General features: G+C 48.3%; 2 protein-coding genes across 2 annotated transcripts; both read right to left on the bottom strand.

Annotated features, from left to right (window-relative positions):
* Positions 1–4490: 4490 nt before the first annotated feature.
* On the bottom strand, positions 4491–31758 carry SULT1C2 (sulfotransferase family 1C member 2; the record flags this gene model as incomplete). Its single annotated transcript, NM_001082711.1, is given in 8 exon segments — positions 4491–5083; positions 6762–6942; positions 7084–7178; positions 7948–8074; positions 8382–8479; positions 13178–13303; positions 13599–13771; positions 31735–31758. Coding segments are annotated over 7 exon segments (891 nt in total).
* Positions 31759–44519: 12761 nt separating this feature from the next.
* On the bottom strand, positions 44520–58863 carry SULT1C3 (sulfotransferase family 1C member 3). Its single transcript, XM_002709593.4, has 7 exons — positions 58704–58863; positions 56575–56703; positions 51054–51151; positions 47143–47269; positions 46147–46241; positions 44864–45044; positions 44520–44632 (listed from the first exon to the last, which is right to left on the bottom strand). The coding sequence occupies exons 1-7, from the start codon at positions 58861–58863 to the stop codon at positions 44520–44522; spliced, it is 903 nt and encodes a 300-aa protein (XP_002709639.1).
* Positions 58864–70980: the final 12117 nt, after the last annotated feature.

The following is a 70980-nucleotide window of genomic DNA, read 5'->3' on the forward strand; positions in this document are numbered from 1 at the left end:
CTCTGTCTCTCTAATGTCCACTCTGCCTGTCAAAAAAACAAAACAAAACAAAAACAAAACAAAACAAACAAACAAACAAAAAACAACAACAAAAAAAACAAATACCAAACCCTTGCTCTTGCATTTCGGTGTGTTCAAGTCTCAGGTGGCGTGTGGGGATCCAATGATCTGGGTACAACACCCCACATTTCCTATTCAGAGAGATCTGTGCACCTGCTGTGTTTTACTTGTTGACCTGAGCCAGATCCCCAGGTCTCCCTCCTCCCCTTATCTTCCGGTTACTCTTCAAGGGCACAGGGTAAGCAGATACCAGGGAACCATCTGTGTACTCAGAATGAGAAAGGTATTCCACAAAAAGTGTATCCAAATCATGCCTTTCATTTGATTTATTTATTTGAAAGAGTTACAGAGACACAGGAAGAAAGATAGGGAGAGAGGGAGAGAGGGAGGGAGGGAGGGAGAGAGGGAGAGAGAGAGAGAGAAATCTTGCTCCGCTGTTTCACTCCCCAGATGCTGCAACAAAGGACTGGGCCAGGCCGAAGCCAGGAGCCAGGAGCTTCTTCCATGTCTCCTACGTGGGTAACAGAGGCCCAAGCACTTGGTCCAACTTTCACCACTTTCCCAGGCACACTAGCAGGGAGCTGGGTCAGAAGAGGAGCTGCTGGGACACAGATCAGCACCAGCTGGGACGCTGGCATTGGAGGCAGTGGCCTTACCTGCTACATTACAATGTCAGCCCCAATGCAGTTTTTTTTTTTATTCATTTTTTATTTTTTTTGACAGGCAGAGTGGACAGTGTGAGAGAGAGAGATAGAGAGAAAGGTCTTCCTTTGCCGTTGGTTGGTTCACCCTCCAATGGCCGCCGTGGCTGGCACACCGTGCTGATCCGATGGCAGGAACCAGGTGCTTCTCCTGGTCTCCCATGGGGTGCAGGGCCCAAGCACTTGGGCCATCCGCCACTGCACTCCCGGGCCATAGGAGAGAGCTGGCCTGGAAGAGGGGCAGAATCCGGCGCCCTGACCGGGACTAGAACCCGGTGTGCTGGCACCGCAAGGCGGAGGATCAGCCTAGTGAGCCGCGGCGCCGGCCTCCAATGCAGTTTATTTATTTATTTATTTTTGGAGGACAACACATTTAGTTTTATTTCAATCAGATCACAACAACTTCTTTTTCAACTGCTACCAAGTGCATCTATAATTTTCTATTACTGATCCACTTTAAGAAGGCTTCCTGTGACATAACACCAAGCCTCTTTATTCAACAGAGGAATAGTTCCAAATTCTTTCTCAAAAATAAAAATTCCATTCCAGTAAATGGTACATACATGAAATTACAGTAAAGCAGACACTTAAAAGGACAGCCAGGAAATTGTCCAAGAGTTTATTAGAAAGAATGTAGACACTTAAAAATTCCCCAATCTTATGAGCATAAATTGAGGCTTTCAGCCCTGGTATAAGCTGAATCAATAAAAAAAAAAAAAAATCCCCAATAGTGTGTTAACATTTTCTCACTCATTTGCCGTGCTGACAGTGCAAGTACAAATCTGGTCTAAATGTACAGACTTTCAACTCAAGCAACAATGTACAGCTTTCTTCATCCTCCATGCTAAGAGGGGCAAAAGCTGAAGGGCCAAACAATACCAAATGTATGGGCTTCAAAAACCATCCAAGTCAGGGCATTCACTAGTTTTAGCTAAGATACGTCCTGAAACCCTGACAGCTGGTCACTTACATGGAATAGTGTGAAGTGAACTTTTTGAAAAATACACTTTAGTGGAACACTCCTTGAAGGATACACCAGAGGAAGAGCTGTTTATCAGTTTAAGGTGTCAGCCAGTTTGTTTCAGCCACTTTTTTTTTTTAAGATTTATTTATTTATTTGAAAGAGTTACATAGAGAGAGAGGGAGAGGCAGAGAGAGAGCAAGAGAGTGAGAGAGAGAAAGAGAGAGAGAGAGAGATCTTCCATCCGCTGATTCACTCTCCAATTGGCTGCAAGGGCCATCTTCTACTGCTTTCCCAGGCGATAGCAGAGAGCTGGATTGGAAGTGGAGCAGCTGGGACTTGAACCAGCTCCCATATGGGATGCCGGCATTGCAGGAGGTGGTTTTACCCGCTACACTATGGTGCTGGCCGCTCAGCCACTTTTGAGTCCACGTACTAAATCCTAAAATTTACTTATGTTTCCCTAAGCTGAGCACTTCCTATCACATCAGTATCTGTGTTATGAAGAAGTAAAGGAGACCTAAGTGAAGTGTTTTTGTGTGTCACAACTGCTATATCAATTATCTAGGACCTCAATAGCTCCATGGAAGTCTGGGAGTATTCATGCATAAGGTTATTGTCTTAGCTGACTGAAAGCCCCAAATGATGCTACGTATCAACCCTTAGTGAAGCCTATAAAAAAAACCAAATGAGTTGAAAAATGGGTCAAAGGAGGCAAATACAGCATCAACTCAGGAATTCTCTCAATCATGAAATCTTGCAGAGAAATCTCTTTCTTTCTCAAAGTCCAGGTGACGACTGTACTCTACTCCAGGTCTGGCATTTTCTCATGATCCGCTCCATCTACTTCTGATAAGTCTGCATCCTCACCACCACCCAGGCGGTTCATCATCTCAGAGAAACAATCAAAATTAGACGTGTCTCCATCTGAATCATCTTCCAGTCTTTTCACACTAAGCCAAGCCCCCCCCCAACCCCCCCCCTCCCTCCCCCCCGGCTTGGCCATGGCCATAGCTGGCCAGATTCTCCTTTTCCTAACCACGTCAAATTGATCTCCTGTTCTTTTGTGCTTGGAAAATCATTTGGTTGAATACAATGAAAAAGGTCAATTTCATTTAGATGCTTAAAAATGATTGCTTTCTCCAAGACGACTGAATGCTAGTTTGGATTTTTCAGAATTTACATTGACATCTTTACTGTCTTTAACACAAAATTCAATGGAGACATAGTCCCTTCGATCCTACCACTTTGCAGAGCTGGCTGGATCGTGCACGGGGCAGGGGTCCGGCAGCGGGTGGGCAGGCCTTGCTGGCGGTGGGGACTCCAGCGTGTTCTCCAGGGTCACGGCTTCTTCTCGCTCCCCTCTGGAGGCGGTGGCTGCGGGCTCCACCCCAGAATGCCCCGCGGGAGAAGAGGAAAGAGTCTGCATTTTAAATGCAACTTCGTGTCTTCATAAACAGATGCCAGAGGTTAAAGGTCAGTTTCCCACTGGGGCTAACCCCGGTCCCCATCACTGAACTTGCCGCTGGGCACCCAGCCTCCCCCTTGCTGCTCCGACCCACATCATGGATGGCACTGTCACAGTGGACATGCGGAACTGTCGGAGTGCAGTACATGTCTTCCTTGCTTAGAGCCTTCCACGGCTTCTCCCTGTTCCTAGGAGCCCTGGCAGGACTGCATCCAGAACGGCTTGCCCAGCCCTCCGCGCTGGGCCTCATCATTGCTGATTCTCCCCTGGGCTGCCTGCTCTTCCCTCGCAGCCCTTGCTCGCCCCTCAGACGGGCACCATCTCTCCTCCTGCGCAAGTCTTTCCCTGGGTCTCCCTCTCTCTGCGGCCGTTTCTCCCAGGGAAGCCAACAACAGAACTTTATATACTAGTGGTGATAGAGACAGCCTTTTCTTAAAACACAATCAAAAAGTGTTAATTGAAGCTTATAGACATTTGGTTAAAACCAAGCAGTTGTTTTGGACTTGGATCTTCTTTCTCTCTTTCCTTTCTTCCTTTATTTCTGTCTTTTGAGGCATGATTTATCACTGGCATCATTGCCAGTGTCTGGTGATGATAAAAAGCAGTCAGAATTGCAGTTGGCTCAAGGCACTGTCTTATTAGCTGCTCCCACCACCCTCAGCTTTGGAATGCCACTACTCGGGACTGAAAGAAAAAGGTCAGAGTTGGGAACTTGGGAGCTGAACACACTGGCCTGCCTTTATTCTGCGCCATCACTCAGTCACTCAACAGGGTCTCAGTGGGCTCGTGCTGCGTGCCAGTCACTGCATGAGGTGCTGGGAGTACAATGATGGATAAAGACGCAGTCGGGGGCCCAAGGGATTCACAGCCTAGTAGGGGATGTCGATAAGTAAACAGACAAGTAGAAACAGGTCACAGGGCTAAAACTGGGGCTCATATGCACACACAGATGCCCCGCTTGGTTAGGATGGGCGCCCCAGAGGGGCTGGCATTGAAGCTGAGACCCAGTTGTCTCCAAGCCCACGCCTATGCTTCTGTCAGTCTGCTGCTGTCTGTTTCCTCAGGGCTGGCTGCACCAGGGTTATCCTCACATGTTCCTCCCCAGAATGACCGGGCACAACCCCAGGTTCAGGCCTTGACTGGCGCTCCCTGAACGGTGAGGATGGATACCAGGTTATTTCTTGTTGTTAATGTAGGAAAGTTTAATCTGATATTTGTGTCCTTATACTTATGGCATTCTTATTAAGACTAGGAAGCTAGGATACATTTCCTAGAATACTGACAATTTTACAAATCCTTGTAGTGTTCAAGTCTTATGTTTTACTTGGTTTATTAAGTCATCTTTTTTAATTTTGGAAAGAATCATTAAAATAGGCATTAGACAGAGAGAGAAGGAGAGGCAGAGAGAGAGAGAGAGAAAGAGGGAGAGAGAGAGAGGGGTCCTCCATCCTCTGGCCCACTTCCCAATTGGCTGAAACAGCCAGAGCTGTGCTGATCCAAAGCCAGGAGCCAGGAGCCAGGAGCCAGGAGCTTCTTCTGGGTCTCCCATGTGGCTGCAGGGGCCCAAGGACTTTGGCCCTCTTGTACTGCTTTCCCAGGCCATAGCAGAGAGCTGGATCAGAAGTGGAGCAGCCGGGACTCGAACCGGCGCCCGCCCCAGGATTCTTTTTTAAAAGCGAAGCTGTGGCAGCGTTGATCCCGGTGACAGTTCTATGATTGTGTACAGTCATGATGTGCTTTCAGAGACTTCTGGCCACCCTCCTTCTTAGCTGCGTGCTGCTCAGAGCTCCAGGCAGAAGTCTATAGAGACCCCTTCCATCTTCTTCCTGTACAGCTCATCCAACCTGTGGCTCTGGGCCACGGTGAAGTGGTTCTTCCAGTCCCCCACGGTTCCTAGGAGGGAGAAGCCCAGACAGGAGTGTCATTCTAGGTCGGCAGGCTCAGCAGCCCTGAGTAAAGCAGCTGAGTGCCCACAGTGGGCCTGGCCTGTCACCACTCCTCTTCAGTGGGTACCCGTCCACCTGCAGCTCTCTGCTCTGAGAAGCAGCTCTCAAGGGCCCTGTGCAGGGAGGTGGTCTAACCTGAGCCAGCCCCACACCCCTGGTGTATGCCCACGATAGACACGACACAGACGTGAAAACGAATGAATTGCAGCCACACAGCCTGAGCCAAAACTCCAGAAACAAGAAATCACATGCTATATATTCCAATATATGATGTCATGAGCAGGCGAAATCAAACTACAGGGGTAGTGATTAGAATAGTGGCTAACACTGTGGGTAGAGATTGACTGGACAAGGGCATGAAAGAGAACTTTCTAGGGTGATGAAAATGTGGGGTGTCTTGACTGGAGGGGCTATATTCTTGAAGTGTAGACTTAAGATCTATGTGTTTTTTAATGTAGATTACAAAAATTATTTTGGGGGCCTGGCAGTATGGTGTAGTGGCCATATGGGTACCAGTTCATGTGCTGGCTGCTTGCTAGTGTGCCTGAGAAGTCAGCAGAGAATGGCCCAAGTGCTTGGGCCCCTGCATCTACATGGGAGACCCAGAAGAAGCTCATGGCTTCAGTCTGGCCCAGTCCTGGCTGTTGGAGCCATTTGGGAAGTGAATCAGTGGATGGAAAACATTCGCGCTCTCTCTCTTTTCCTGTAATTCTGCCTTTCAAATAAATAAAATAAATCTTTAAAAAAAGAATTTGCGAAAATATGAATGAGATACTATTTTTCACCAGGCACTAACTTAAAATAAATTTTAAGTAGCTGAATACCCCTTCCTTCCTTCCTTCCTTCCTTCCTTCCTTCCTTTTTTATTTTGACAGGCAGAGTTAGACAGAGGGAGAGAGAGAGAGAGAGACAGACAGACAGACAGACAGAGAGAAAGGTTTTCCTTCCATTGGTTCACCCCCTAAATGGCCACCACGGCCAGCGCGCTGCACCGATCCAAAGCTAGGAGCCAGGTGCTTCTCCTGGTCTCCCATGCGGGTGCAGGGGCCAAGGACCTGGGCCATCCTCCACTGCCTTCCTGGGCCACAGCAGAGAGCTGGAGCAACCGGGACAGAACCAGCACCCCGACTGGGACTAGAACCTGGAGTGCTGGCGCCGCAGGCAGAGGATTAGCCTAGCGAGCCATGGCGTCGGCCTGAATACCTTTTTCTTATTGATGCCTCTATTGGAAAATTCATGATAAGACAATCGGGAAATCGGAACTTATGTGCAAAGATGTTGACTGTGGTGCTGACCCTTCCACTCCATCCCTGCCCCAGGTCTGGACTCATAGGGTCTTCCCAGGCATTTGTAGGTCGCACTTCCTTTGTTGTTCCATGTGAATCCTCACAAGAAGCCCCTTACATCGGGGTTAGCTTTAGGGACTCTCTATTGCCTGCAACTAACACCTGAAAAACACCCCCAGAGAGTTCTCTTCTCCACGAGGGTGCGGTTGCCAGCTTTATTAGCGGCAGTGAATTGTGGACATGTGCTGTGTTGGACTGAATGAAAACTAATGTCATCCTGCTGAATACAGGCAGGATGCTGGAGAGAAGCGGAGGGTCTGGTCACGCGGCCCCACACACCTTTTCTCATGAAGGGGGAAATGGACTGGTCCATGATGGACTTGGGAACTGTGGAGCGGTTGATCATGGGGTTGTCTTTCATTTTCTCAAAGGAGGTCTCCTGGACAATTTTATCCAGCACAGTCTCGTCCAAGTGCTTTCCCATGAACTGCGCCACCTTCCGAATTTCACACTTTGGGTCCTGTGGATAGGAATGGAGGGGATCCGAAGGATGACTGTGAATTCTTGGAGGCATCCCCTGCCTCCAGGAAATACAGCCTTCAATCAGCCTTGGAGTCCTCTGTCCCCCGCCAGAGCAGGTTGTGAAGGGGCCTTCACTCACCTTCTTGATGTCTTCATAGAAGAGGAAGAGAATCTGGTATCTGCCTTTCACTTCCCACCAACCTTTCACGTGCTCAAACCAGGAACCCCAAGCCACTGTGACAACACAGGAAAGAAAGAAGTCTACTTAAGGATCATCCAAAGCCTTCCAAGCCTCGGGGATTCTGCTGACCTCTAGTGCTTAGAGAGTAAGAAAAGCACAGTCAGGGTGCCGGTGCTGTGGCGCAGCAGGTTAACGCCCTGGCCTGCAGTGCTGGCATCCCATATGGGTGCTGGTTCTAGTCCCGGCTGCTCCACTTCCGATCTAGCTCTCTGCTGTAGCCTGGGAAAGCAGTAGAGGATGGCCCAAGTCCTTGGACCCCTGCACCCACGTGGGAGACCAGGAGGAAGTTCCTGGCTCCTGGCTTCGGATTGACCCAGCTCCGGCTGTTGAGGCCAATTGGGAGTGAACCAGCAGATGGAAGACCTCTCTCTCTCTCTCTCTCTCTCTCTGCCTGTCCTCTCTCTGTAACTCTGACTTTCAACTAAATAAACCTTAAAAAAAAAAAAAAAAGCACCGTAAGGATCAGACATACCCTGAAGAATTTCTTGCTCTGTTTGATTCTGAGGGTGGTGCAGATTGGGAAAGCCTTGGGTTATTTGTCCCAACAGGCTACCCAAGGTGAGCAAAGGCTTCTGGATGGAGTGGGAGATGTTTACGGAGACTGGTGGGCAGACACTGTGAAAGGAGCAGCCTGCACCACCCAGTCTGTCTGCGGTAGAAGCTGCATATGATGAGTCCTAAGGAAGCGCATGGCATTCTAGGACTCAAGTGCTATTTATGGTTCTCTAGAGCTGGCCAAGAGGCAGTGAGAATTTCCTTTACCTTTGCCATTGATGAAGGTTTCAAAATACTCTTCCCAGGTGCCGGGGTCCGGGAGCACTTGATTCATCCTTTGGAAATGGTAGTAGGAAACCATGCAGTCTTTCACGTTTCGAGCTACATAAAGGAACTTTGTGGGAGGGAGAGAGGTGGGTGAAAAAAGGTCCAAGTGGATTCTTGCCGACTTGTTAAAGTGAAAGGTTGTGACCTGTAGGTACTCCTGCACCCCGGCCTGCTTGCACTGCCTTATCTATTCTTTCCTGCAGAGACCACAGAGAGGCTTTTGGGTCTGTTCTGTGAGCCCGCCCGCGGCCTGCAGCCAGCCTCCCAGGGGTGCCGCCGACATGTGCTGCAGAACCTTGCGTCTCCTCTTACTGCTGGTGAACGCAGAGCACTTTTGGACAGTGAGGGGTGGGAGAGGCAGGAGGCCGTCCTACCTTGCAGTTGTTTTCCCAGAAAGACGGCGGCAGCAGCCGAGTGGGAAGGTGAGTCCTCAGGATCCGTGGAGAGGGCATCGCTTGAGCTTTCTCCACACCTTTGAAATAACCCAAGAAGGAGCAATGCTCAGTACAAGCACTGCCGGTAGCCGTTATGTCCCAGGTGCTGTCCACGGTATCGCCTCACCCACCTGTCCTTCCACTCCACTCTGGACTTCATACTGGGGCTGTTGCTGCTACCTTCACTTTTTTTTTTTTTAAGATTTATTTTTTTTTATTAGAAAGTCAGAGTTACACAGAGAGAGGAGGAGAGGTAGAGAGAGAGAGAGCGAGCGAGGAGAGAGAGAGAGAGAGGTCTTCCATCCTCTGGCCCACTTCCCAGTTGGCCTCAATGGCCAGAGGTGCACTGATCTGAAGCCAGGAGCCAGGAGTTTCTTCCGGGTCTCCCACGCGGACGCAGGGGCCCAAGGACTTGGGCCATCTTCTACTTCTTTCCCAGGCAATAGCAGAGAGCTGGATCAGAAGTGGAGCAGGCGGGACTCGAACCGGTGCCCATATGGGATGCCGGTGCCTCAGGCCAGGGCGTTAGCCCACTGCACCACAGCACCGCCCCATGCTACCTTCACTTTGTAGAATCTCACATGTGAGAGCTGGAAGGACTGTCACATTAATTTGTTCTGGCACTTTAAGGATGAGGGGACGGAAGACATGAACCCTGTCTCCAAAGAGCTGCTGCCTTAGTGTAGGGGTCAGGGTTTCTTGCAGAGAGTGCCCGGGGCTGGGTCAAGGTAGTGCTGGGAGCTAAGACTTCAAGGACCTGGAGTGAATTGGTGCTGTGGCCACTAGGCGAGGGACCCTGACACACCACCGATGGGTAGAAACCCATGTATGAAGGGGCAGGAGGCCTGGCCAAATAGAGGGGGTATGGTTTCTAAGAATTGGAAATAAAAGCTAATAATAAAATAGCCTTTTGTCTTAAATGTGCAGCCACAGGTTATGCCCTCAATGACTATTCATTGGGGCTGGTGTTGTGGCGTAGCAGGTAAAGCCTTCGCCTGCATGCCGACACCCTATATTGCCACTGGTTCATGTCCTGGCTTCTCCACTTCTGATCCAGCTCTCTGCTATGTCCTGGGAAAGCAGTAGAAGATGGCCCAAGTCCTTGGGACCCTGCATCCGTGTGGGAAACCCAGAAGAAGCTTCTGGCTCCTGGCTTCAGATCGGCACAGTGCCATCTGGGGAGTGAAGCAGTGAATGGAAGACCTCTCTGTCTCTACCTCTCTCTATAACTCTGTGTTTCAAATAAATAAAATAAATCTTAAAAAAATGACTACTCATGCAACAGCCCTACCTCCCTGCGTAGTGTCAGATCTAGCCGATGACTGGGGCTCCTGTCCTAGGCAGCGACTCCAAGGACCCTGGATCACTGACCCCAGCTGGCTGAGGAGCTGGGCCGTCTCCTCTTGGTGCTAGGTTTTTCAGAGATGAGAACATGGACAGAAAAACTGCCTCTCTATATCCCTGCTGCTCTTTCTGGGGGCACCCTGGCCACATTTTGCTTTTTAGAACTTCAGTGCCAGGAGAGTTACTTTGAGTGCAATGTCCACTCTCATCATGCCTTGGCTCTCCCTTGGCTCTGGGTGCCGAAAAAAAAAAAAAAAAAAAAAAAAAAAGAAAGACTTCCCAGAGAACTCAAACCATATGCTGTCTTCATTCCACCAGCCCAGGCTTGCAACCACAATCCCAGTTTGGTTCAGAAATTCACTTTAATTATCCTAGATTGGAAACGCTCCAGTGCAGGTGCAAGATAAGGAGCCAGACAAAACAGAGCTCTTAATACAAAATTACGAAACAAATGAGCAGCAAGCCACATGAGCAAGAGCGGGGAAGAAATAAACAGAGGAGTTAAGCCCTCAGTTCTTGGGTGCCTCAACAAGGAATATAAATAACTGTTTTGGGGCCGGCGCCGTGGCTCACTTGGTTAATCCTCCGCCTGCAGCGCTGGCATCCCATATGGGCGCCGGGTTCTAGTCCCTGTTGCTCCTCTTCCAATCCAGCTCTCTGCTGTGGCCCGGGAGTGTAGTGGAGGATGGCCCAGGTGCTTGGGCCCTGCACCCGCATGGCAGACCAGGAAGAAGCACCTGGCTCCTGGCTTCAGATCGGTGCAGCGCTGACCGTGGTGGCCCTTTGGGAGGTGAACCAACGGAAGGAAGACCTTTCTCTCTGTCTCTCTCTCTCTCTCACTATCTATATCTCTACCTGTCAAATAAATAAAAGTAAAAAATAAAAAACTATGTTTAAAATGTGCAGAGACCCAAGAGAGAAAATTGAAAACATAGGCAAGGAGCAAGAGAATGCCAAACAGATGGGGTGATTTATGAGATTCCAGCAGTAAAAACCCTTGATGAATGGGTTTTGCAGACATAGCTGAAAGAAAAACAGTGGCCAAGCTAAGGAAGCACAAGGCAGAGACACAGGGATGAAAACCATGTGAAGAAAGGTGACGGCGGACGGAAGGGAAAGGTACAGTGGGGAAGGACTGTCAGTCTCAGCCTACGGAGCAAGACCCAGCTTATCTGCCAGGAGGTTGGACCTGGAACTGGTCCACTTCCTCCCTGGTGTTGGTGGTCCTCATCTCTCTCCCATCACACCTGGAGTCAGTAGCTACCCGGTGCCTAAAAGAGGCTTGGTCTTCTAATGGGGAAGTCTACGCGTGGTCATCACAGCCACTCCTGTGTGTCAGCAGTGACAACCAGGTAGCACCTGTGACGCTCATGGTGGGCTCGGTCCCGCTCCAGCCCCAGAGTTTTCTGTTCATGAACCCTACAGCAGACACCCCGTGGTGTGGGGCTTTATATAAAACAGTCCACTAGAGTTTTATTTATATTTTCTCCTTTCTCTCTCTTATCGTTGGGTTGCCTGTCCTCCCCAGGGCACTTGCGTGGTTGCTCAGACTCTGGGTGGTGTGAGAGCACATGCATGAGTCACAGAGGGTACCGTGGAATCTCTCTCCAGCATCGGTGTGTGGCTGCAAAGATCATGAAGCTGGGGCTGTGTGTTGCCTCTTGGGATACAGGATTGAGAAGGCACCCTTCTGGCCTCTTTGTAGCTCACCTAGTGGGGCAGGCCATGGCCATCCTCTACTGAAAGTCTACAGTTGCAGGAGTTGATGCGAGAAAAACTATGTTCTGTTTCTGATGGACACTCTGCTCCTCACTAGAGAGCTTGCCTGGGCTTTTCTCTCTCCTTTCAATCTCCTAGTGTCAGAGGTAAGACAACAGCGTTAGGGGCAGGGTGCAGAAGTAGGATCAAAAGCTGGGTGTGGGTGATCCAGGGATGGGGCCTGAAGAAGTGGTGCAGTCACGCCTGACACTTAGGTCCCTCTGCTAAGTGCCAGGCACCTGTTTCAAGCTTTTTAAAAACATGCAGTTAAGTCCACTTAATCCTCAAAGCAAATCTTTGTAGAAGGCATTCATTCTCCTGACATTTTGAGGTTAAGTAACTGAAGGCAGGTGCTGGGGTGAGTGATGCAGTCAGGACTGTCAGGATTGAAACCCTGGCGATCCATTTTTTTTTTTTTTAAGATTTAGTTATTTATTTGTCAGGCAGAGTTTCAGAGAGGCAGAGGCAGAGAGAGAGAGAGAGAGAGAGAGAGAGAGAGAGAGAGGTCTTCCATCCAGTGGTTCACTCTCTAAATGGCCTCAATGGCCAGCTGGGAGCCAGGAGCCAGGAGCTTCCTCTGGGTCTCCCACGTGGGTGCAGGGGCCCAAGGACTTGGGCCATCCTCCGCTGTTTTTCCAGGCACACTATCAGGGATCTGGATCGGAAGTGGAGCAGCCAGGACTCAAACCGGTACCCATGTGGGATACAGATGGCAGCTTCACTCACTGCACCACAGTGCCAGCCCTCTGCTTGTCTTTTCAAGCTTCATTTTTGTGGTCTAAAAAGAAAAAAACTTACAGGCTGAACATTACCCAAACAAGGATTCTCTATGGAACAGAAATAATTGCCTCTAAATGCACTGTGTGTGTGTGTGTGTGTGTGTGTGACTTAGGTCATCTCTGAGGGGACAGGGCTTTGGGGGATGTGATATGAAGAGAAGAGGGGTGTGAATTGCTCAGAAATAGCCCACACCTTCCCCCTGTGTCCACAGTTGCCCGTGACCCCAGGGAGGGTTTAGGAAGAAAATGCGGAGAAGGTGACTAACCTCAGCCTGCATCCTTCTTTCTTGATGACTCACTTTTGCCTGCGAGATAAATGTATAGAAAGAGGAAGGACAAGAAGGAGATGAAGGAAGTAGTTGTAGAAATGGACGGAGGGAGAGAGAAGAGACCAAGTGGAGGGGGTGGGGAGGAGAGGGGAAGCGCCCAGAGCAGGATGGAGGAGAGTGAGAAAAAGAGATGGAGAGGGACTGGTGCTGTGGCACAGAGGGTTAACGCCCTGGCCTGCAGTGCCAGCATCCCATATGGGCGCAGGTTCTAGTCGCGGCTACTCCACTTCTGATCCAGCTCTCTGCTGTGGCCTGGGAAAGCAGTGGAAGATGGCTCAAGTCCTGGGGCTCCTGCACCCACATGGGAGACCCGAAAGAAGCTCCTGGCTCCTGGCTTTGGATCAGCACAGCTCTGGCTGTTGCGGCCAAATGGGGAGTGAACCAGCAGATGGAAGACCTCTCTCCTCTCTCTGCCTCTCCTTCTCTCTCTGTGTAACTCTGACTTTCAAATAAATAAATCTTAAAAAAAAAATGGAGAAACGGGAGAGCGAGGAGAGAGGGAAGGAAGGCCCCCGGGAGGTCTCACCAGAGGGCTGGGGTGGCCGAGCCCACTCGATGAAAGGGTGGCGGTGCTGAATGAGGGCCCGCTGGCACTTCTCCACGTCCCCGTTCTGTTCGATCATGTCCACGATTTCCTGGATCCACGTCGTCCCTGCGGTCAGAGGGAAGGGTGGGACCTTCCTTTGGTGTGAGGGCTGGGGTAACCGCCCACCTGCCCTCGGGACGGACATCCAGGGGATGAGCTTGGAGCTCTGTGGGGGGCAGCAGAGGTGAGGCTCGCACACGCACGAGCAGTGTGCAGCAGTGCGCCGGTGGGGAGGCCTCGGACGCCGCTGGCCCATCCCCAGGGGAAGCATGCACAGAGAGCCCGCCTCGCGAACCTAAGACAGAGCAGGTTTCTGTCTCCGGGCTCAGCAGGGCCAGGGTGTGCTGCCCCCCGCAGTCACCTGATTTCGGGTAGGTGCAGATGAGGAGATCGTCCGGCTTGGCCTCAAAGCTCTGGATCTGGCCCCAGTTGTCCACAATTGCAGCCTGCAGGGGCACCCCTTCCACCTCCCGCAGCTGTGTCTGCTTCCCCGGTCCTGTGGCCAGCGCCATCGCGGCTCAGGGTGGGCGGGTCCTGCGGGAAGAGAACAGAGGAGATTTGTTAACAAATGTGGTAACATACACATAACATCAAATTGGCCGTTTTAACCGGTTTTAGGTGCACAGTCAGTGGCACTGGTCCGTTCACACATACAGCACCCCCATCCTTCTCCAGAAGTCCCCCAACTTCCCAAACGGAAATTCGTGTCCGTTAAACACTGATTCCTCAGCCCCTGGCAAGCACCGTTCTGCTTGGTCTGTGGACTCTGGATAGCGGATAGAGGAGGACTCGCAGTACCACTGTGGCACCTGGCAGGATGGCTTCCTTAATCCTGGGCAATATTCCATGTGTGCCGGCGCCTTATTTTGTTCGTCCATTCATTCATCCACAGACACTGGGGTCGCCTCTACTTTTCAGCTACTCTGAACCACGCTGTTATGAATGTGGGCACACAAACATCTGTCTGAATTTCTGCTTTCAATACCCTTGGGGGTCTGTCCAGATATGGAGTTTCTGGGTCATGTTGTAGTTCTATTTTTAATTTTTGGAGGATCAGCCAGGCCATTTTTCATAGCAGCTTTCACCATTTTACATCTCTTATCAGCTGGGTAGGGTTCCAATTTCTCCAACGTGTTACCAGCACTTGTTATTTTTCTGTGTTCTTTTTTTTTTTTTAAAAGATTTTATTTATTTATTTGAGAGGTAGAGTCACAGACAGTAAGAGGAAGAGACAGAGAGAGAGGTCTTCCTTCCATTGGTTCACTCCCCAAAGGGCTACAATGACCAGAACTGCGCTGATTTGGAGACAGGAGCTTCTTCCTGGTTTCCCATGTGGGTGCAGGGGCCTAAGTACCTGGGCCATCTTCTACTGCTTTCCCAGGCCACAGCAGAGAGCTGGATTGGAAGAGGAGCAGCCAGGACTTGAACTGGCTCCCATAGGGGATGCTGGTGCAGCAGGCGTAGAATTAACCTACTGTGCCACGGTGCCGGCCCCTTTTCCGTGTTCTTGATTGTTTGCTACCCTGATGAGCATGAGGTGCTATCTCTTTGGGGTTTTAATTTGTGTTTATTTAATAACTAATGATGTTGAGACACCTCTCCTGTGCTGATCGGCCATTTGTGTGTCTTCTTTGAGGAAATGTTGGTTTGTCCTTTGTCCATTTCTGCTTTTTGTTTTTTCTCTCATTCTATGTTAAAAGAAGACTTTTGAAATGCACACAAAAAAGAGGGAGGCAGAAGTGGGCCACTATAACACAAGGTCAATTGGCTACTATGACTGTGGAAGACTGCTGCTAATAATGAAATACAAAAGTTAAAATCTGTCGTTTATTGAACACTTCAATTTGCCATGAGCTAGATTGATTGCCTTCTATATGTTAATTCACTTATCAAAATAGAGAATTTATTTGAAAGGCACAGTGACATACACACATACACACAGAGAAAAATCTTTTTTTTAAGATTTATTTATTTGAAAGTCAGAGTTATACACAGAGAGAAGGAGAGACAGAGAGAGAGAGAGAGAGAGAGAAAGAGAGAGGCCTTCCAACTGCTGGTTCACTCCCCAGTTAGCCACAACAGCTAGAGCTGTGCAAATCTGAAGCCAGGAGCCAGGAGCTTCCTCTGGGTCTCCCATGCAGGTGCAAGGGCCCAAGGACTTGGGCCATCTTCCACTGCTTTCTCTGGCCATAGCAGAGAGCTGGATTGGAAGTGGAGTAGCCGGGACTCGAACCAGTGCCTTGCCTATATAGGATATCAGCACTGCAGGCGGCGGCTTTACCTGCTACGCCACAGCACCGGCCCCTAGAGAGATATCTTTTACTCACTGGACCACTCTCCAAATGACCAAAACAGCTGGGGTAGGGCTGGGCCAGGCTGAAGTCTCTGCCCTCCAGGTCTCCCATGTGGGTGGCAGAGACTCAAGCACTTGTGCCACCATTGCTGCCTCTCCGGTGCATGAGCAGGAAGCTGGATTGGAAGCGGAGAAATGGGCTCTGCAACCAGGCACTCTTGTGTGGGATGCAGACATTCCAAGCAGTGGCTTAACTAGCTGTGCCACACCACCCGTGTCTCCCTTAACTCATTTGAACTCTTACACAATAGGAGCACTGGAACTGTAGCGCTGAAGAGGTCCTTACAGAAAACGTAACAGGGAGTGATTACCGGAAATCGAATGAAAGGACCTGGCTAGCTGTCCATTGACTGCCCAGTATAGTGAGGCCAGCTTTCACAGTGGCTTCTGCTTGAAGAATGAGTCAGGCCCAGAAAATTAAAGACAAATTCTTTCTGAAAAATTTCATAAAAAGCTGCTGCATTTGCAATTTGTCAAAGCAGGTGGAGTTGGGCAATACTTGAGTTTATGGTGTGATCAGCTTTGGGGAGGAGGAGGTGGGAGCCAACAGGACTTGCTGTGCTGGGCCCTTTTAGCCAACAACACAGTTTTGTGATAAAGGGATAATGACCTTCTTTGTAAATGCAAGGAAATGGAGGGTTGCATGATAGGTAACTTGCCCCGGATGGTAGCTGATGTCTGTCTACAAATCCCTTGTCCCTTGTTCCTTCCAAAAACTTGCCTTTGGGGCTTCAAAGAAGTTATAGTGAATACATAAAAATACAAATCATGCATGTTTATGGGGTAATGTGTGATGCTTCACTACATGCATACATTGTGCAATGCTCAAATCAAATGGTGAAAACACTCAAATTTCTTTCTTCTAGCTTCAAAAAACCCAAAATACACAGCACATCATTGTTATCTGTGATCACCCTGCTTGTGCAAGAGAATACCAGAACTTATTTCTGCCTCTTGGTTTTACAATCGAAGTTACTGCCAAGACCTGGTCCTGGATCAACCAGGGGGACTGGCAAGCACGGGGCACTCACACGTCGGGTGGCAGTGGATGAACCTGGCGGAGGTTCAAGCCGTAAGAACGACTCCACCATCACGGCTTCCTTGGAGGCCAACGGGAACCCCAGCCAAGGCAGGGCTTCTGGGAGCTGAGGATGGTTGACTAAGAAGCAGTGGGGGCTCCGCCCTGCAGCTGAGGAGCTGGACTCCGCCCACACCCGGAGTGAGCTGGGAAGGGATTCTTCTCTGAGCCTCCAGGAGGGGACACAGCCCAGCCATCACCTTGATTCTTCCCAGGGACCCCTGTCCAGACTTCTGCTTAAAGAAGTTTCTGCTAAGAAACTCTTTAAGCTGCAGACTCGGTGATCAATTGTTATGGCAGCAATAGAAAACTATTTATGCATACACCTGCATTGCTCCCCAAAGCTAGCTGGTCACCATATGGACTTTTTTTTTTTTTTTTTAGATTTATGTTTATTTATTTGAAAGACAGAGTTACAGAGAGAGGTAGAGACAGAGAGAGAGAGAGGTCTTCCATCTGCTGGTTCACTCCCCAGATGTCCACAATGGCTGGACCTGTGCCGATCCAAACCCAGGAGCCAGGAGCTTCTTCCAGGTCTCCCACATGGGTGCAGGAGCCCAAGCACTCGGACCATCTTCCACTGCTTTCCCAGGCCATAGCAGAGAGCTGGATCGGAAGAGGAGCAGCCGGGACTAGAACCTGCGCCCATATGGGATGCTGGCGCATCAGGCCAGGGCTTTAACCCCCTGCACCACAGTGCCGGCCCCCACCATATGGACTTAATTATGTCCTCCGAACTCTCCCCAGCCCGTTACGTGTCTCTCAGAGACAGGGCTTTTACGAGGTGGTCAAGTTAACACGAGGCCATGGGGCAAGCCCTAATTCAGTCTGACAAGAGCAGATCTGGACACACAGGGACTGAAGCACACAGAGGGAAAATCAGACAAGGAGGACCATCCACAAGCCAGAGACACAGGCCTTAGGGAGCACCACACCTGCCAGTGTCTCGTCTTCAGATTCCGGCCTCCGGAACTGAGAAGCAACACTGTTCTGCTGCCTCGGTTCCCTCGCCTGGTATTAAGTTACAGCAGCCTGAGCTAACAGACACACATACCTTTGGTTGAAGCTCAGAAACCCACTTTTTCTTTTGGAATAAATGAATAAATAAAAATATTTTAAAATAAATGAAATAATCATTAGTCTTGACCTTCCTATATTAGTTGTACCACTGCATAAACAGATAGTAGAGGTCACTTCTCTTTATAGAATCATTCCAACAAAGACATGAACAATAAATTAAAGGATTGTTATGTTCCTTGCTGCCCTTAATGAATTAAAGAATCTAGGCAGTTGACACTCATGACTTTTTTTTTGACAGGCAGAGTGGACAGTGAGAGAGAGAAGGACAGAGAGAAAGGTCTTCCTTTTCTGTTGGTTCACCCCTCAATGGCTGCTATGGCCGGCGCACCAGGCTGATCTGAAGCCAGGAGCCAGGTGCTTCTCTTGGTCTCCCATGTGGGTGCAGGGCCCAAGGACTTGGGCCATCCTCCACTGCCTTCCCAGGCCACAGCAGAGAGCTGGCCTGGAAGAGGGGCAACCGGGACAGAATCTGGCGCCCCGATCGGGACTAGAACCTGGGGTGCCAGCGCCACAGGCGGAGGATTAGCCTATTGAACTGCGGCGCCGGCACACACTCATGACTTCTACCATCACAAAAAGAAAGATGATTGGGGCCAGTGCTGTGGCTTAGTGGGTAAAGCTACCACCTGCAGTGCTGGCATCCCATATAGGTGCTGGTTCTAGTCACGGATGTTCCACTTCTGATCCAGCTCGCTGCTACGACCTGGGAAAGCAGTAGAAGATGGCTCAAGTTCTTGAGCTCCTGCACCCACATGGGAGACCCAGAGGAAGCTCTTAGTTCCTGGCTTCAGATGGGCACAGCTCTGGCTGTCTCTCTCTCCCTGTGCCTCTCCTTCTCTTTCTGTGTAACTCTGACTTTCAAATAAATAAATAAATCTTTAAAAAGAAAGAAATTCAATCAAATGTTGTGTAGTTCTTGATGAAGAACACACAACCCAAGAAGCAGTCCTGTCAAAAACACTGAACGTAAATCTCTCGCTGAATACCAATTCATGGGAAATTCAGAGAACACAGGGACATGTTAAAGTGCATCACACGAAGTCAGCAAACTCTAGACATGCGAAAGCCCATGGGACAGTAATGCACTTCCTTTGTATAAATTTCAAGAGACTTTGAAAATAAAGATTTAGAGGAACCTGAATATTAAAAAGAATTCAAGAGATAAGAAACCCTAAAAGGGCATGCCTAAGAAAGCCACAGGCAGGTGGCTCTGTTGCTGCTTGGGACAGCCGCATCCTGTACCAGAGTGCCAGGGTCCCAGTCCCGGCTCCACTTCTGACCACAGATTCTGGCTAATGCATACCCTGGGTGGGAGCTCAAGTTGTTGGGTCACTGCCACCCGTGTGAATTCTGGGTTCCTGGCTTTGACCTGTTTGGGGGAGTGAGCCAGTGAATGGAAGATCTCTGTGTCTATCTGTCTCTGTATTTTTCTCTGCCATTTACATACATGTAAATGAGTGAATGAAAGAATAAATAAATAAAATGACAAATCTAAACTACGATGTTTAGGGATGTTTCCTTAAGTGGCAAAACTAAAAAGACTATAAAGATACATAGGGAGTTATCATCTTCAACCTCAGGATTTATTTATTTATTTGAAAGGCAGAATTGAGAGACTGAGAGAGAGAGAGAGAGAGATCTTCCATCCACTGGCTCATTCCCCAAATGGTCACAATAGCCAGAGCTGGGCCAGGTCAAAGCCAGGAGCCAGGATCTTCACCTGGGTTTCCTACATTGGGGCAGGGACACAAGCACTTGGGCCATCATCTGCTGCTTTCCAACTGTATTAACAGGGAGCTGGATTGGAAGTGGAGCAGCCAGGACTAGAACTGGTGCCCATAAGGAATGCTAATGCTGCAGATGGTGGCTTCACCAGCTACGCGCTGGCCCTGACAGTGGCTACTTCTAAAGAGAGAGGAATGGGACACCTGGCCATGTCTACAGGAGAAGATCCTCTGTGGGCTTCCGGGGGAGGTTGGCAAGGTCCCACATCCTGGCCTGGGTGCCAGCCACAAGGACTTTGCCTTATAACCATACCTCAGCTATATACTTGCTTTGTTTAATTTCAATATTTGTGGTATACTTGGTATGGTTAGCAAGGAAAATGTGCTTCCAGAATATGAAACCTGGAGGATAGTGCAGGAAATGGGTGGAACATTCTGACCGAGGAAGCAGGTGGGGGCCCAGGAGCACAGGGAGCAAGGCGAGCCCCGAGGGTCGGACTCTGGCGCCTTGAGCGCTGAGGTGGGAGAGTGTCTGGAAATGGGCATGAGAACAGGAAGGAAGCCCTGGGAAGAGCCTGCCAGGAGAAAGCGTATTTCTCCTAGGGCAACAGGAAGCTGCCAGACCCTTGCAGAGCAGAAAAGCCTGCTCCAGCCGGCGCCGCGGCTCACTAGGCTAATCCTCCACCTAGCGGCGCCAGCACACTGGGTTCTAGTCCTGGTTGGGGCGCCAGATTCTGTCCCGGTTGCACCTCTTCCAGGCCAGCTCTCTGCTGTGGCCTGGGAGTGCAGTGGAGGATGGCCCAAGTGCTTGGGCCCTGCACCCCATGGGAGACCAGGAGAAGCACCTGGCTCCTGCCATCGGATCAGCGCAATGCGCCGGCCGCAGCGCAACGGCTGCGGCGGCCATTGGAGGGTGAACTAACGGCAAAAGGAAGACCTTTCTTTCTGTCTCTCTCTCTCTCACTGTCCACTCTGGCTGAAAAAAAAAAAAAAAAAAAAAAGCCTGCTCCAGCCTGGTGGGACTTCAGAAAGTTCCCTCTTGGTGGAGGCAAGCTAGGGCTGGAGTGGGGCCAAGCTGGGGAGAGGGAATCAGAGCGTGTTGTAGTAACTCAGATGGGAGCTGGTGGCCACGGCCTTGCTTAGGGTGTGGCAGGGGCGACAGAGAGGAGTGAGTGGATGTAGGAAACCTCTGGGAGGTAGAATCAATAGCACTTAATAATTAATCTGGTGTGAGGTGATGGGCAGCCCGGGGGAAGTTCAAGCTTGAATCCGATGGGGAGAAGGAGGGGTCACTGGAGGTGAGCAGCTCCTCTGTCGGGTGGGGAAGAGGACCATGGGTCCAACCTGCAGAGTATATGTGCGTCATCCAGAGAGTGGGCTGTGCGCAGGTGGACATGTGAGCTTAGGGCTCTGGCCTGCAGATAGTGACTTGAGAACCTTTCACTCGCCATATTGATCAAGGGGGTTAGGCGGTGTGCTCTGGGGAGGTAGGTAGTGTTTGATGGTCTGGGTGTGGCCCTGGGACTGTGTGAGAGAAGAGTAGCATCAGGGGATTGCAAATAGGGGGTAGAAAAGTGGAATTAAAACATGGTTATTGGCCGGTGCTGTGGCTCACTAGGCTAATCCTCCGCCTTGCAGCGCCAGCACACCGGGTTCTAGTCCCGGTCGGGGCGCTGGATTCTGTCCCGGTTGCCCCTCTTCCAGGCCAGCTCTCTGCTGTGGCCAGGGAGTGCAGTGGAGGATGGCCCAAGTGCTTGGGCCCTGCACCCCATGGGAGACCAGGAGAAGCACCTGGCTCCTGCCTTTGGATCAGTGCGGTGCGCCTGCCGCAGCGCACCGGCCACGGCGGCCATTGGAGGGTGAACCAATGGCAAAGGAAGACCTTTCTCTCTGTCTCTCTCTCTCACTGTCCACTCTGCCTGTCAAGAAAAAAAAATTAAAAAAAAAACATGGTTATTTGGGGCTGAACATTTTTGAAATCCATGAATACAACAGATTATCAAAGACTTTATGGGGAAAATGCCTATTATGATGGGATGGCATAGTCTCTGTGTCTAAAAATGCTACAGTTCTTGCTCTGCCACCATACAACTACTGCTTACAGGTGTAGTTCCACTGGGGTAGGGCACTGGGTCTGGTCCCCTTTGCCGGCTTAGCCCTTAGCAAAGGCTGGGGTGAAAGGAAGACCCTCAGGGACACAAGGCATAGTCACAGCCAGAGAAACTGAGCTGGCCCTTGGGGGTGGGAAGGGGACTGGAAAGGTAGGGGTGGGTGGGGAAGAGGGAGCAGCGTGGGAAAGAGAGGGACCAGCGCAGGTTGCAGGGAGCTCCCCTAGGCCGTCTCAGGGCCCCGGATTTCTAGGTCTGACTCCGTGACAGCTATTCTGCTGTCAGTTACAAATGTCTCCTATGTCATTCTTAGGTACCTTGGACTCCTTCCTGTCTTGAGGTGCTCTACCTATACATTAACACCTACGTGGACAGAGATTTAAAAAGTAAATAAACACAGCCTTGCTTTCAAGCTGTGTTCTTACCTTCAAGTTGCAGCTGAAACCCCACGGCCTGAGCAAGGGTCAGTGGGCACGGGAAGCACATTCCAGGGAAGCAGGAAGCTATGGCAGTGGCAGAGGCCCAAATGACCACTGTGCCAGAGGCAACGGGGCCTTCAGCAGGTGGAAGGCCCCCCGGGAGGCTCTGAGCCTGGCCCTGCACAGTTGGGGCCGTCACTGGGAGAATTGGGACTGGACAGGAGCACTCTCCCGCACTTGGCCTGACGCATGACAACCCTCCTCGGTACAGTGCTCACCCACGCATGCTCCTTGTCTCAGCTTCAGTGCCTGCAGGCTCCAGGCTGTCTGGAGGAACCATGGAGGCACACACTGCTCCTTCTTCTCGGTCGCCCGCTAGTGTCCTCACGTGGGCTCTACAGTGCTAGGACTTGCCGTGAGCAGCCACCGCTTGAAGCGGCTTCCCCCAAAGTCATAGCTGATGAAAGGGGACATCACGCAACCTTCCAGCAGAACTCTCACTCCCGGCTCGTCCTTTCCTATCTCTCATGCAGTTAGCATATAAATCAGGCTCCGTTCAGATCAAGCTAACCCCTTGTTGTTATCAGCCATAGTCTGGCTGCTTTCTGACACTCAAGGCCTTCCACCCACCCAGCAGCTGAACTGAACTACTTGCTGTCCCCTACACACATCCTGCAGTTTCCTGCCCTGCTGTGTCACTCCTATTATCCTGTCTACCAAAAACGCCCCTACTCTGTTTGCATGGTGTCAGATGCTTCTGCTTTGTAGCCATCTTTCCCTTAAAGCCTTATGTTCTAACTGACAGGAAGCTCTACCGTGAACCACCCACCCACCATAAACGTTGTAAAAATAACAGTCTTACTGGCTCTAATCCACATAGCACACTGCTCACCCATTCAACTGTACAGTTCAGCAGGTTTTAATTGTGCAAGCAACACAATAAAGTGTAGGACATTTTCATCACTCCGTAAAGAACCCTTGCACCCGTCAACACGCAGCCCCTATTCCTCTCACTTTCCTGGCCTTAGGTTAACCACACATCTACTTTGTGTCCCGTAGATTTGCCCACGTGGACACGTTCTGTAAATGGGATCATATCCCATGGGATCGTCTGTGTTATGTCTTGAATGTGCCCCCAGTGCTCATGTGTTGGAAACTTAACCCCCCAATACCACAGTGCTGCGAGAGGGCTCTTTATGGGGGCATTGATGTCCTGTGTTTTCCTACAATAGAGAGTTCGGCCTCCTCTTGCTCTGCCCCTAGCCTGTTGCATACGCAGGAAGAAGGCCCTCACCAGATCCCCAGCTTGCACATCCCGGCCTTCAGAACTATGAGCCAAATAACCATCGAGTCAAACTCAGGTATTCCTTATAGCAGCACAAAATGCCCTAAGATGATATGTTTAAATTTCTTTTATACCGATCTTACCTTTCCATTTTAATGAATACATCAATTACCTTCCCCAAGACTCAATTGTCCTAGCTGTAATACTGACACCTAGGTGGGGCTACCTCTAACTCTTCCAGTTAGATGTATATATCTAGTTATATATATATATATTATATTATTATATAATACATATATTATATATTATATATTATATCTATATCCAGTTATATATATTTTTTTGGACAGGCAGAGTGGATGGTGAGAGAGACAGAGAGAAAGGTCTTCCTTTTTTCTGTTGGTTCACCCCCTAGTGGCCGCTGCAGCCGGTGTGCTGCGGATGGCGCACTGTGCTGATCTGAAGCCAGGAGCCAGGTGCTTCTCCTGGTCTCCCATGCGGGTGCAGGGCCCAAGGACTTGGACCATCCTCCACTGCACTCCTGGGCCACAGCAGAGAACTGGACTGGAAGAGGAACAACTGGGACTAGAACCTGGGGTGCCGGCGCTGCAGGTGGAGGATTAGCCAAGTGAGCCACAGCGCCGGCCCCAGTGCCATTTTTTAAAGAGATTTATTTATTTATTTGAAAGTCAGAGTCAGGCAGAGAGAGAGGAAAGGCAGAGAGAGAGAGGGGTCTTCCATCCATTGGTTCACTCCCCAAATGACCACAAAAACCAGAGCTAGGCTGATCCAAAGCCAGGAGCCAGGAGCTTCTCCCAGATCTCTCACATGGGTGCAGGAGCCCAAAGACTTGGGCCACCTTCTACTGCTTTCCCAGGCCACAGAAGAGAGCTGGATCGGAAGTGGAGCAGCTGGGACTCAAACCAGCACCCATATGGCATGCTAGCATTGCAGGTGGTCACATTACCTGCTAGGCCACAGCGCTGTCCCCCCACCCCCCACCCCCCGAAATTTCTATGCTGAGAACTAGGTAAAGTTAGCCTGCTTTGGAGTTAGGGAAGATTCTACATAGCTGCTTCCGCCCACCAATCAGACCAAAGCTGCCACGGGTGTTAAGTGGGATCTGATGGTGATGGCTTACTTGGAAAAGTAAGCTGCCCCATTCACAGGTGTCAAGACGATAGTGGCTGTGTCCCCATGGGCTGGCTCCAAAGAGCCATGGAGCCAGGTCTCCCCTGGACGCAGCCTTCCTGACTTGGCCTGCCTCCTCCTGCAGGTGCACCTGCCTGAGTGCACTTTTAACACTTGCTTCAGTCACTGTGAGCACGACCAAGTGAACAGAGGAGCTGTTTCTGCAGATCCCATGCCTTCACTGGGCACAACCCCACGGCTCTCTTACTCTGTGGATCTTGCTTGTGAGACAGGGCCCGGCTCTGCACTCTCCTGCTCTGTGCCCTCGTTTCTGACCAGCCACCATTCTCAGGAGGTCACCTTCTTCCCTGAGCTCTGCTCCATGGCTTGCTTCTGCCTCTGTTTTCTTGCTGAATTCTTGTCCAGTCTCCCAGGGAAAGAGGGCTCAGCTCTTTCTCTCTCCCTCACTTTCTTTCTTTTCTTTCTTTATTTGAAAGGCAGAGTTGCAGAGAGGCAGAGGGAGAGGGAGAGAGAGAGAGAGAGAGAGAGAGAGAGAGAGAGTCGGTCTTCCATCCATTGGTTCACTCCCTAGATAGCCACAACAGCCAGAGCTGTGCCGACCCGAAGCCAGGAGCCAGGAGCTTCCTCCGGGTCTCCCACAAGGACTTGGGACATCTTCCACTGCTTTCTCAGGCCATAGCAGAGAGCTGGATCAGAAGCCGAGCTGAGCAGCCGGGCCTCGAACCAGCGCCCATATGGGATGCCGGCACTGCAGGTGGTGGCTTTATCCACTACGCCACAGTGCCGGCCCCTCTCCCTCACTTTCTACCACTCTCCTGTCTTTCAACTTCTCTTCTGGGCTGCTCTCCTGTGGCAGATTGATGGCTGCTCCCAGGGACATGGCTAGCACTGAGGAAGAGAGAGGCCTTGAGATGTCAGACATAATGAAGAATCATGTGTGTTAGTTTCGGGCATCTGTCGGGGAAGGAGGGGCTTGCCTTAAAAGACAGAAAATGACGATTATTCCACAGTTCTGGAGGGCAGAGTTCTGAGAGCAAGTTGTCAGAGAGGCTGGCTCCTTCCGAGGGCTGTGGCCTCCCTCCCGGCTTCCAGTGGCGTTACCCCAATCTCTGCCTGCACATGGTGCTCCCCTTACACCCTCTCCGTGACCAAATGTCCTCTTTCCGGAAGGACGCCCATCATACTGCATTAGCACCCGCTCCGCTGATCTCATCCTTCCCTGGCCATCCACAAGACCGCTGCCCAAATGAGGCCACACCCACAGGCCCTGGGAGTTAAGACTTCAACATTTCTTTGTTGGGAGGGGAATGCAATTGAATCCAAAACACACTAAGATCAGTTTTGAAACTTGGACAAAATGTCCGGAAGTCTCTTTAAAATTTTCCACAAAACTTTCCAAACTTCATTTATTATTTCCTCTCAGTTGTCTCTCTGTCCCAAGGCACTGGCCTTGGGTAAGTGCAATTATCTCTTGTTCTGTTTACTAACTCGCTTTGTGGAGGTCTGGTTTTCTCCTTCCGACTCATTTAGAGTGTAGGGGGAATTTAGTGGGTGTCTGTTTTAATCCTGAGACCTCAGTACCCATCTAAGCATTGTTTCTCGGGAAAATGTCTTTCAAGCTTCAAAAGACAAAGTGTACTCTGAGCACAGTTAATTTTTAATGGGAGATTCCTCTGTGAACTCTGTGCAGGTTTCTGGGTCTCTGTTGTCATCTCTGTGTGGGACAGTAGCCCCACTCTCCTGAAGCAGAGAAAAGCCGTCATGTGACCAGCAATTCACCAGGTCTTCCCACAGTCCCAACATGCTTTTAGGATTTCTCAAGTTACTAGGTAATGTCTTATCTTTTACGTATGTTAAGACGTTGAATGGGCCGGCGCCGCGGCTCACTAGGCTAATCCTCCGCCTTGCGGCACCGGCACACCGGGTTCTAGTCCTGGTCGGGGCGCCGGATTCTGTCCTGGTTGCCCCTCTTCCGGGCCAGCTCTCTGCTGTGGCCTGGGAGTGCAGTGGAGGATGGCCCAGGTGCTTGGGCCCTGCACCCCATGGGAGACCAGGATAAGTACCTGGCTCCTGCCATCGGATCAGCGCGGTGCGCCGGCATCGGCGGCCATTGGAGGGTGAACCAACAGCAAAAAGGAAGACATTTCTCTCTGTCTCTCTCTCTCTCACTGTCCACTCTGCCTGTAAAAAAAAAAAAAAAAGATGTTGACTGGCCGAGCAAATGAACTTATAATAGTGAGTGAAACAGCATGTTATGAGACAGGTTGTTCAGTCTGATCCTATGCTTGTAAAAATGCTTTGTTGACCTCCGACTCTATGGAGAAATAGCTCAACAAAGCCTGTTGGAGACCCCTGCCTTGCCATAGTCATCTCTGGGATGGGGTTGTGTCGCTCTGGTCTGCGGGGACCACCCCTTGTCAGATGTGGTTAAAACACAGCCTGGCTCCTGCTGCTCCTGGGATCTGATTCAATGGGGATGACCGTCCTGTGGCCCCAGATGGCTCCTGGGCAGGTGCCACAACCTCTTATGTAACTGGCAGTACTACTGCCCCTTCCAGTGAGAGCAGTGACGATTCTATAATTAGATTTTAATGTTGGCTTCATATTGTTCAGAGGTGAGACTCCACCCGGGTCTCCCACATGGGTAGCAGGGGCCCAAGCACTTGGGCCATCTTCTGCTGCTTTTCCCAGGCCATTAGCGAGAGTCTGGATCGGAAGTGGGGCAGCTGGAACAGGAACCGTATGGGTGCCCATAGAGGATGTGTGTGTCAGAGGTGGTGGCTTTCCCCTCTACCCCTCCCTTCCTGAGGCCTGAGTTTAGGGAACAGGGTGGGCTGGGCTCCACTGCCCCTTCTGCTCTCTTCATTTGTGCAGCTTTGGACCCTGCTGGACAGGATGGGACAGGAAATGGCCAACCTGGATGGGGCTTTTCATGACCTCTGACCTGGCAGATATAGGAAGCTGAATCTTTCTCTTGTGGACACTTGGGCATCCTCTCTGGAGATTCTCAGCCCTGCACTCCCTCTCCGGCCATTCCTGTGCCTTGGGTGCACGTGCCCCAGCCAAGGGCCTTCCCCACAGCTCCTGGGCACTGGGAGTAGCCCCACCAAGCTCTCCAGATCTCTCCAGGAAGACTTGAAACCTGGAGTCCCTAAGGACACTCCTGGTGCAGAGACTCCATACCCGGAAGGCTGGAGAGCATGGAGGGGGCATGTGGCTGCCCCTGCTGCCCGGCAGGCACACTGTCTCCCCAGGGAGCTCTTCTCCAGTCTGGTCTCCTTTCTACATTCCTGCCTTTAGTACTTTTGACCAGGTGAGAATTCCAAGACACAGGGAGCAATTTCTTGAAGATCCTCTTTGAAGTCCTGATGTGGGAGTTCTATCTCAGGCTTATTTTGGTAGTTGCTGTTTATTATATTGGCACCTAAGCTATAACCAAGGCAGAAAGAGTTCTGGTTTATAACTTTGCAAATCAGGAAAATAACACACACCCAAAGGAGTACAAGTGTGCAGCTGGGACACTACCAATGCCCCAGAAATCCTTCACCCAACTTCTCAGTCCCTTCCCTGCCTCAAAAGTGACTTCCTCCGTATCCAGCCTTATCTAACACTACTGATAGGCACTGCCTGGTTTTCTGCATTAAATTCTGTTGAACCAGATGGAATTGCCAATATTTTGCAATCACTTCTGTCCTTCGTATGGCAATCTCATTAGGTTCATCCTATTAGAAACAAGGTGAACTTCATCCGTCTTTTGCTCAACATTGTGTCTGCGAAGGTCGCTCATACTGTTATATAGTAATGTTTTTTTTTTTTTTTTTTTTTTTTTTTTTTTTTTTACCTTGCATTTATTTTTGCTCTGTTTTCCCATTGTGTCGCAAAAGCGTAAGAAGCCAGCAGGGGTCTGGGAGGAGCACGGTTCCGTTTGTTACCTTAGATTTGCGGAGGTCTAGCTTTTGGATGTACTGCTGGCTTTCCAAGGTGGTTGTGCCAATGCACTCACCCACCCTTAATGCCTGGGATATAGACTTTATCAGGCTCCAGTCTCTGTTCCTTAGCTTGCCTTCCCTCTGTAAGGAGAAACACATTCAACTAAAGGAGTGACACAGTGGTCAAGTCAGAGACAAGAGCCAATCACCAAGGCTCAGGATTCCTCCTGTAGTTGACAGGTCAATGCCAGTCTTTGCAGAAACTCACAGACCCTGATTAAACAGAGCAACACCCACTCTACCAGTAGACCCTGGGCAGACTGGAGCCCACCTCTGCTGGTCCCTCCCTGACAAACCAATCAAAGGAAGGCTACACACACTCCACAGTGTCCAACCAGAGACCCACACATGAGCTGATCACACACTGCTCCTCGCCAACTTTGGTTATAATATTCACTGGTTCTCCTCGTTCAAGGATTCTGGGAATGGGCATTTGCTGCCTGGCTCCTTGCCCGCCCTGCACATTGCAAGTAAATGCTTGCTTTCTTCTACCACCGCCGTGTCAGTGATTGCCTTGCTGTGCTCAGCAAGTGGACTGTTTCGGGTGAGTTCTTCTATAGCAATACCATGTACCAGCAACAGCAGAGGAAAAAAGAACATTTAAAAATGATACCATTTGCCTGGCATTGTGGTGTAACATGTTAAACTACTGCCTTTGACTCAGGCATCCCTATGGGTACTAGTTCAAGTCCCGGCTGTTCCACTTCCCATCCAGCTCTCTGCTAATGGCCAGGGAAAAGAAGTGGAAGATGGCTCAAGTGCTTGGGCCCCTGCACCCATGTGGGAGATCCAGAAGAACTCATGGTTCCTAGCTTCAGGCTGGCCCGGCACTGGCTGCTGTGGCCATTTGGGGAATGAACCAAGAGGATGGAAGCTCTCCCTCCCTGTCTCTCTCTCGCTCTCTGTAACTCTGACTTTCAAAATAAATAGGCAAATATTAAAAAGATACCATTTATGACAATATCACAAAGCATCAAATACTTAGGAGTGAATCTTTTTTTTTTTTTTTTTTTTTGACAGGCAGAGTTAGTGAGAGAGAGAGGGAGAGAGACAGAGAGAACGGTCTTCCTTCTGTTGGTTCACCCCCCAAATGGCCGCTACGGCTGGCGTGCTGCGCTGATCCGAAGCCAGGAGCCAGGTGCTTTCTCCTGGTCTCCTATGCGGGTGCAGGGCCCAAGCACTTGGTCCATACTCCACTGTCTTCTCGGACCACAGCAGAGAGCTGGATTGGAAGAGGAGCAACCGGGACAGAATCTGGTGCCCCAACCGGGACTAGAACCTGGGGTGCTGGCGCCACAGGCGGAGGATTAGCCTAGTGAGCCACGGCGCTGGCCGGGAGTGAATCTAACATAGGATACATATGCTACTTCTTGAAAAGCTAGACATGTTAACTAAAAGTTACAAATATCCATTTACTTGTATTATGTTCATACTGGAAAATCCAATAATGTAACAATGTCATTTCTCTTTAAACCCATCTGGCCTCCAGAGCTTCCTACTCCAATAGACTTCTCTCTAGAAATTGTTGACTACCCAAGTACATGGTGGGACAATCCAGTCTGGCATTTCTTTTTTTTTTTAAAGGTTTATTTATTCATTTGAAAGTCAGAGTTATGGATAGGGAGACACACACACACACACACACACACACACACACACACACGTTGGGGGAGAGGAGAGAGAGAGATCTTTCATTTGTTGGTTTACTCCCCAGATAGCCACAATGGTCAGGGCTGGACCAGGACAAAGCTAGGAGCTTCATCAGGGCTTCCTACATGGGTAGCAAGGCCCCAAACCCTTGGGCCATCTCTGCTCTTTTTCCAAGAGCAATCGCAGGAAGCTGGATGGAACGGGGCAGCTGGGACATGAGCTGAAGCCCCCATGGGATGCTGGTGCGCAGATGATGCTTTGCCCACTACGCCACAGTGCTGGCCCCTTGTCTGTAGTTTTATCTCTGGACGCATCTGCCCAATGTGGGTGTCAGCCAATCTGACCAGGATTTTGTTGGGCAGTATACATCTTGTCCTTGAAGCTATTAGTGTTCAAGTGACTGAACTACCTTAGTTTATTGTTTAGTGACTTCCTTAAATTAAAATTTCTCTTCCTGATACTAATGATGGTGTAATAATGGTCTTATGCTAATGACTGTGATATGGGCTAGGTAAGGAGTTAGCAAACAAAGGAGCTGAGAGGTTTCCAACAGTCTCTGTTCCTCAGCCCTGCTAAAATAATAAAAAACAAAACCCAATAAACTCCACCCTTGTCCATGCCAGTTCAACACCCCACCTTCCCATGATGCACCTGAGCCTCCCCATCATACAGAAGACACCATGGTGAACACGTGTGTGCTGAGCTCCACGTGGAGATGCCACGGAACCTTCCCAGGGATCGTCAGGTGCCCTGGGTCCTGCCCCATCCTCTACCCCATCTGTATATTCAGTTAGGGCACCACCTCCTCCCCAATAAAGGGAGTGGCTGAACTCAGGGGGCAGGGTTCTCCCTCATGAAGTGGTCCACATTCACTTCTGAGTGTGCACCACCTCTTCCATTTCTTTATATTAACCTGCTCCCATTCTTGTATCTTTCTGTCTCTCTGCTTCGGATTCATCTCTTATGCTAAGACAAGAACCTAGAATAAAATCCAGTACTCCACAACGGTAGGAAATTCACACTTTTCATCTTAGGTTCAGATCTTAGCAGCCAGGTGAGGAGCTGCTATTGTAGTTTTTTGTTAGGAGGACCTGAGGGGCACCTAAACCAGCTGGCTCCAAATCACCCCAGCAGGCCACTTCCCCAGTTCAGGCTTTTGGACACACACTTCTCTGTGTTTTAAGCCCCTTTCTATAGCTTTGTTTCCTGGTCAGGGTAGAATAGTAGGATTGGCCCAAACACGAGAAGTTTCCCAAGTTGGGCCATTTTCCTGGAGGCAAGCTTCCAGGCAGAAGTTCCGGAGGCAAATGGCCTCAGCTACTTTCTCACAGCACAGCTGCTCCTGCAACCCCAGAGAGAGCGAGCCCTGGACCATATCTGTCAGTTATAATTCACTTTATCCTCTGGGGAAACTATTTGCCCATCCTTGAGGTCTTGTATGCTATGTGTAAAAGGTAATTCAGTGGTTCTAGGGGTGGAGCAGCATCATTTAAAAAAATTTCATTTATCAAAGTCATCTGTAGTTTATTCTCTTGTAAGGGGCTAAAAATCCCACCCGATTTTCAAAGATAGTAGCATATTTTATGTTCAATGCTTTAGTCCGTTTCATTTAGAGGAGAGAATCACAGATAGGTTACCTGTCTGTCTCTGACTACTTACAGTTGGTGTTAGAGGCAGGAAGCTGGGGTGCAGGTTACAGTTGTGCTGAAACAGGCTATCTGCGAGGCTCGCAGTCAGGCTATTTGAGTACTGTGCGTCACTGTCGACTGGCAACTTGCAGCCCCAATCACCTTTGGCCCTGCCCTCGGTGGGTGTGGCCACATCTTGGCAAAGGCAGGGCTCATGTATTGCTGCAGTTTGCTTATCCAAGAACCTATGTCCTGGAATCACCCTTTCAGGGATCTGATGAATGGGTTTACTTTTGATAGCACTGCCTACACCTGGGTACAAACCAGCCTTGGATTTTCAGCCTTCGGTGACAAGTGCACACAGGCCGAATTCATTTCCCAGTGTGGGAGGAAATGACTCAAGCTCCCGTCCGTGAAAATCTGGCCACAGTGAGAGGACAGTGCACTCTGCAGAGCCTGTGAGGGTTGAGGGGACTCACTGAGGCTGGCTACTAAGCATTTGCTTCTGGCAACATGATGCAGTTACTGAAAAGCAGGAAGTGCTGCAGGAGGTGGTGAGAGGCTCACCTAGAAAGATGGAGGAGGGCCCAAAGGACTTTACCCTCAGAAATAAAAGAAAGACTGAAGATTTCCATACCATACTGGAGACTACCCCTGCATATTCATTCATTTCACGGTTACTGATCTGTGTTAGGCTCAGAGAAAACGATGAAATGAAGCTTTGTAAAATCTCTGTATGGTTTATGGAGTCTTGGCACCTGTGTGTCTTGTGACTTTTCTTTTTATACAAGTCTTAAAACCAATGGGCCTGGGCCGGCGCCGCGGCTCACTAGGCTAATCCTCCGCCTTGCGGCGCCGGCACACTGGGTTCTAGTCCCGGTTGGGGCGCCAGATTCTGTCCCGGTTGCCCCTCTTCCAGGCCAGCTCTCTGCTGTGGCCAGGGAGTGCAGTGGAGGATGGCCCAGGTGCTTGGGCCCTGCACCCCATGGGAGACCAGGATAAGTACCTGGCTCCTGCCATCGGATCAGCGCGGTGCTCCGGCCGCAGCGCGCCGGCATCGGCGGCCATTGGAGGATGAACCAACAGCAAAGGAAGACCTTTCTCTCTCTCTCTCTCTCTCTCTCTCACTGTCCACTCTGCCTGTCCAAAACAAACAAACAAAAAAAAAAACAATGGGCCTGTAACCAGTCTCAGGAGCAGGTGGAAGCGAGGAGCTGGACCATGTGCAGTCATGAGCAGAGAAACCAGTAGGAAGTTCAAGTGCGGGGCAAAGACCGTGATGTAGAGGCAAGTGTGCTCTCCTTGTTTCTCCTCCCTCACGTGTTCTCGCCATTCACAAGCAGGGTTACTGCCCCACAAGTCTTCAGTGGCTATACTGTGTTCAAAGCAGGGTTGTTAGTCCTTTTTTTTTTTTTTTTTTTTTTTTTTTTTTTTGCTGTAACAAAACACTTGGGATCAGGTAATTTACAAAGAAAAGAAATTCAGTTAGCTTGCTGTTCTAGAGGTCAGGAAGTCTGATGGCATGGTGCCAGGCAGGTGGGGTCATCTTGCTGCACCTGCATGTCCAGGTGAGACAGAGCAAGCTGCCAGCTGAGGTCTCTCCTCGTCTTCTGATGACCCCACTAATGCCATCCTGAGGGCTCCAAACTCATGGCCTCATCCATATTACCTCCCAAGGTCCCCACCCCCAAACACCAGAACCATGAATTTGCGGGGTAAGTATTTAATATATGAACCTTTGGGGAGCACATTGAAATCAGAGCAGCAGGGGCCAGCCAGCAAACTTCCCTTGAACAGGATCAAATGGTGCCTGTTTTAGGATTTGCTAATCCTTTGCTAACAGTAGTAAAATCCTAGCCAGAGCCAATGCCAGACAGTGGGGTGTGGCTGTGTTTGCAAAACACAGCTGTGATCCACCCTCTCTGGCATCCAGAATTGAGAGGAAACTCTGGAACTTCTCCCAACTGTACCCTGGGCTCCTCTGCTGTCACTGTCCCTCATCATGTCACTTTTTTTTTCTTTTTGTGCTTTTTATAAAAGATATAAATTCAAATACCACAAATTTAGTCATTTAAATTGCATAGTGCAAGGAGTTTCATTATATGCACACAGTTGTGCCACATCAATTATTGGACATTTTCTTCATCCCTCAAAAAAGATCCCATGTCTTTTAGATGCCATCCCCCAGTCTTCCTATCCCACAGGTGCAGGCAAATGTGAGTCTATTTCCTGTCTGTGGCTTGACCTATTCTGGGCATTTCATATAAATGCCTGTTGTGACTGACTTTTTCATGAACATTATCAATCTTATAATTTAAATTTCATAATATTTTGAAAGTTAATCTGTGTTGTTGTATGTATTAGTTCTTCATTCCTCTCTAGGGTTAAATAATACTAATTTGTATGACTATATCACATTTTCTTTATTTCTTTATTTGATGGACAGTCAAGTTGTTTCCTCCTTTTGAGTAACTCATGTTCAAGTTTTGTATGTGTCTGTGTGTGTGGAGAGATCTTGGATTTTTGTTGAGTGTGTGCTTAGAAATGAGATGCTGGGTCAAATGGTAACTCTGTTTAACTTTTTGAGGCACTGTCAGACTATTTTTCCCAAGTGGGTGCACGTTTTACATTCCCACCAGCAGTCTGCATGGGTTTAAACTTCTCCACATTCTTACCGACACTTGTTACTATCTTTTTCCTTATAGCCATCCTAGTGAGCATGAAGTGGCATCTCGTAATAATTTTGATTTGCATTTCCTTAATCACTCATGCTCTTGAGCATTGTTTCAAATGCTGATTGGCCATTTGTATATCTTCTTTGGAGAAGTGCCTGTTCAATGTTTTGCCTATTTCTAAAAATTCAGGTTGCCATTCTTTTGAAAAAAATTTAAGATTTATTTTATTTGACAGGCAAAGTGGGGGGGTGGGGAAGAGATGTCTCTGGTTCATTCCCCAAATGCCTTGGACCTGAAACACAATCCAAGTCTCCCACATGAGTGGCAGAGACCCAACTACTTGAGCCATCCCCTGCTACCTTCTAGGGTTCACGTTAGCAGGAGACTGGAGCTGGGAGCTGGAGCCATGACTCAAACCCAGAATTCCAATATGGGATGTAGGTATTTTAATCACTGCACCAAATGTCCACCCCCCATTGGATAATTATATAATTAGGAGCATGTTTCAGCAAGAGTGCTTCACCTGGAAAAAGTTCTAAACACTTATAAGCAAGCAAAATTATATCACATAGCATGTAAACAGAAAAAAAGTTATGACTAAACATTCAAGTAAGGTATTTAACAACAATAAAGCAATGATTTTAAAACATCCAAATTTCCTTTAAAAGAATTCAACACTAGAAGCTAAATTTATTTTCTGAGTGATTTACAAAATTAAGCCAATATTTTTTCTTCTGAAACATCAGGAAATGGGCAAAGGCACATGTAGCTATGCATAAGATTTCAATCTCAATGGTTTTCTTTAAACTGAAATTTTGCAAAGTACCCAGTAAAGATGAATTATAAAACTGAATCTGCTCCTCTAACAACACTTGCCCATGATTAGTACTTAGTGGTTTATTTGATCAAATTAACATCTTTTCAGGAGAAAAATAAATCAGTGTAAAACATCTAGTTTTAAAAATATGCTAGTCTTTTTCTTAGAAATACAAATTCTTGAGGAAAAGAATTATTTATCATGAGAAAAAATAAAGCAAAACACCTAGAATGACCAAAGATTATCCTTTTTTTAAAAAAAAAGATTTTATATATTCATTTGAGATATAGAGTTATAGACAGAGAGAGGGAGAGACAGAGAGAAAGGTCTTCCATCCAATGGTCCACTCCCCAAATGGTCACAATGACTAGAGCTGGGCCTATCCAGAGTCAGGAGCCAGGAGCTTCATCTGTGTCTCCCACATGGGCACAGGGGCCCAAGTACTTTGGTCATCTTCTACTGCTTTCCCAGGGGCATTAGCCAGAGTTGGATTGGAAGTGGAGCAGCTGGGACTCGAACTGGTGCCATTATGGGATGCTGGTGTGGCAGCTTTACTTGCTACGCCACAGCTCTGGACCCCAAAGCTTTTCAAAGAAAAAAACATCACAGAGGATATTTTGTATTGGTGCATTTTATTAACCCAACTAATTTATTTCATCAAATTCTCAAATGTCACCTGAGTCACTCTATAGCACTGCAATGTGGTCAGGCAATAGGTAGCGACATTGTTTGCAATGTGTTCAGCGTTAGCTTCTTGTTCAGCTCTTCTCCTTTGCGTCACTGAATACCTTTCTATATTGCTTCCAGATTCATACTTCTGGCATCACCGATCTTAGATGTAGTTGATAGATGACACACTTTGGCTTGGAAATCGGTATAACACATGTTGGAGGAAATGGAAGCATTCATGGGACTTGAGGGAGTAATAGAGGGAGTTAGATGTAACCCAGAGGGAGGGTGAACAAAAGTTACAATTGTGACAGATGAGGAGCACATGTCAGATGCAGAGGAAGTGGACTGGGGGTGGAGGCAACCTTGGACCTGGTGGTATGAGAATAGATGAACTGGTACTGTTGCAGCTGCTGCGGTAGCACTGGCTGTGGGTGGGAGAGGACTGTACGAGAGGAGCTGCAGCCGAGTGGTGAAATCCACGGTGATGTGAAGAGCAATTGCAGTTACTGCAGGTGGATGTGCGGAGGATTTGGTGGGAGAGGAGCTGAAGTCATTAAAGCTGTCAACCAAGATGTAGACAGGGCAGAGGGAAGCGGTGGAGGAGTTGTGGTGCTCGGAGCTCACCAACAGGTGCACTGCCTGTAGCTGGTGCCTGAGGACCATCTTCCATCAAACCTGTAGCAGATCTTACACAGGCGGGGATGGGTTTTGCATCTGCTGCCCCCTGCATAGGTTGAGGTGGAGGTGGCCCGTGAGGTCTGAGATTTCTTCAGCTCTAGTCAGAGCCTCATTCCTCTGGCTAAATAGCAAAGCAAGAAGGGACTAGGATCCATCCACAGGATTCACGTTCATCTGAGGTCTTGTTTCAGGACGAGAAGTTGAGCCGTTGACAACTTCAGGACGTTGTCTGCAGCCTGGGTGACCTGGTGTCGGCTTCTGCTGTCAGTCATGAGCTGCTCATAGCGCAGTCTCTGGTTCGTGGGGATGAGCTACATTTTTATGCGTGTGTTTCCTGTTTTCCTCCTTATTTTATGACAGTATTTCTTTCCATAGATCAAAGATAAGAAGAATTGGAGTAAGTCTTATTTTTTTTTTTTTTTGACAGGCAGAGTGGACAGTGAGAGAGAGAGAGAGAGAGAGAAAGGTCTTCCTTTGCCGTTGGTTCACCCTCCAATGGCCGCCGCTGCAGCCGGCGCACCGCGCTGATCCGATGGCAGGAGCCAGGATCCAGGTGCTTTTCCTGGTCTCCCATGGGGTGCAGGGCCCAAGCACCTGGGCCATCCTCCACTGCACTCCCTGGCCATAGCAGAGAGCTGGCCTGGAAGAGGGGCAACCGGGACAGAATCCGGCGCCCCAACCGGGACTAGAACCCGGTGTGCCGGCGCCGCAAGGTGGAGGATTAGCCTATTGAGCCACGGCGCCGGCTGTAAGTCTTATTTTTAAAAAAGGGCTATTTGTACTTTCACTATTGAGTTGTAAGAGTTCTTTATATATTTTAGATATAAAATATCTTGCTAAATACATGATTTGCAAATGTTTGCTCTTATTCTATGCATTTTTCCCCTTTTTTGTCAGTGTCCTTTGAAGCACAAAAATTTTTACTATTGGAAAAGCTCAATTTACTTACTTTTAATTTTTTAGCTTATTTATCTGAAAGGCAGACACATGCATATGCACATGCATGTGCATACACACACACACACACACGCACACACACCCCGCATGAGTGAGAGAGCACTCTATATGCTGTTTCTTTCCCCCAAATATCTACAATGACCAGTACCTGAAGCCAGAAGCCAGGACCATAATTCAGGTTTTTCATGTGGGTGGCAGGAACCCGACTACTGGAGCCGTCACGGCTGCTTCCCAGGGTCTGCAGGAGCAGGAAGCTGGAGTCAGGAGGCAGCAGTGGCTACTAAACCCAGGCATGTCATTGTGAGACACGGCATCGTAGGCGGTGTCTTAACTTCTAGGCCAACTGCCTGCCTCCCTGTTTCCTATTCAATTTGTGCTTTTGCCACCGTGACTGGTACTCCTGGTCTTCAAGGCCTGACCTTGCCTTAGCCTTCTTGCTTCTGCTTTGCGAGGTTTTCCTGATTCTCCCCTTGGCTTTCACAGCAGCTCCATCCCTAACTACACCCCGGTGTAAGTGTTGCCCCAAACCATGGGCTGCTTGAGGGCAGGGCCTTTAGTCAGTCCTGGGTCCTCATCACCATCACTTGTGCTTATTCTGGTGATTAGAAGCATCGGATTCTGACCTCTCCGGCAGTTTCGTGTTCTGAGAAGTCTTTTTTTTTTTTTTTTAAGATTTATTTATTTATTTGAAAGGCAGAGTTACATACAGAGAGAAGGAGATGCACAGGGAGAGAGAGGGAGAAAGAGAGAGAGAGGTCTTCCACCCGCTGGTTCACTCCCCAATTGGCCGCAATAGCTGGAGCTGTGCTGATCTGAAGCCAGGAGTTTCTTCCAGGTCTCCTATGCAGGCACAGGGGTCCAAGGACTTGGGCTATCCTCCACTGCTTTCCCAGGCCATAGCAGAGAGCTGGATCGGAAGTGGAGCAGCTGGGTCTTGAACCGGCACCCATATGGCATGTGGGCATTGCAAGCAGCGGCTTTACCTACTGTGCCACAGCGCTGGCCCCCTGAGAAGTCTTTAGATGCCATCCCAAGCAGAGAGGGAATGCCATTCAATTAAAAGATGGTGATAATAACATGTGATTTTAAGGAATTAAGTTTTGAAGTTAATATTGACTTATTCTTTGTGGTGAGAGAGAGAGAGAGAGAGAGAGAGAGAGAGAGAGAGAGAAAGACATTTTAGGGAATGCTTTACAAAGATTTGTAAGGTTACTCTCATGACTTGCTTTATGACATTGTGTGGGACTATGTTGTGTATCTGTATTGAGGCAAGTGATTACTTTATTAGACCTACTTGGTTGTATGCAACAGGAACTGGCCAAGGTTAAGATAGATTCAATAACACTTTTTTTTTAAGAAGGATCTGGGGAATCTCACAAAGCTGAGAGACAAGAGGAAGAAGCAGGACAGTAATCCAGGCAGCTCTGGGAGTCCAGGAAACTGTCACGGGGGACGGTCTCTTCTCAAATCACAACTCTCAAGGTCAGTGGACACCAAAGAAATTTACTCTTTGCTTGTAATTAAAATTCCAGGGCAGAGTATCAGAGCGGCCTACTTTGAGTCATGAATTTGCCCTTTGGCCAGGGGAGGGTGGTGTGTTTAACTGATAAGCCCATTAAATTGTGTACGTTTGGGGAGGGGCATTTCTGGAAAGCAAAATCAAGATTGTGATAGCAGAGGGAAGATTGACGCTGGAAAGGAAAACACAACCTATATGTACAAGAAAGACATAAAATAAATTCATAAACCACAGTAGTGCAAGGAGGAATGAATTCATTCCATAAGAGAGAAATGAAGTGCCCTGAAGATTCTGAGGAAGAAAACACACACACACACACACACAGAGAAAGAGAGAGAGAGAGAGAGAGAGAGAGAGAGAGAGAGAGAGAGAGAGAGAAGGCCTCTCAGCTCTCAGGAAAACCTGCACAAAGCAAGTGGCATGTCAGTTTCTCCTACAGAGGAGAGGACTTTTACTGTGAAGCAGAGGTGGTGGTGCAGAGAGGACCCAGAGAGAGGAAATAGCCTGGATACAGGCAGGGGGTAAATGAGTGTGAGATGTCAGTGGTAGAGACCAGTCTTGTTTGACCTTGACATTGAGCAGTGGTTCCCAAAGTGTGCTCTGGGAATCCTTATGGTACTGGAGACCTTGTCAGGGATTCTACATAAGGTCAAAACTTTTTTTTTTTTTTTTTTTTTTTTTTTTTGACAGGCAGAGTGGACAGTGAGAGAGAGAGAGAGAGAGAGAGAGAAAGGTCTTCCTTTGCCATTGGGTCACCCTCCAATGGCCGCCGCAGCTGGTGCACTGCGCTGATCCGAAGGCAGGAGCCAGGTGCTTCTCTTGGTCTCCCATGGGGTGCAGGGCCCAAGCACCTGGGCCATCCTCCACTGCACTCCCTGGCCACAGCAGAGAGCTGGCCTGGAAGAGGGGCAACCGGGACAGAATCCGGCGCCCCGACCGGGACTAGAACCCGGTGTGCTGGCGCCGCAAGGCAGAGGATTAGCCTAGTGAGCCGCGGAGCTGGCATAAGGTCAAAACTCATTTCATAAAAATTAGATGATGCTTTCCCTTTTTTAAAAAGAAAGATTTTTCAAATTTATTCGAAAGTCAAAATTATAGAGAGAGAGGGAAAGACAGAGGAGGGGGGAGGGGAGAGGGGGTGAAAGTGAGAGAGAGAGAGAGAGAGAGAGAGAGATCTTCTGTCTGCTGGTTCACTCCCCAAATGACCACAACAGCCAGGACCGGGCTAGGCCAAAGCCAGGAGCCAGGAGCCTTATCTGGGTCTCCCATGTAGATGCAGGGGCCCAAGCACTTGGGCCATCTTCCACTGCTTTCCCAGGCACATTAGCAGGGAACTAGATTGGTAGTGGAGCAGCTGGGGTTTGAACCAGTGCCCATATGGGATGCTGGTGCTGCAGGCTGCAGCTTAACCTGCAATGCCACACTCAACCATTTTTATACTCATCCTCTTAGAAGTATACAGTGGGTTTTTCCAAGGCTATTTTATTTGTGATTGTCATTGTTTTGATGACAAATGGAATGATGAAATGAGTTTTAATTAATATTTATTATTTTTTGAGAAGCAGAGAGAGAAGGGGAGAAACAAAGATTGCATTCCCATCTGCTGGGTCATCCCCTAAGTGCCTGCAAGAACTGGGGATTGGCCAGGGCTAAAGTCAGAAGCTGGGAATGCAATCCAGGTCACTCAGTGGGTGACAGGAGCCCAATTTTTTTGGCTGGAACCATTACTGGAACCATTGCCACTGCCTCCCAGAGTGTGCATTAGCAGGAAGCTGGAGCCAAGAGCTGAAACTGGGAATTGAACCCAGGCACTTGGATGTGGGATGTGGGAGTCTTAAGCACTAGGTTAATAAATTCCTGCTCCCACACTCATTTCTAAGCATGTGTTGGGATTCTCAGACCAAAAAGTTTGAGAACCACTGGTGCAGAGCACATGGAGTAAGAGATAGGCATACCACTATGGAGACGCTTTTGGCTTCGGGCCAAGGAGTATGTGATCGTCTGATGGTTAGAGGTACTTACTGGAAGCTTTTAGTGGGAGAATGATAATATGGAAATTGACTAGAATGTGGGTTGGAGAAAGCAGGGTGGAAGCTGGTAAGGGGATTGCCCAGTTGCCGAGGTAAAGGGTGCATGCGCAGTGAGAATGTGGGAGAAGATCGGCAGGCAGAGTGCTGTGGGGGTGGGTATCACCCATCACACCAACAAACTTGGCAAATCCAAGAGAATGGGTTAAGAATATAGACCTTTGACGTTTAAGCCTTGATGCCTAAGTTTATGTGTCAACTTGACTAGGCCACAAAGCCAGCCCCAAATATGCTTAAATTTAACTACACTCATGAGGGGTTGGCATTGTGGAGTAGCCAGTTTTTTTATGCAGCCACCTGAATTGCCAACAACTCATACTGGAGCACGAGTTCGAGTCCCAGCTGCTCCATTTCTGATTCAGCTCCCTCCCTGTTAATGCGAGGAAAGCAGCAGAAGGTGGCCCAGGTACTTGGGCCCCTGCACCCATGTGGGAGACTCAATCAAGTTCGAGGCTCCTAGCTTCAGCATGGCCTACCCACAGTGCTTGCAGCCTTGTGGGGGAATGAACCAGTGGATAGATTTTTTCTCTCTGTGTCTTTTCCTCTCTGTGTTACTTTGTCTTTCAAATAAATAAAATAAATATTTTTTTAACAGAAGAAGCATTAATGACTTTATTTCCAGGAGTAAGACAGCACTGATGAACTGATAGTCCATGGCAAGCTCTAGCATAAGAGACATGGGATACCAGATAGTTTTAGAAATACCTGTAAGAAGCAAGGATCTGGGTGCATACATGTAGCACTTGTGACATTTCTTTCAAACTAATGAGTATACATAAATGAGATTGGTAGCTTCCAATGATGCTGGACAAATTGAGAAAGAAAAGGACAGGCTCAGGCTCCAACCATCGCCAAGAGAATTGTGGTGGAGAGAAGGAAGTGAGGAGGAGGAAATGGTTCAAGGCCAAAATGGTCATATTCAGAAGACACCTCATGTTATGACTGTTGTTTGCTATGGGTGTTTTATTTAACAGTACTGTATAGGTAACATTCTGATAAATTTGGACTTAAAATATCTAGCTTTTGTGGATGTTTCAAAGTGTTTTATGTATCTAAAACAAGTGTAATAGGATATAGTTTGAGAACAGGTATTAAAAATAGATGGGCTATTCTATGATTGCATTTATACTAGGTACTTAGGACAGTCAAATTGGTGGAGCAGGTAGAATGCTGGTTACCAGGGGCAAGAGCAGGGGAAGGTGCCAGTGCCGGGAGGGAGAGTTAATTGTTTTGCAGGTGCAGAGTTTCAGTTTGGAGTGATAAAAATGTGCAGAGATGGCTGCTGATGTTGTACAACATTGTGAATATACTCTGTCACTGAACTATGTACTTAACATGGTTAAGCAGGAGATTTTATGTCTTGTGCATTTTATCAGGATAAGAAAACCTTTTTTAATTTGTGGGAAAAAGAAAAAAATAAAGGATGAGTGGGCAAGCAAGGCAAAGAAACGTTTGACTGTGGAAGTGGGGAAAGGGCTTCAGTGGGATCATTCCAGGGGGAGGTTCCTCATTGGAGCTCTCTGGCCAAAACCAATATTGACAGGGGTTTCCCTTCACTTCCACAGAGATCCAGGGAACTGAACCACATCAACCTAATGGCCTCCAGCTCATTATTTTAACACCTGGAGGAACACAAGTATTTTATTTAAAAAAAAAGATTTATTTATTTGAAAGTCAGAGTTACACAGAGTGGAGAGGCAGAGCAAGAGGCAGAGAGAGAGAGAGTCTTCCATCCGATGGTTCACTCTCCAATTGGCCACAATAGCCAGAGCTGTGCTGATCCGAAGCCAGGAGCCAGGAGCCAGGAGCCAGGAGCTTCCTCTGGGTCTCCACACAGGTGCAGGGGCCCAAGGAGTTGGCACATCTTCTACTGCTTTCCCAGGCCATACCAGAGAGCTGGATCAGAAGTGGAGCAGCCAGGTCTCGAACCGGCGCCCATATGGGATGTCAATACTTCAGGCCAGGGCATTAACCCGCTGTGCCACAGCACCAGCCCCAGAATAAGTATTTTCATTGCCAAGACCCAACCTTCCTTTTGTCATTTGCTATTAACATCCCCCTTAACTTGAATTCAGAATATCCGGACTAATTAAATGTCTGAAGACTAGGATTTGCCTCTGAAGACATGTTATTAGCAGCTAGCCCACACTAGGCTATTACAACATAGAAAGGGTCAAAGACTCAGGGACTTTGGTGCCGACGGTAGGGCCTGGTGAAGAAGGCCAGGGAGAAGTGTAGTAGGGCTGGGCAGGATGAGCCAAAGAAGGGCCTGGAAGCCCTGAAAAGAGCTGGCCTCTGGCCGAGGGGCAGCACTGGGCTCTGCTGAATGTTTGGGGGTGGCCTCTCCTGATCACAGAACTCTCAGCAACAGAGACCCCTGAGGGAAGAGCTGCCTATGCTGTAGCCCTCAGAAGGGCCTGGGATGTGAATGTATCCAAGAGGCTCCATGGAACCCAGGCTGTGGCAGTGCAGTCCTGAGCATCAGGAGGCCTTGGTGAACTTGAGATGTGCTTTGAAGAGGAAGCATTCGTGACTGGCATGGTCCGAGTAGTGTGTGGGAGATGTCACCCCAGCCAGGGGCAGAGGGTCCCCATCCAGCCACACCTACCACAAAACATCGGCTGGGCCACCCCTTGCAGTTCTTAGTCATCTTCATCTGAAAAGTGAGATTGCTGGGAGTGTGAACTTCCTGATTTTTCTGATTCTCATTCTAAGATTTTGTGATTCTGATTTCCCACGCTGCCTTTTATCTAAGTGAATGGCTTTAAGGTAAATTACCTATGAATATTTGCAATTTGGGTTTCCATGTCTATACTGCATTCAGCAACATACGTGTGTGTGTGTATGTGTGTGTGTGTGTGTCTGTAAACATATATAGCCTTGCCTACCTTTGATGTGCTCAGAATACTCACATTAGCTTATTGTTAGGTAAATCACTTAACTCAAAGGCTGCTTTATAACAGGGTGCTGAGTATCTATGTAATTAACTGAATATTAGTCTGAAAGTGAAGCCAGAATTTTGTGTAGGTAGGCTTTCACACCATTACAAGGTTGAAAAGTCTAAGTTGGGGATTATTTGTATTTCTCTCTTCATGGATTTTTTTTTTTTTGCCTCTGAAGACCACACTGTTGAGGACTACTGATGGAGGTAAGTTTATTTTCCTTGGGACAAGTGAGAACATTATCATATAGTAGGCATCTATGTGAATGATCAGGTAACTAAATTTAATATGTTGCACCCCAAACTTGATTACATTTTGAGGAAATATTATCCCACTGGCACAGGATCTAGAGATAGTACAGAACAGCTCAGGATGGGAATGAAAGTGTCTTTGTTTAAGTGTCCTTGATCCCAATACTCAAATGGTTAGGATCAAATAAGAAAGTCCAGGGCAAACTCCCCGCTTGCTGTCAGATCTCTGTGCGGAAGGTCAGGGTGCTTCCTTCCATCTTCTTCTGGTAATCCTTGTCAAACTCTTCATTTTGGGCCACAGTGAAATAGTTCTTCCAGTCTCCAGGCATCCCTGAAACAAAGTAGAGTCTCAGTGATGGCTCCATGAGCACAGAGAGAAGTGAGCATGCACCCTTAGGATGCACACCAGAAGGGGGCGAAAGAAGCAGCTCGCCTCTCAGAAGCTGTCTCGTGGTGCTGCTTGCAAGAAGAAGCAACAGACATGAAACAGTTCTGGAAATTCCAAGCAGACCATGAGACCCTGGAGCCCCGTGGGGCATCTTAGAATAGACACCACATCTACCTTTCCTCATAAAAGGGGAGATGGAGTGGTCCATGATGCTGGCGGGCAGAGTAGTGTAGTTGGCCATCGGGTTTTGCTTCATTACATCAAAGGAGGTGTGATAGATGATTTTATTCAGAACTTCCTCTGTTACATCTTTCTCCAGGAACTTCAATATCTTCTCAATTTCCCTCTTTGGGTCCTGTGTGCAGAGAGTCACATAAAAATGATTTTGCATCATCCTTTAGCTAGGATGTTCTACTTGTACAGTGTTTAGAGAGTGGTGAGCTACGGAGTCAAAGATATTCAACAAATACTTGATTTCTTGTGCCTGGCATTGTACTGGGTCGGAGGCTGCAGCAGCCCAAAGCTGAGGGTTATCCACAAGGACCTTGCTCTACAGTAGAAGAATCAAATGAAAATCATCCAACTAACAGTAATGACTGGCTGGGAACACACAGGCTTCCCACATACAGAGAGGGCACCATGAGATTTGCTGGGAAGACCACAGCAGACTCTGTGAAGGAGGGACAATGTTGATGGTGATGTGCAGTATAACATTTGGGCTAAAAGAGATGTCAAAAGGGGTCCATGAATTTAACAGATGACCAGTAAGAAGATAAATAAAAGGCACCTCGAGTTGATCCAGAAATGTGAATCTTTTTTCCTTGGGTCTTTCTGATCAAGGAGATGCAGGAAGAGAAGGAGGCATAGCATTTCGTTAGTTTTCATGGACTTCCAGCTGAGGCAGGGGAGGTGGTTTTGTAATTCTCAGACACTAATCCATGCAGTCAAGAAAGTGACTTTCTGATGCTACTCATCCATAATGACTTGAGCTGCAGAAATCAGTTCACTATCCCAATATGTGAGACTATCCTACCAAAGTTCTTGTGGATCAAACCTTGGTCTGTGATGGGAGTCTGGGACTTGGAAGAGGGTGGAGGAAGCTAAACTTTTTGACACAGCTATGTGCACTACACAGATATGATCACATAAATCTCTACAACAGTCTCATGGGATAGACGTGATACCAATTTGTTGGTAGAGAAACACGGCTCATAGATGTCAAGACCCAACAGGTTGATTTCCCCATAAAGCAAACGCTATTTACAGAGAAAAAGAATCTTCTTGAAATCTTGAACAGAAACAAAGAAAATTTAGAAGCTCAAAAGAGCAGTCAGAGCTTCTGAGGATAAAATTGAGTTAGAAAGGACATCCTAGAGAGAGCGAGAGGAAGGTTGCGTGCCAGGGACTTATCATATCTGAAGATATGGGAGGATCTCATGGAGACCACACTGCCTCACCTCCTTCATGTCCTCGTAGAAGAGGTAGAGAATGGGGTGCTGGTCTTTTGCGTCCCACCATCCCTTCACGTGATCATACCAGGAGCCCCACAGCACTGAGGGGAAGGAAAGAGATGAGACATCAGTGTCAACCTGAAATGTGTAAAATGACCATGCATGTCTCATGAAAGAGGACGTTTAATGCCTATGAGCAAAGGACAAAAACCTGGGCAGAATTCTTATGTGCAGAAGACCAGGTGCTTCGATTCTTATTTTTTAATCTTTATAATTTAGTATTTGAAAAATAAGCCTTTTGCTGAAAAAATGTATATGAGGAATCTTTAAAAAGTTCATAGAAAATGCATAATATGAAAAATAGGCTTGGATTTCCAGATGTTTTTGGTACCAAAATAAACTTATCTCTGAATCCTATTTTCCCATAAACCTTTGAAGTTCTCTCCTAATTGTCAGATATTATTTGGGCACATTTGCTCCCTATAAGGGTAAATGGGAGGAAGACAGCTGTGTTGAATATCTTTTGCTGGTCCTACCCTCCATACTCCATCCTTATCGCCCTGCTCAGTGCCCTGTGAGTTGAACCCTACAGACTGTGTCAGTGAGCTCCTTGATCTCAGGCTTGTACCTGCACTTGGCCAGCAAGAGGCATTGGAACGCTTAGGCATTGGAAGGCTTTTGGATGGTTGTATTGATTCCCCTGATACCCTCCCTGTTGCCTTACTGTGCTCGCCTTCTCCCCCCATCCAAGGCCTCAGCTCCTGTCAAGGGTCTTCTTCTGCTTCCCCAGAATACTCTACTAGCCCTGCTGGGGTCCTTAAACTCTTCCCATAGCTTTGTCAGTAGTTTTCTGTTAAAGTCTCCCTGGATGACCGAGTCTGAGTGCTCCGTCTTGTCCTTGCAGGACCTGGGTAGATGCAACCATCCATTGGAAGTTTTCCTTTCTGATGTTAGCAGATGAATGGATAAGGAAATAGGAGCCTGTGGTTTTCTTTCACTTACCGTTTCCAGCTTTGAATGTCTCAACGTATTCCTCCCATGTGCCAGGGTCAGGCACCATTTTATTCATTCTTGAGAAATGGTAGTAGGACACCAGACAGTCCTTGGCATTTCTAGCCACATAGATGATCTGAAATTGTCCAATGAGGAGAATAAAAGGTAGAGAGAAACAAGGCAGAAACATATCTTTATTCAGTATGAAGAACCAGATTCTTAAAACGTCTCTTGATAGAACCTTGGACTGTCCCATTTGAATAATTAAATATGCATGTGTTTTCTGTGATCAAGGTGACATCGCTCCCAGTTTGCCCAGATTGACAGTTCTTATATTAGCTGTGATCTTAGCATAAACAATAAAAGCACCTCTCAAAAGGGTCCTGATTTGTGTATGAACACCAGTCACCCAGTCTGATATTTTTGGGGGTTAAGACATTTACTCACGGTGTCTCAGTCTGTTCAGGCTGCTATAATGAAATAGCACAGGCTTCATAGCTTGTAAACAACAGAAATATGTTTCTCACGTTCTAGAGGCTGAGAGTGCAAGATTAAATTGCCAGGAGATGCAGCATCTGGCGAGGGTTTCCTCATAGATGATCATGCCTTATAAGGATACTAATCTAATTCCCAAACGCTCCACACTTGTGACCCAATCACTTCCCACAGTCCCCACTTCCTATACCATCAGCTTGGGGCTTAGGGTTTCAACAGGTGCATTTTTATAAAAGATTTATTTATTTATTTGAAAGTCAGAGTTACACAGAGAGAGGAGAGGCAGAGAGAGAGAGAGAGAGAGAGAGAGGTCTTCTGTCTGCTGGTTCACTCCCCAATTGGCCACAACGACTGGAGCTGTGCCAATCTGAAGCCAGGAGCCAGGAGCTTCTCCTGGGTCTCCCACATGGGTTCCGGGGCCCAAGGACTTGGGCCATCTTCTACTGCTTTCCCAGGCCATAGCAGAGAGCTGGGTCAGAAGAGGAGCAGCCAGGACTAGAACTGGCGCCCAAATGGGATGCTGGTGCTTCAGGACAGGGCGTTAACCTGCTGCGCCACAGTGCTGGCCTCTCTTAGCAAATTACTCCAACTCTTACATTCCCAGCTGCGTTTCCCCCATTACTGTCTTGGAGGAGCAGCGTCCTGGTGTGACTTTTTGTTTTTCTGCCCCCTTTCTTTCCATAGATTTTCTATCCAATATTCATGAGAGCACCAAGGAAGCCATCACATAGGATATAACTGTAAGGTCTTATTATTGTGCCAATGCATTTAGTGTAATATCTACTGCTTGTGTTGGTGATTGCTGTCTGGGATTGAGCAGCTGGAGAATGGGGGAAGTCCTGGGCTACGCAGGGAACATATTCAAATGAACTTGTGCTGTGAAGTCCAATGTCACAAGAAAATTTCAAGTTTTTGACCCATCTATATTAGTTTCCAATGGCTGCTGTAACAAAGTGCCACAAATGTTGTGGTTCTGGAGGGCAGATTTCACAGCTAGAGTCACAGTGTCAGCAGGGCTGGTCCCTTTTAGTGGCTTTAGGGGAGAATTCATTTTCCTGTTGTTTGTAGCCTATGGAGGTCACTTGTATTCTTTAGCTTTTGATTCCTTCCTAAGACGACTCCAACTTCCTGCTTCAGTTGCCAGATCTCCTGTTTCCTACTATGATACCTCTTCTTTCCTCTTCTAGGGATCTCTGTGATGATATTTAGGTCCTAGATAATCCAGGACAATCCTCTCATCTCAAGACCTGTATCTCAGCCAATCTCCAAGGTCTGTTTTGCAATAGTAAGAATCCTAGTTTTGGCTAAAATTTAGATATCTTTGGCTGACCATTATTTGGCCGACAACATCTTCATAAAAGTAAAAGATTAGACTAAGCTTTCTAAAGTCATTCTCAGATAATTCACAAGTCTATGTGGATAAAGGGAGGGAAATGCTGCCATTGGAAACTTTATTCAGGAGGACTGATTTCACACAGTGAAGATGTTAGTATGACGAATAACCAAGTGTTAGTGTGTCTTCTGACACTGAGTCTGTAAGATTTGAAAATAACATTGGTTGGGCAGTAAAAGTATCACACAGTGAGTGATGGTATCTATCTGTGAGAATAGACCAGGAAGCTTCCCAAATAAAAGTGACCCAGGTATAATATCAAGGACGCAAATCAATAATGAAATAGTATCTTGATAGTTGCAAAACCATTCAGTTGTATTGTGGTTTATCTTTAGTAAGGAAATGGGCAAGATAAAGAGCTGGTAAATCCTGCAAATTCAGAAAAAGAGGCATAAGTTGTCCATTGCACTGCATGATTGAGTATTGCACTGAGGACAGCATGTCTCGGCTAAACAGTCTTGACTTGTTATTTCCTTGGTAACTTCAGCCCAAAAGGTGAAAGAGTTTGCAATCATTTTAGCTGAGGGACACTTTGGAGCAGCAACTCATGGAGCCAGTGTTGTGCGGCAGCTGGTTAAGCCACAACCTGGGACATCAGTATCACATATTGGAGTGCTGGTTTGAATCCTGGCTGCTCCACTTCAGATCCAGCTCTCTGCTAATGCATGTGGGAAAGCAGCAGAAGATGGCCCAGGTCCTTGTGCCCCTGCCATCCTCATGGGAGACCTGGATGGAGTTCCAGCTCCTTGCTTCAGCCTTGCTCTGCTCTCACCATTGTAGGCATTTGGGGAGTGAACAGAGGATGGAAGCTCTCTCTCTCACTTGCTCTCTTCTCTCTCTCTCTCTCTCTCTCTCCCTCTCTGTCACTCTGCCTTCCAAATAAGTAAAAGAGATCTTTAAAGCAAAAACAAAGAACATCAACTCACTCTCTCAGCAGCCTTCATATAAGTGGGTGTCTAGTAATTTGCTAACAAGGAGAAATGTGCTGGTCTGTCTCTTGCAGGTATTCCATTGTGCTACATGACCTGACTTTCCTTTGCAAATTTCTAAGTTGACATCTGGCTTGTATTCCACATTTCATCAGTATTAAGACTCATGGGTGAGTCAGATATCAAAGAGAGCCACTAGTACATTCAACCAGCCTGTATCTATAGGATTTGGATCAGGAAATGTCAAAATAAAAAAATAGGAAGTGGAGGAAATAAAAATATAGCAGTACTTGGGAACCTACTTATTGAGATTTCCTCTACGTGTAGGCCAATTGTCTACACACTGACAAGGTCATATTTCTCATCCCAAGAGGAAGACGGTCTTATTTTGGACACCAAAGTAGACATGTGGCTAGAGGGTTGCCATGGTGACATAGGCTGTTCCTGTCTCTGGCTGGCTGTGAACAATCAGCCTCATCTACTAAGAATACACCACCAGGTTGCTTCTGAGCCATAATTCCCAAGGGCTGCTCTTGGCTAATGAGTGAGCCCAGCCTTGATGCTAAGGCAGGCCCAGCCCTGAGATGTGGGACTGTTTGTTGATTGACTTTGGCTGGAGGGCTCCCATGAGCGTGGGGAACCCTGCTTAGGGCTGCACTGCAGTCCAGGTCTACCAGATGTCTCCCTTGGCTCTCCTTCAAGGGGTCAGAACAGCGGCTCTCCATGCTCCTTTGTCTCACCCAACTTTCTTCCCAACAGAGTTTCCTCACATAGATTGCCTTTCAGGTCACACGCTGGCCCTCACGTCTTAGAAGACCCACTAAGAGACCGGCCTTCCTCGGGAAGAGCCTGCTCTGTGTCATCGGCACCCTGTTTGAATGCGGCTTGGTTGGCAGGTAGTCAGAATGATTTTCCTGGAAACATCTCAGGGCTTTGAAGGAAAAGCGGCCCCAGAGTGGAGGCTGGGAGTGGGGCAATGCTGCCCTCTGCCCCGCGGCTTCGCTGGGCGCTTCTCTCTCCGTGTGCTGCTTGTTTGTAGTCAATGAGAGACATTCTGTGGCCACAGTGGTCGAAGCTGGGCTTGAAGAGCTGGCGCTTCCTACCTTTGCATTTTCTTCCCAAAAAGAAGGGGGTAGCATCTGAACAGGCAGATGAGTCTTCAGAGTTCTGGGAGAAGGCATTTTGTTAGCCAGATCCAGACCTGGGAAATTCGGCCACACAGCATCAGTCAAACATTTTTCATCAGCTACATGGATTCAGTTCAAACATCTGGAGCCAGAGTGACGGAATAACTGGCTCTTTGGCTAAAATAATGGTTTTGCCTACACGTGTTTCCCTCCCGAGGACACCACACCTGACCGTTCTGGCCGAGGAAACACTTGTGAGCTATTGCAGCCACTGAGGCCACACCGCTCCCCTTGTTTGCTGGGCATCGGTGGGTGCTTGTTTGAGGAGATAAAAGGGCTTTCGGAGGTTTGGGGCAGGTGAGATCTTGGACCCCAACAAGCCCTTGGGTGCTTTGTTGCTGTGATGGGAAGTAGAACGAAGGCAGGTGGAGAAGTGGCACTCCCCGGGGGGGGGGCCTGCAGGGTCAGGGGTAGCCCCAGCAGCTCTGTCTGGAGACCTTCAGCCTTTCCTTCAACTCTTATTTCAAAGCCCACCAGTGCTCCCTGCTGAGACGCACTTCCAGACGGAAACTGAGCTTTATAGGAAATATGAGAACCAGAGATAGAAATAAGCAGTGAGTATGGACAGTCGTAGAGAGGGAGGCTTTGTGAAAAACAGGAGAGAGGCAGGGAAGACTTGAACAGACCACAGGCAAGGCCTTCTTGGAAATGCAAAGTCCAATGCTAAATGCTACAATACTGGGCACAGGGGACCTCTGCAGTGGTGCAGTGGGTGAAGCTGCCACTGTGTCCCAGCATCCTTGATCAGAGTGATGGTTCGATTCCCGGCTGCTCCACTTCCTATCCAGCTCTCTGTTAATGTGCCTGGGAAGGCAGCAGAAGATGGCCCTGCCACTCCGATCGGAGACTTGGCTGGAGCTCCTGGCTCCTGGTTTTGGCTTGGCCCAGCCCTGGCTGTTGCAGCCATTTGGAGAGTGAATCAGTGGATGGAAGATCTCTCTGTCTCTCTCTTTTCCTTTCTTTCCACTGCTCTACCCTGCTCCATGGGACAATTCTCCCATCATCCTCTTCAACCAGCTCAACATCAGCCCTGCAGCTGGGACTATTGCCGGCATCTGGGGAGTGGACCAGCAGATGGGACCAGACAGTTATCCATCTGTCTGTCTCTTTGCCTCTCAAATAACAAGAAACTAAGATTAGCTTATTAAGCAGAGATTGGAGGATAGATTTAAATGAAAATTTCATAGAGGTCATTGAAGCAAAGCCAGAAAACAAGAAAGAGAATGATGGGATGAACAAATGAAGTGAGAAGGGTCAGAGAGAAAGCGGCTGATGTAGAAGATAGGTTTCTAGCTGCTGGAATGAGCTTTATCTACTGAAGAGATTGCTTGGAAAATGGATGAAAAGGACTGTTAGTGAATACCTCACATGTCTAACACTAGAATCGAAGTTCGGGGCGGGGGTGAGATCATGAGCAGAGGAATAATGTGTAAAACTCAAAGATTTCAACAAAGTGGAAAGAGTATGATTTAAAACGTCGAATAAGATCATTGACTGTTGTGTAAGTAACAGATTAAATCAAATGATTCCTTTGAAACTAGCAGAACAGACTGTAAAATGTTCAGTAAAAGAAAGGAGAAGTGAGGAATTATAAAAGGTAATAATGCTAAAAATCCACCAGGAAAAAATATAAACTTTCCTAAATACCCACAATGCCAACCAACCAACCAAAAACCCAAAATATAGTTAAAAAAAAAAACAAAAAAAGATATTCTAAATAGGGAAGGAAACAGTATATGTAGTACACAGCATAATCTTAACACATGACAGTATAACAGTGACAGAGCACATCGGTCATTTCAATTAATGTAAGCGGGCTTAAATAAGCCATTATCAAATTGGCTCATAAAAGAAAACTCATCCAAATGCTAAAGTACAGTGATTAACAAAGAGCAAAACTAGGCTGGCGCCACAGCTTACTAGGCTAATCCTCCGCCTTGCGGCGCCGGCACACCGGGTTCTAGTCCCGGTTGGGGCGCCGGATTCTGTCCTGGTTGCTCCTCTTCCAGTCCAGCTCTCTGCTGTGGCCCGGGAGTGCAGTGGAGGATGGCCCAAGTGCTTGGGCCTGCACCCACATGGGAGACCAGGAGGAAGCACCTGGCTCCTGGCTTCGGATCGGCACAGCACAGCGGCTGTAGCGGCCATTTTGGGGGGTGAACCAGCGGAAGGAAGACTTTTCTCTCTGTCTCTCTCTCACACTGTCTACTCTGCCTGTCAAAAAAAAAAAAAAAAGTTTCTGAAGTTAAAGTCCCTGTTATATCAGTAAGGTGCATCATGAATATGTATGTACCGAGCAACTGAGGAACCATTTAGAGAACAGAAACCACAGTTGATACAAGCAGAAATAGAAATACGTTAATAACACAATATCTCAACGGTCAGAGCAAAACAGGTCACAGTGCAGTAAGACTAGATTTTAGGGGTGGTCTTTGACACAGAGGTTAGATGTTGTTTGGGATGCCTGCATCCCATATTGAAATACCTGGTTCAAGTCTGGGCTCTGCTTTCCATTCAGCTTCCTGCTGAAGTGCACTCTGGGAGGCAGCTCAAGTATTCGGGTCCCTGTCACTCACACTGGAGCCCAGATTGAGTTCTGGCTTCATCCTGGCCTAGCCTTGACTGTGGTGAGCATTTGGAAAATGAACCAGTGGGTGGAAGAGCTCTGTCCTGTCTATCTCTGTCTATCTGTCTCTCTGCCTTTCAAATAAATAAAAAATTTTAAAAAGAAATAAAATCCAAACCTAAAATTTATAAAAGCACTTCTACTTAGAAACATCTATGAAATATGTCATGTAAAATTACAAAAACTCTGAAAAAAAAGTAGTGAAATGAAATGTAATGAAAACACTATATGTCAAAACTAAATATATTTAACATAGTGATCAGGTAAAAATTTATAACCCTAAACAAAGAATGAATGAAAACATAGGAATTAAATTTCTAATTTAAGAAGCATTTGACAAAAAGCTAATACTGGGGGCCAGCGCTGTGGCTCACTTGGTTAATCCTCCGCCTGCGGTACCGGCATCCCATATGGTTCTAGTCCCTGCGGCCCCTCTTCCAGGCCAGCTCTCTGCTATGGCCCGGGAGTGCAGTGGAGGATGGCCCAAGTGCTTGGGCCCTGCACCCACATGGGAGACCGGGAGGAGGCACCTGGCTCCTGGCTTCGGATTGGCACAGCGCTGGCTGTAGCGGCCATTTTGGGGGGTGAACCCACGGAAGGAAGACCTTTCTCTCTGTCTCTCTCTCTCACTGTTTATAACTCTACCTGTCAAATAAATAAATAAATAAATAAAAAGCTAACACTGATCTATGATTAAAAACTCTGAGAAAGCAAGGAATAGAAGGGAATATCTTCCATCTGATGAAGGACATATTAAAAAAAGAAAACAAAAGCAACAAAACCCTACAAAGCCCTGTAGCTAACTACATACTTAATGGTGTATTATTGAATGCTTTTCCATTAAGATCAGGAACAAGGCAAGGATGTAATAAACATCCTTGATTTCTGACAATAAGAAGGAACTTTAGACATAAATACCGGAAAGGAAGGAATAAAATTTTCTGTACTCATAAAAGACATGGTTGTCCAAGTAGAGAATTCAATAGAATAGTTACAAAAAATATTAGAACTAATAAGCCAGGTTGAAAGATACAAGGTCAAATACAAAAATCAACCATATTTCAATGTACTAGCAATCAGTAATCAAAACTCAAAATGTAGAATTGTCATTTATAATAATAAAAGAAATAGTATAAAATAAAGAATACTCTAGGTTAAATTTGACTAAAGGTGTGCTAAATTTGCATAATGAAAGCTACAAAGTATTGTTGAGGAAAATTAAAGAAAGCCTAAAGAACTGGAGATATAAACCACCTTTGTAGACAGGAAAACTCAATTTTGCAATGTATTAATTCTGATTAAAAGTGCAAAAATCCTAGAATAGTTAGAGAGACATTGAAAAAGAAGAAAAATTGGGGGAGGATTATATTGCTTAATTCCAAAACCTGTTATACAGCTATAGTAATCAAAATGGTGTGGCATTGGCATGAAGACAGATACATAATGGGAAGAAACAGAATAGAAAATCCAGAAACACAGCCCCGTGCACAGGGTTAATTGATTGGGCAAAGGGGACAAGGCAATTGAAAGAGAGAGTAAGGTAAGCTTTCAAACAAGTGACATTGGAACAATTAGCACAATTAATAGTAGGCTTTCAATACTTATTAGTTATTTTATTATTATTTTAAATATTTTACTTGACACATGGTAATTGTACTAGTATGTAAATTTTAGGGGTAACAGTGTGATAGTTCAACAAATGTATGCAATATTACATCAGGGTAATTGGTATATACATCACTGTAAACACCTACTATCTCTTTGTGTTGGGGACAGCCCAAATCCTCTGTACAGCTGTTTTGAAACATTCAATTAATTATTGTTATCTTACAAATGAAGAAACTTTAGGTTTTGACCTTAATAACCTGCTCAGGGTCATCCAGATTAGAATCTAAATCAGCATTTGAAGCAGGACTGTTTGATCTCAAAGTTTTTTTGTCCTCAGCATAGGGTCATCTCCTATTGCAAAAGCTGCTACATGTTATTGTTTGCTTTGCAGAAGCATGGCCTTGATTCCCAACTTGATTACAGCTCTTCTAAGGGGTCCATATCTCACTTTCTCAGATTGTTGGGAGTGAAGCACAGCCATTTGTTGATGATGGTACAAGGCATAATTTGGCTTGATTCTCTGATAGGTTATAGGAAATCCATATTCAAAGACAACCCCCCTGACCTGGTAGCACATGAATGTTTGTTGCTTTTTAAAGACTTATTTACTTATTTGAAAGAGTGACAAAAAAAGGAGAAACAGAGAGAAGGAGAGAGAGAGATTTTTCATCCTCTGCTTTACTCCCCAAATGGCTGCAACATCAGGGTTGGATAGGGTGAAGCCAGGAGCCAGGAGCAGGAGCCCGAGGACTTGAACCACCATATGCTGCTTTCCCAGGTGCATTAGCGCATTAGCAGGATGCTGGATCAGAAGTGGGGCTGCCAGGATTTGAACCGGAGCTCTGATAGGGGATGCTGACATCGCAAGCCATGCTTAACCCACTGCACCACACTGCTGGCCCTGAACGTGGCTCGTAATTCTGGAGGGCTCTGGTTCAGCCCAGCTCTCACTGGGTTATACGTGGTGACTCTCAAAGAGCAACAGCCGGGAACGTGCTGAGGTTGCTAAATCACGAGTTTAGGAAAGGGAGTGGGAGTTGTCTCCCCCCCTCCCTTGTTTTGATCTGAATCCTTTCAAACTCCTCCCCAGTGGCTTTTGGAAAGGTGTTCTAGAAGGCTACATGGAGAAATAATTTTCCCCTCGGGTAAAAACCGACCCTGTACGGTGGTTCCAACCTTCCCAGGTAGCAGGTGGGGCACACCTACCAGAGTTGAGGGGCGGAGGCAGAGTCCACTCGATGAAAGGGTGCCGGTCGAAGGTGTTGGCCCGCTGGCACCGCTGCACGTCGCCGTCATTCTGAATCATGTCCACGATCTCCTGGGTCCAGGTGGTGCCTAGCAGCATCGGGATCCTTGTCAAGGTGATTCGGTTTCCTTGATTGCTCACACACTCAGTTAAATTCACGTTTGCTGAACGCTGAGCGGAATCAGCTCGCTGGTCACCTCTGCTGGCCACCCAAGGCAAGCAGGGCCCTCCTCTGAGCGTGGGTGGCCCTCTGCGCTCATTGCTACCATCTGCTTGTGCATTTGTTTCTTTGTGACACTGGGAGCCGGATCCAGGAAGGAGCTGGTCCCTTTGTTCTTGCCTCTATCCCAGAGTTTCGTGTTGTAGGTACAGCTTGATCAAATGAATGAATCAAGCTGAATGTGGGGAGAATAAAGAGGAGCTCGCCACTGTGCCTACTCTAGCAACCTTGACATCTTCTCAGAGGGGGTAAATCTGGCAAATCTACTCTAGCAACTCTAGCAAATATTCTCAGAGGGGGCAAAACACAGCAGAGACCACTTCCTGACCAGCTGCTATGCGCTTTTCTTCTCTTCCGGATTAGGAGACCCTCATTGTTTAGCTGGATACGCAACTGCTTAGGTCAAAGACCACATTGCTCATTCTTTCTCAAGGCTAAATGTGGCCCCTCCACTTAATTCTGGGAAGCCCTCTAACCTCTTTGCTGCTCTTTCGAATATGCACGTGTTGGCTGGGGTTCCAGTAGTCGTGTAGGGCCATAGTCAAAAGCCGCACCAGGAGATGGTGGAGTAGAAAGCTAGGAGGCAGGGTCAGTCCTGGACAGCCAACGCCTTTGTGCATTTGGGGTTTTCTCACACTTACAGCCAGTGGGGTCCTGACTGATCAGTAAATGGACATACGGGTGTGGGGGAAGCTGGGCCACGGCACAGAGGGCTGGCTATCCATGAAACACCTATTTTCCCTTTACTACTTCAGCTGTCTTTGTAGCTTGGAGCCAAACTGGGGCTGAAACATGACACATACCCAGCTAACTGAATACACAGGAAGGGCAATGAGGTGTGGAAAATTCTGGAAGAAGTCAGAGGAGCAGGCCTGGTCCCTGCCAAGGAGGTCAGCAAGGCACAGTGGAGGAGCCGATTTGGAAGGAAGAGTGGAAGCCGGAGGAGGATGTGAGCATGTGAGTGGGGCTCACAGGAAGTTGAGAAGTGCTGGGAGAGGTGAGGGCTCCAGGTGGCTGGAGAGAGAGCTTGGAACCGTTGCATGGAAGGTCTTGGCATTGACCATGTAGTTTCCAAGGTGAACTGACAATTTCCGCCCTGAATTTTAGTGCCTTTCTGAGCGAGAGAAGGATCCAGCGCTAACCAGCCTGACAAGGTGGTTCCTGAGAACCTAAAGCCTGCTGCGGGAGTGCCTTGCCCAGTTTGCTCAGTGGGCTCTGGCAACATACGCTGATTAGGTGAGAAGGCAGTGAGGCTAAGGAGGGGATTCGGGGCCAGCAGGGCAGAAACAGTCTCCCCAGCTCAGAATTCCTGTTCTACCATGCACAGGCCTAGGATGCTTCCTGCCTTTTGTCTGCCTTCATCACACACACCCTCTGCATCTTACAAGATTCTGGCAGCAGTCACCTCCCTTTTCTCTGCTCCATCCCACTGCACTGCGCTAGCTTTTGGACCTAACTCTCAGCGCCTTTTGTGTTGGGTGAAGGCACTCAGTCTGCGCATCTCTCTCCTGCCCCAGAATGAGCATCACACGGTTCATCCCAGAAGGTTTTAGCAGATGGGAACCGGAAGCGGCTGGGTTGGCCAGAGCTATTAGAAGAACCTCTGTGCTGTCTCTGTGTTCTTAAATCACTTCCTAACTCACCAAGTCCTTTTGGGATTTGGGATTCTGGTCACTGTTTCTCTACCGGGGACCGAAATAGAAATCTTGGATCTGGGGGGTGGGGTGGGATGGAAGCTTGTATATAAGTCTGGCTTTCGTCTGTTTTGGGGCCAGCCCTGGTGACACCCAGTTCTTTAAATTAGGAGGCTCACTTCTCTCGTCTCGGCAACAGCTGGCTGTGCCCCCACAGCCAGGCCTCCAGACCCACCTGCCTTTGCATAGGTTGCAATGAGGAGATCATCAGGTCTGGCTTGGAAATTCCAGATTTTGTCCCAATTATCGCTGATCATCTTGGTCATGAGGATTCCGTTCACTTCCTGGGTCTCCGGCTCCTCCAGGTGCAGATCTTCCATTGCCTCCAAGGACATCGTGACTGCGGGTTTCACAGGTATTTGGAAGAAAGATATATTCGTGGCATTTCTAATGCTTGGCACCCTTCTTCCTTTTTTAAAAAATATACTCTGAGAGAGCTGGGAGAGATACAAGGTGGGAATCTGATACTATAATGTTAATTTAAATAGGATAAGTCAAAACTGTGGGAATAGGAAGCAGTTTAGTTAGTTTTGTTTCAGGATGCACAGATGATAAAGAAGTAAGCAAACCTCCTAGAAGGACCAAGTACCAAGCAGGAAAGCAGAGTTCGGGGAGGTACTGGGCAGATTTTAAGTATTCTCATCTTAAAAAATAAGTATGTTGGCCGGCACCACGGCTCAACAGGCTAATCCTCCACCTAGCGGCGCCGGCACACCGGGTTCTAGTCCCGGTCGGGGCACCGGATTCTGTCCCGGTTGCCCCTCTTCCAGGCCAGCTCTCTGCTGTGGCCCGGGAGTGCAGTGGAGGATGGCCCAAGTGCTTGGGCTCTGCACCCCATGGGAGACCAGGAGAAGTACCTGGCTCCTGCCTTCGGATCAGCGAGGTGCGCCGGCCACAGTGCGCCAGTCGTGGCAGCCATTGGAGGGTGAACCAACAGCAAAGGAAGACCTTTCTCTCTGTCTCTCTCTCTCACTGTCCACTCTGCCTGTCAAAAAAAAAAAAAAAAAAAAAAGTATGTGAGGGCTGGTGCTGTGGCGCAGCGGGTTGAGGCCCTGGCCTGTGGTGCCAGCATCCCATACGGGCGCCGGTTCGAGTCCTGGCTGCTCCACTTTTGATCCAGCTCTCTGCTATGGCCTGGGAAAGCAGTAAGGATGGCCCAAGTGCTTGGGCTCCTGCACCTGTGTGGGAGACCTGGAGGAGGCTCCTGGCTCCTGGCTTCGGATATGCACAGCTCCAGCAGTTGCGGCCATCTGGGAAGTGAACCAACAGATGGAAGACCTCTCTCTCTGTCTCTCTCTTTTTCTCTCTGTAACTCTGTATTTCAAATAAATAGAATAAATCTTTTTAAAAAAATAAGTATGTGAAGTAGTGGTTAATCAGGTTGCCTGAGTATTTGGCTGTGTATGTGTTTTTTGAGACATGGGGTTATAAGTGATACATATTATTTTTGTCAACTAAAAATAAGTACTTTTTAAAGATTTATCATTATTCTTGCAAGGCTTTGTGCCTGCTTTTAAGCATTAGCTGACCTTTCATACAGGACAATGCTAGCTCATAACTGTAGAAGGGAAGATAGAAGTAAAAAACTCCTATGGATGCCAGAAGCCATTGTTCAAAACACTGAGTCAACAGGAGGATCAGGCCTGCTGTTCGTGCAGTTCCAAGTACCTGCCCCGGATCAAAGAAGAGAAAGCATCGCTTCGTGATGGAGAGATCCGGGCCATGTCCTCAACCCTGTGGTCTGAGCAGCACCCATGGGAGCTGGACTTGGGTAGTGTCTGCCCATGGCAGTGCCCGTGGAGTGCCCTGGGAACAGTGTTAGGCCTGGATTTCATCCTGAAGAAATCATCAGATATCCAGAGGTAGAGAAGTTCCATGTGACAATGAGCCTGGATTCTTCAAAAGAACCACCAGCAGGGGAATGTCCAAGAAGAGAAATAAAATGATCCGGGCTGAGAGCACTTGTTCCAGACTAGAAGAATCTAGAGACATCACCAAGCTCAATGCAGGAAACTTTGATTCGGAATGGGGGGAGAGCTTTAGAAAACGTTAAGGAAGCTTGTCTTTCCCTTTTTGATATGAGAATGAGAGAAAGAGAGAGAGAGCGCGCTCGCGAGCGAGTCTATCCACTGGTTCACTCCCCAAATGCCTACATAGGTGGTGGGGAGCCAACTATATGAGCCGTAACAGCAGCTCTCCTGGGTCTACACTGGAGCTGGGGGCTGGTGCTGGGGCTTGAATCCTGGTACCCAATATGAGACACCTGTGTCTTAACCATGAAGCCAAACACCTGCCTGGCCTCTGGGTAAATTTGAACACAGAATATATGGTTGTTGGCGGTGTGATCATGAGTGAGAATGTCCTTACTCTTAGAAGACAAAGCCAACACCATGTAGGAGTGCAGTGTTACAGTGAACAGAGCTCCCCAAATTGAAGAGGTCCCGTTTCTCCACTGAGGCCCCCCTTGCCTTGCTAACAATAAGATAAATCTCAGCCCTGGTAACTGTGGGCTGTATTTTCTTCCCTTAAGTACTTCCTTTCTCCTCTTTTCTTCCCCCGTCAAATCCTGTTATGATCAATCTATAAGGTGTTTTATTTTCAAAGAAAAAAAAATTCTCATTCAATAAAGAAGCAGTTTGTCACTCAGGAAAGAATGAATGCTACCAATCTGCAGGTGGGATTTGCTATTAACATGAACATCCCATGACTGCTGTGAGGCTGGATCATATTAGGATTTGCATGTGGACAGCTATGACTAAAGGTGTTACATAAAGACAAGACTCACTCCCGAATTTCCCCAGCTTCAGCCTCTACAGCTATATAAGCTCCTTCCCTGAGCCAGAGGAGGAGGAGGTACTTTGGAGCAGAAATATTCCATTGCCTGGCTTTGCAAATAATAAACCTCATTCTTTTGCAAAAGGCTGGTGCCTCTGAGTTTGGCTAAAGAGCGTATTAGGTGAAGGATTCATTGTATCCATCAAGAGTGACTCCCACTTAGGTTCAGTGAAATGGTGTACATCTATGTGTGTGTGGGTGGACAGCTACGGGACCACTTCAGAAACCCATGCATAAATGGAAATGAAAAGATGAGCTTATTTTGATGTGTAATTTTTTTGAAATCTATGTACAGTTTTTTCATAATACTCAATTTGCATGAACATTTTGAAGCCCCGTTGTAAGCATGGACTTCAATTTTTTTGCATGAAATATACGTATCTTTTCATTTCCTTCTCCATGAGCTTCCCAAGTGCGTGGTGCATACCCACACATCTACACACACAGAGGGAGGAGCAAAGGACAGAGGCAGGGGAGTGGTGGTGGCGGCAGTAAAATATCACTTGGTGGAGCTGGGAAATGGTGACAGATTCTCTTTGTACTGCTTGCTTTTTAGCTTTGCTGTAGGTTTAAAAAAGTTTTTTTTTAAGATTTATTTATTGTTATTTGAAAGGCAGAGTTAGACACAGAGAGAGAGATCTTCTGTTCAGCACTGGCTCACTACCCAAATGGCTACAATAGCCAGGGCCGGGCCAGGCTGAAGCCAGGAGCCAGGAGCTTCCTCCAGGTCTCCCACATGGGTGCAGGGGCCCAAGGACTTGGGCCATCTTCTACTGCTTTCCCAGGTGCATTAGCAGGGAGCTGCATCAGAAATGGAGCAGTTGGAACTGGAACCCGCGTCCCTAAGGGATGCTGGTGTTGCAGGTGACAGCTTAATCTGTTACACCACAGCGCTGGCCCTGAGGTTTATAATATTTTAAAGAAAAGGACCAGAGAAACCAAAAGTCTCATGCACTTGCCACATTACTGATACAATGTGAAGGCGGGCTGCTTACGGGTGAGAGGCACTTCGTGATTTCCAGTGTGGGGAGAATTGCCTCCCTCCCTGCCTCCCCATACACAGGCCAGGGGGCTGGAGCAGGGGTGGGCATCTCACCGGGCCCCATCTCCAGGAGGCGTTTTCTGAGTTTGACCTCTTCCCAGAATTCCTAGCTCCTGTGCTCCACCCCCTGGCTGCCTGGAGGAGAGCCCTCCCGTTCCCCATGGAGCTTGCATTTCCTTGTCAGTTTTGCAGCTCAGTTAGGCCTTAAAGAAGATAAACAAGGGCATTTTAGGCATTTTAAAAAGCTCATGGACAATTGAATCAAAATAAGCTAATTTTGGGACAAAAAAATTCTGAAACCCCTACATATATGGGATCTTAAAAATTTATGAGAAATGCATATTACAATTTTCCAAAGATTTTTGCAACAAAGCAGGTTTGTCTTTTGATTCCATTTTCCCATGAACTTTTGATGTGCCTTCATGTTTTAAAGAATGTATTTTACATCTTCTTACAAAGTTCTGGAGCTTTGGGTTGCTTAGGAAATTTACTCTTCCATGCAGCCGTTCTGTTGTTGATGGTCCAATCTATATTCTTTTTAAAGTTAGTATTTATTAACGACAGAGTTACAGAGAGGTAGAGACAGAGTGAGAGAAAGAAAGAGAGGTCTTCCATCTGCTGGTTCACTATGCAAATGGCCACAATGCTTGGAGATGAGCCGACCTGAAACCCGGAGCCAGGAGCTTCCTCCAGGTCTCCCATGTGGATGCGGGGACCCACTGCCTTGGACCATCCTCTGCTGCTTTCCCAGGTGCATTAGCAGGGAGCTGGATCAGAAGTGGAGCAGCCAGGACTCGAACCGGTGCCCATACGGGATGCCAGCACTGCAGGCAGGGCCTTTAACCCACTGCACCACAGCCCTGGCCCTCTATACTCTAAAATACAAGAACAAATGGCTGTAATCACACTGTACAACCCGAAGTTCCAGGAGTTCTTAGTACGTTCCTTGTTCTGTCTGAGGATTCTTTCTCAGTGGTGTTTTGAAGTGGGAGAGGTAGGGTCTGATTTTTATTCCAGGTCCTTGCCTTTGACTTAGAGAAGTATCCTAAGTACACACACACACACACACACATATACACACAGGCATACATATATGGTCACAAAGGGATAGCTTATGTAAAAGGTGAGAAAACGGACACACAGAGGCGTGGCCCAGTTGAGAAGTGGGATGGGCGTGAGGGAGCGACAGGGTCTGGCAAAGGAAGAGGGAGAGGGAGCAGCTCAGCACTTGTCCTGGTCTTAGTGTTGTTCTCTGATGTAAGAGGGAGGTGCATCTCCTTTTATGGGGTTGTGCGGGCACCTGGGAATTTCACGACACATCTGCAAAATCCCACATGGAGCTTAATACACTTATTTACATGGTGAGGTTTCCCCAAACCCAGGATGAAGCAAAGCATCTCGGGAAAGGGGATGACCTACCAGACAAGGGGCTAGAATTACCTGGGGTGGGGGCTTGTGGTGTGTGGCCTCCAGCTCAGCCAGCTGCCTTCTTCCTTACCAGTTTTTCATTTTCTCAGGGTGCGGGAGCTTTGGACACAAGGCCAGCCACACGGCCCAGGGGTAGTAATAACTTGTGATTTTTTTTTTTTTTTTGACAAGCATAGTGGACAGTGAGAGACAGAGACAGAGAGAAAGGTCTTCCTTTGCTGTTGGTTCACCCTCCAATGGCCGCCGCGGCCAGCGCACGGCACTGATCTGATGGCAGGAGCCAGGTACTCCTCCTGGTCTCCCATGGGGTGCAGGGCCCAAGCACTTGGGCCATCCTCCACTGCACTCCCGGGCCACAGCAGAGAGCTGGCCTGGAAGAGGGGCGACCGGCACAGAATCCGGTGCCCCGACCAGGACTAGAACCCGGTGTGCCTGCGCCACAAGGCGGAGGATTAGCCTGTTGAGCCGCGGCGCCGGCCATTGTGATTTATTTTTAAGTTAATTTATTGTCTCGGGGGTTGCTGGGCCAAGTGGGCTGCATGCCTGGAGCTGTTCCAGCCCGGGAAGGAAGCTGCGCTGGGCGTGCACAGCCCAGGAGGCCCCCAGCCCCAGCTGCTTTGCTCTCTGTCCTTGGGGGTCCAGTCCCTCCAGAGCCCTTTGTAGAGCCCTCACAGGTTAGGGTCCCTCAGCCCCGAGTGTTCTCATTGCCAGGGCCCAGACGCTCCTCTACCAACCTTTCCATTAGCCCCCCACCCCCACTGTGGGTCCCACGCCCCCCTGGGGGGCTGTCTCCAGGCAGTCGCTTCTTTTGGGGCCCCTTGAATGTCCTTTACTCTCACAAACATAGGTTTGCAGGCTTCTAGAATTTTCTTGTGGTTGTCTTGGGAGGGTTTTCAAGTCATCTGCTCTGTTATCAGAACTATAAATTCCTCAATTTAATATTTGTTGGCTTGAGTAGAAAACCTGTTTATTCTGTTAAGTTGGCCGAGAGTACCTCCCTGGACATCTTTTAAACAACTTTTACAACTAGTTGAAAAAGAAATACATTTACCTCAAACAACTTTCTTAAGTGAAAAGCTAACCTGAATGTACTAAGTGAAGTGACAATGACTCCAGGGACATAGGAAAGCCGTGACACCTTAGCAAGCCCTGGGAGCCTCTGCGTCGACTGGTTTCAGCTTTTCCATCACGGGGAAGACATGGGTGCACCTCCGTGCCTGCAGCTTGGTCTGATGCCAGCACCCGATCTCTGTTACTGTGGTCGAGTGGCTTTGAACTTGCTTATGTGCCCGTCAAACACAGACACTTTTTCTTCCCTGAGTCCCAGCTTGCTTCCCGCCCATCCCCAACCACCCTTACACATGCAGTACTGCTGCTTGCAGACACAGTCCTGGTCTGCGGCCATCCCCATGGGAAAATTAAATTGGCACATGGCCAACCCTCCCAGAGCCCCTTGGTTCAGGGATGTACGTTGCTTCCCGTTCATCGGTTTACGGGGTCCTCATGCACTGGGCTCTAAGGGATGGTGAAGGCACAGAAGCCAAGGCTGCCACAGTGGCCTGTGGGGTGGTTCCAGGAGGTTCCTGGGGGCCTGTGGTGTTTATTCCAGTGGAGCTACAGGACAGTCCACTAACTGGTTTGTGCCAGGCATCCGGATACTGTCTCTATGACCAAGTTCATTCCTAAGAGACGCTAGCACCTGAAGTGGACTTCGGGTGACACAGTGATGCCGGGATGCAGGGCAAAGGTTTTAGGGAAGCCCTGAGGTCCAGGTATTTCCAGAAGAGCCTCCTTGGCTCTCCTACAGTACTGTCACGTCCTGAGGATCCAGGCCAGGGCTCTGGGGTGCCTGGGACCCACTGCACTCCCACTGTCCTGGGAAAGAGCTTTGCGAGACCTGTGTGTGAGTCCAGACTGTCACACCTGCATGGCTGTGGTTGTGCAGGCTGAGCCTGTTCTGGGGAGGACGAGTTAAGAAGAGGGAATCCTTTTAGCAGCAGCTCCATTGACCAGACCCCAGCTCTGCCCTGGGGCAGACACACTGAGATCGGGAGCCTTCTTCCACGGAGGTGGGGCCAGGTGTCTCCCACCTGCAGGGTGAGAAGGGCCTGGCAGTAGTTTGCTCAAGTTCACTCTTGAGGAGAGACTCACCCTTCACGGTAAGAGTTCCGCCTTGGGACCAACGGGCAGAGGCTTTGGGAAACTCGGGACTAGCAGCAGAGACATATTTCTCTCTTCTTCCTATCTCCTCTGTGCTGGAGGAAGTGGTCACTCTTCCCCCCCTCCTGTCCCTGCTGTCTGCTCTCACGGAGGAAGCTGAACGGGGAACTGGGCGAGGGCCTCCAACCATACTCACGAAGTCCAGGAGTGCGAGTTCTCAAGACCTTGCTCTTTCCTGGCTTCCTGTTGGCACTGGACGGCTGCTGCTTTAGGTGCTCCCCTCCAGGGTAGCCCTGAGTTCTGAAGCCTGGGTGTGAGCCCAAGGTAGGGGAGGCCTGGAGGGCGGCTCCTGTACTCACCCTGTCCCTTCCTTCCCTACATATAGGACCTGCCCGGGGATCAGGCTACACCTAAGCTCTTAGCAATCCAGGGAGGTGAAGGAAGGAACCAATGAAAGCCCAGGGGTGAACTCCATTGTTCTTCCTGATGGCTCCGCCTGGCCCTGTTCCACACCAGTCTGTCCGATGGCTGCCTGTGTTCCGGCACTGACAAATCATTTTGGAATCACAAGGAATAATAATTGTGTGGCGTGTGCGCTGTCACTTGTTCCCTATACCTGTAATGCACATCAGTAAATGACCAGGGAACTCTTTCTCAATGAACCCAGTTGGGTCCTCAGAATCCTTCTTAACAGTTTTCCAAGAATCACTTCCAATTGATAAGACTTGGCTAAAAGATTAAACTTATTTTCCGGGGCTGGTGCTGTGGCATAGCAGGTAAAGCCACTGCTTGCAATGCTGGCTTCTCATATGGGCGCTGGTTCAAGTCCCAGCTGTTCCACTTCCCATCTAGCTCTCTGCTATAGTCTGGGAAAGCAGTAGAAGATGGCCAAGTCCTCGGGCCCCTGCACCTGCGTGGGAGACCCGGAAGAAGCTCCTGGTTCCTGGCTTTGGATCAGTATAGCTCTGGCCGTTGTGGCCAGTGGGGAGTGAACCAGTGAATGGAAGAACTAACTCTCTCTCTCTCTCTCTTTCTGCCTCTGCCTCTTTGTAACTCTGCCTTTCAAATAAATACATAAAAAACTTTAAAAAACAAAAACAAAATAATTCCCTATTTTCTGTCTGGTTTATAGTGTACATATGATCTAATAGAATAGAAGCCAAAGATTAAAAATGAAATGGAATTCCATTTCTATCAATGGATAATTACAAACTAAATAGTTTTATCTGGGTTTGCTTACTGATTGAATTTACTGAGTGCCTATAATTTTATTCTCATAAATTGTCCTTTCGGACACACTGCATAGTTATCTTGTACATTCATTAAAATCACTATTTTTATTTCCTAAACTTACAGCTAATTTGATCTTATGTTATTTTAAATGTTTTTATTATATTTGCTGATTAAACTTTACTAAATTTTTTTTGCTTTATTTATTTTTAAGACTTATTTATTTATTTGAAAGAGTTATACAGAGAGAAGGAGAGGCAGAGAGAGAGAGAGAAGTCGTCCATCCTCTGGTTTACTCCCCAGATGGCCGCAACGGCTGGAGCTATGCTGATCCGAAGCCAGGAGCCAGGAGCTCCTTCCAGGTCTCCCGTGCAGATGCAGGGGCCCAAGGACTTGTGCCATCTTCTACTGTTTTCCCAGGCCATAGCAGAGAGCTGGATCGGAAGTGGAGCAGCTGGGACTTGAACCAGTGCTCGTATGGGATGCCACCACTGCAGGTGGCGTCGTTACCTGCTATGCCATAGCGCTGGCCCCCGTTTTGCTTTATTTAACATGTTGATTTCAACCCACTGACAGCAGTTGCTGTGCAAGGAACTGACTTAAAATCAGGGCTCGGGCTCTGGTTTCCACCGCATGGGAGCTCAGTGGTTGCTGTTAGAGACTCCTCTGTAGGGGGCTGGGATGCTGATGGCCAGACCAGCTCTCTGTGGTCAGCCTTGGTACAGTGCTAGGAGGAGCCTCGCTTCACAGGCTCTGGGTTCAACGTTTGGGCGGTGGCTGTGGGAACACGTCCCCCGGCTCGTGTTACTGACCCCTGCTGTCACCCAGGCAGGTCCCACCTTTCTTACCTGTTGGTCCCTTTTCTGTGACAACACCTGTGGACGTGTATTGATGGCCAGTGCATACCTGCAGGGATCATTTGTTTCTCCATACAATAGAGGTGTTTTCAGGGAAAGGCACCTGGGGGACTTACAGGATTGCAGGTGAGACCACGAGGATTAAAGAATTGTTTACCCAGTGGCCTGCGGACACCTGGGCTGTGCAGAGTGGGTGTGGTGGGTCACTCACTAATTCCCTCATTCCTTATTATGTGAACAGGAAATGGCAGGCGAGAGAAATTCACCTCTCAGAGATGGACAGGGCTATAGTTTTAGCTAAGTCTGTATTTGGAAACACACGTACAAAAACAAATTGAGAGAGGGAGAGAGAGAGAGAGAAAGAGAGAGAGAAAGAGAGAGGGAGGGAGGAGAGAGAGAGAGAGAGAGAGAGAGAGAGAGAGAGAGAGAGAGAGAGAAACTGTCCAGAAGAGAAAAGTATGCTTTTCTGAGATGAGGTCCCGCTCCCAGAACATTTGCTTTCCCACCCAAAGTCCCCAGCCCGCAGGCCAGGTCTGCCTTGAGGTCTCCAGTGTCTGCTGCTGGACCTTGGTGGGGGGGCAGGTGCAGGCAGAGCAGGAGAGGAGAGGGCAGAGGCCACCTCCGGAGACACCGAAAGGGCCTTGGGATGTTAGAACGGCTTCACGTTCTCTCACACCGGGGACCCTGTAGGAGGATGCAGGAGGAGAAAAAGTGCCTGGATCTGGGATTCCAGGGTTGGCTAGGAACCTAAGTGGCCTCTCTCTCTCTCTCTTTCCTTTTCAAATAAATAAATAAATCTTTAAAAAAAACTTTCAATTTTCAATCAATGCTAACAACTTTATAGAACATAGAATTATGTCACATGATAGCTGTCTGAAGGTTATAAAACCACTGTGGTTGCATATAAATGTGTCTACACATTCGACGCACACGTGCTAAGTGTCCAGCATGGGTGGCCACTGCTCCGGGACTTGGAGACAGAGGCCACAAGGCGCAGGCTGGACACTCGCAATAGTGACATGGGAGTTGTTCCCAGGGAGCTCCACTGGGAGGGCTCCTGGGGAAGTCCTGAGCCCTCTCCTCCTCCGAGGCAGGAAAATCTGCCCAGAGACTGCCCTCGGGTGGTTTGTAGGGGTCTTGCCCTCAGCTCTGACATTCCCAGCCGGACACTGGTCAGCTCCAAACAGAGCCAACTGGAGCAAGCAAGACCCTAACTCCTTCCGCCTGGACCACCCCCAGATTCGTTCTGGCCTAGGACTTTCTAAGGGCTGGCCTGTGTCCCCCCACATTCACCCTTGTGTCTCAGAATGCAGCTACCTCTGGAGAGAGGGGTCGTACAGAGGTCTTGTGGGTGACTCCTAACCTCCTGGAACTGGAGCCCTTAAGAACAGGAAGTGTGGATGCACCCATGTGTGGGTGTAAAGGGAAGACGGTGTGAATGCAGAGAAATCTGCGGGCCAAAGAGTGGCCTCAGGAGATGTCAACCCTGACGACGCCCTCATCTCAGCCCCCCAGCCTCCGGACAGCTCTTGTTTCAGCTGCCTGCTGGGTCCATGGCATTTTACTGTGGTTCTCTAAGCAGACTAAGTCAGATCTGTTTTTCCTTTACAATTCGGTAAAGCTTCCCTTTCTCTGATGCCTTCCTTGTCCGGGGTCCCCTGACCAGCTGTCCTGTGCTCCTTTCCTAGGGTCCCTGAGTACTTGGCCACCCAGTGGAGAACAAGGAGCCACACTGAATAATCGCTACTCGACCCCCTGTCAGCAGGAAGTAGCCAAGATGAGATCGATGCCCTGGGTCCCTAGAGTAGTAGGGTGTGGATTTAAAGAGGGGGAGTTGAGGCTGTCTGGTTGGGCTAAGTGTCTGTGTGCCCCTCAGGCTTTAACAGAATGTCCTGTAAATACAGGCTGTAAGCTGTGAACAAAGGATTGACTCTGAAACCTTATCCCAGCTCTCCCCATTGTGATATCCTGTATCCAATACTAGCAGCAGAGGGGCTGGGTCTTAGCACCTCCCATTCCAGTTGTCACCAAAAGGCCCCAGGTCAGTTCTGGTCCTAGCTGGGCTCAGCGTGGCAGCCTTGGTTCTGGGTGAGCTAAGTCCTCCCCAGACGCCAACCTCGGCCAGCGCCAGTCTTCTACTGATCCGTCACACAGCCAGGCAGTCTCTTGCAGGGGTTGCCCTGATTGCAGGCCCCTGCGTTCCTAACCAGTTACTAAATTTCATTAGACAAAGCATAGCTTCTGTTATACAGACCTATTACTCTGCCCTAAATATCCTTCCTGATCCGTACGATGTGGCTGAATCAAGGAGTCCATTATTGTCAAAACGCAAAGAGGGGAATGAAGTAGCACCTTGACGGCAGGGACTCCATTTTGGAGCACCTGAGACTCCGTTCAGGGCAGGCAGCCCCCCTCCCCCGCTCTGACACACCGTGAGGCTCTGGTCTGACACTATGATCTAGAACAGTCAGACAATAGCAGTGCACTACGTATTGCTTCTCGGCCTTTTGGCTAAGATCAAGTGTAGCAGTGCACTACGTCACACTTGGCGGAGCATAGACACCCCCTAGCATGATCGCTCAAGCTTGCAAGTGGATAGGCTGCACCTGGGTTAATGATAAAAATGTGATTTGTCTATGTCCTACATAGGATTCAAACCAATATTTGGATTAATGTCAAGATTATAATTGATGTTTTAAGATTGTAACTGGTATTGTCAATATCATAATTGATATTAATTTCGCATAGGTTTTGGTCAGCTTGACCCCAGTAACTATGTATTCCCCCTTGATCTTAGCAACCATGTATTCCCCTCCCGATTTTGTGGTTTTTGTCTTTATAAACCTTGTTGCTTTGGGCTTCGGGGTTGAGAGTTCTTTAGGGCATGAGCCCACTCTCCA

Source organism: Oryctolagus cuniculus, chromosome 2 (genome assembly GCF_964237555.1).
Source record: "Oryctolagus cuniculus chromosome 2, mOryCun1.1, whole genome shotgun sequence".
Classification (NCBI taxonomy): Eukaryota; Metazoa; Chordata; class Mammalia; order Lagomorpha; family Leporidae; genus Oryctolagus; species Oryctolagus cuniculus.

Bases quoted from the DNA above. Each gene is read 5' to 3' on its own strand.
- SULT1C3 (XM_002709593.4), bottom strand. From the start codon at position 58,863: ATGTCCTTGGAGGCAATGGAAGATCTGCACCTGGAGGAGCCGGAGACC. The intron at 51,152-56,574 runs GTAGGTGTGCCC...CGAATTTCCCAG, and splicing joins GCCTCCGCCCCTCAACTCTG to GTCTGGATCTGGCTAACAAA. The intron at 44,633-44,863 runs GTAGATGTGGTG...ACTTTGTTTCAG, and splicing joins CTCCCCTTTTATGAGGAAAG to GGATGCCTGGAGACTGGAAG.